The sequence below is a fragment of the Acipenser ruthenus genome, chromosome 50, assembly GCF_902713425.1.
Source record: "Acipenser ruthenus chromosome 50, fAciRut3.2 maternal haplotype, whole genome shotgun sequence".
Classification (NCBI taxonomy): Eukaryota; Metazoa; Chordata; class Actinopteri; order Acipenseriformes; family Acipenseridae; genus Acipenser; species Acipenser ruthenus.
Genome location: NC_081238.1, coordinates 6425083 through 6489120, shown reverse-complemented (window position 1 = coordinate 6489120; position 64038 = coordinate 6425083). Strand labels below are relative to the sequence as shown.

Sequence of the window (64038 nt, the reverse complement as noted above, 5' to 3'; positions counted from 1 at the left end):
ATTTCTCTTCATAGAATCCTCTGTAAGGTTAACATACAACCAGTCATATACAGAACAATAGATTGATAATTTACTCTAGTTTTTGATAAAAAAAAAAAAAATTAGTAATATTTGTAAAACTTCCATCCTTTCCACAAGTCTCAAAACACCTGAACCGTGCCGTCTGAAGATATCCCTGTGTCTCTATCAGATGAATCTATAACAGCACAGCAGCTCAAATTAAAATGTGCATCGCTGCCCGAACCCAGAGACTGTCTATCACATGTCTGCAAACCTCAAGCCTAGAGGCCGTCCCAAACTGCACAGAACCGCGGAAATCTGAAGAGAATCTGTAATCTGCAGAGGGAGCATCTTACCTGTTTAGTATTTCAATGATAAAAATGGAAATCAAGTAAACATACTATCAAACTCTTTACAGGCGAAGCACTTCCAATGTAACATATCAGGCCTTTGTCAGTAAAATCTTTATACGCTGTCAAACAAAAACAAGACTTCTCATTGGGTCACGTTTTCAAACCCTCAACTCCAGCCTTTATGAACTCCTGCTTCTTAAAAGGAGACACAACGTCTGTCGATTTCACAAAACTAGAAGCGAGCAGCTGAGTTCATGTATTCCAGGTCACTTTAGCGGTCCGTTTGTGATAATTCCGATGACGATGTCGCTGAGGAAGATGGCGGCTCCCTGGAGGAGTGCGAATGAACCAGGAATTCACTCCTCCACAGATTCGGACCGTCTCTACTCCAGACCGACTGGTTAATTGCAATCCCAAAACACCACTTCCGAGAGACTTCCTTAAAAACAAAGTGCTTGATTACTTTCCCATAAACTGATTTCCTCGTCAATTTCAAAGATCGCAGGTTAACCAGGAACTTAATACTCTATCACATTCTGAATATGAATATAGCTGAGTTATTAATTGTAGGTAATACTTAGAATACCAGATACATATTTAGCATTAAAAAGCAATCCATGTGATTTCTTTACCAGTCGTTCATTATTTTGTGTATCAGCCTCCACACAAAGCCGAGCGCAGTGCGGTATACTGTAATGATGCTGCAGTCAGTCTGCCCGGACTGCACCTGAACCATCTTAAAAACACGAAGCCTCCAATAAGCTCATTTGTAAAAGTTAGTAAAGAATGGCGCTATATAATCTAAGGAAGCTGAATGTGAACTCCTAGCTGGAGCAACGAGAGAGGGAGAGAGGGGGCGGGGCAGAGAAGGAGGCGGAGACGCTGCTAGGCAACCGGCTCCTGAACATTCCACTCCGCTGAGCAGAGACCGTTAGGATTTAAAAATGCCAAAGTTCCGAGCGGCGTTAGTATGGGCTGCCAGAAATGAGGAGAAAATAAATACAGCTTTTTATAAATGTGTGCATTCAGATATCATTTAGAAATCTAGTTACAAGATTTAACAGTTAGCTAAATATTTAAATAAATCTGAAATCTCTTAACTAGATTTAAGTTAGTTTAAATATTTAAATAAATCTGAAATCTCTTACCTAGATTTAACATTTAGTTAAATATTTAACTGGCCACTAAATTTGAATATATAACAATTAGCATAACATAATTGTACCTGTGTGTGTGTGTCTCAGTATGTGTGTTTGTCTCTGTGTTTGTCTCAGTGTGTGTGCGTGTCTCAGTGTGTGTGTGTGTGTCTCAGTGTGTGTGTCTAAGTGTGTGTGTGTCTCAATGTGTTTGTCTCAGTGTGTTTGTGTCTCAGTGTGTTTGTCTCAGTGTGTGTGTCTCAGTGTGTTTGTATCTCAGTGCGTGAGTGTGTGTCTCACTGTGTGTGTGTGTGTGTGTCTGTGTGTGTGTGTGTGTGTGTCTCAGTTTATGTGTGGGTGTTTGTGTCTCAGTGCGTGAGTGTGTCTGTCTCAGTGTGTGTCTCTCAGTGTGTGTGTTTGTGTCTGTGTGTGTGTGTGTCTCAGTTTATGTGTGTGTGTTTGTGTCTCAGTGAGTGAGTGTGTCTGTCTCAGTGTGTGTCTCTCAGTGTGTGTGTGACTGTCTCAGTGTGTTTGTCTCACTGTGTGTGTGTGTGTGTGTCTCAGTGTGTGTGTTTGTCTCAGTGTGTTTGTCTCAGTGTGTGTGTGACTGTCTCAGTGTGTGTCAGTGTGTGTGTCTCACTGTGTGTGTCTCGGTGTGTGTGTGTGTGTGTGTGTGTGTGTGTGTGTGTGTGTGTGTGTGTGATTGACACACACACAGACGCGCACAAGTGTCACAGAGAAGTTTGGTGCCAAACCAATTATTTTTATTTAAGAACAATAATAAACAAAAAGCTAATTGAACAAAATATCAAACAATTTGAGGAAAGAAAAAGTGGAAACCAAAAAATAACTATTTATAGTCAACTAATCACAGGTACTGACTCCAATAACTGAGTCCAACCACAGAGCTGCAAAACTGCCCTCTGATCTGCACAAAAAGACGATCCTGACTGAACAAAACTAACAGCCTTTATACCCTTCCAGACCTCCCCCTCCCCCAGAATAAACCATTCTGCAGGTGGGTATATAGAAACAAACCAGCAAACAGTTATCAAAAATAAATAAAGTATTCAAAAAGAAACAAATCAATGAATATATATATATATATATATATATATATATATATATATATATATATATATATATATATATATATATATAAACTAAACATTAATCTAACACGTGCATTAAAACTATGCTTTAAAACAAGCAGAGGGAAACGTACTTAAAATCAGCTGTCCCCCCTTTCAATATCTTCTACAGGTACTGCCCTGACTACAGGAAGTCAGTACTCAGGGAAGTCAATAAAAGCTTCCCTCACCAACATGGCTGCTTCCCCACTTCCTGTCAAGATGGAGGACCTCACCACCACACCCAACTCAGGTTACCTGAACCATTGCATATCAGTTTATCTCAACAATAGTACTGCAATACATTGTTCTGGAAGTGTGCTCCTTTCCAAACCAGCTCTCTAAACCGTACTCTTCATTAACCTTTCTTTTGGTTTTCAGGACACTCCCAACCACAGGCCTCCAGTCCCCGTAAAACAGGGAAGTGAATTTTGTTTTTATTATTTTCCTTACTAGACACAAGGATCAGCAACACCATACAAAAACAGATTAAAAACATTTGCAGTAAATGTCCAGATACACACTGAGACAATGTGAGGGTCTCCTCCCTCACACTCCTCCTCCTCCTCCTCCTCATCATCATCATCCTTATCTTCCTCATCAGGTCAATCAGGCTTGGCTGTTTCCAGACTTGACCCTTGACCGTTGTGACTTGAGACTTGACATAAATATATATATTAGAACAAACAGTTCTAGTAAATGTCCACACGGTGGCAGCATTGTATAAGGAATAAGAACATAAGAAAATAAGAAAGTTTACTAACGAGAGGAGGCCCCATTCAGCCCATCTTGCTCGTTTGGTTGTTAGTAGCTTATTGATCCCAGAATCTCATCAAGCAGCTTCTTGAAGGATCCCAGGGTGTCAGCTTCAACAACATTACTGGGGAGTTGGTTCCAGACCCTCACAATTCTCTGTGTAAAAAAGTGCCTCCTATTTTCTGTTCTGAATGCCCCTTCATCTAATCTCCATTTGTGAACCCTGGTCCTTGTTTCTTTTTTCAGGTCGAAAAAGTCCCCTGGGTCGACATTGTCAATACCTTTTAGGATTTTGAATGCTTGAATCAGATCGCCGCGTAGTCTTCTTTGTTCAAGACTGAACAGATTCAATTCTTTGAGCCTGTCTGCATACGACATGCCTTTTAAACCCGGGATAATTCTGGTTGCTCTTCTTTGCACTCTTTCTAGAGCAGCAATATCCTTTTTGTAACGAGGTGACCAGAACTGAACACAATATTCTGGGTGAGGTCTTACTAATGCATTGTAAAGTTTTAACATTACTTCCCTTGATTTAAATTCAACACTTCTCACAATATATCCGAGCATCTTGTTGGCCTTTTATGTAGCTTCCCCACATTGTCTAGATGAAGACATTTCTGAGTCAACATAAACTTCTAGGTCTTTTTCATAGATTCCTTCTTCAATTTCAGTATCTCCCATATGATATTTATAATGCACATTTTTATTGCCTGCGTGCAATACTTTACACTGTCCTCTATTAAATTTCATTTGCCATGTGTCTGCCCAGTTCTGAATGCTGTCTAGATCATTTTGAATGACCTTTGCTGCTGCAACAGTGTCTGCCACTCCTCCTATTTTTGTGTCGTCTGCAAATTTAACAAGTTTGCTTACTATACCAGAATCTAAATCATTAATGTAGATTAGGAATAGCAGAGGACCTAATACTGATCTCTGTGGTACACCACTGGTTACCTCGCTCCATTTTGAGGTTTCTCCTCTAATCAGTACTTTCTGTTTTCTACATGTTAACCACTCCCTAATCCATGTGCATGCATTTCCTTGAATCCCTACTGCGTTCAGTTTGAGAATTAATCTTTTATGCGGGACTTTGTCAAAAGCTTTCTGGAAATCTAAATAAACCATGTCGTATGCTTTGCAGTTATTCGTTTTCAATGTTGCATCCTCAAAAAAGTCAAGCAGGTTAGTTAGACACGATCTCCCTTTCCTAAAACCATGCTGGCTGTCTCCCAGGATATTGTTACCATATAGGTAATTTTCCAATTTGGATCTTATTATAGTTTCCATAAGTTTACATATAATAGAAGTCAGGCTTATTGGTCTGTAGTTACCTGGTTTGGTTTTGTCTCCCTTTTTGTGGATCGGTATTACGTTTGCTATTTTCCAGTCTGTCGGTACAACCCCTGTGTCAAGAGACTGTTGCATGATCTTGGTTAGCGGTTTGTAAATAACTTCTTTCATTTCTTTGAGTACTATTGGGAGGATCTCATCCAGCCCAGGGGATTTGTTTATTTTAAGAGCTCCTAGTCTCTTTAACACTTCTGCCTCTGTTATGGTAAAGCTTCTGTTAAAATCATTTATTTATGTCTTTTACATGTTGCTATGGCGTGAATAAAAACACATTTCATCCCTCGTTGTGTGTGCACATTAATTCCCAAGTCTCGCTGATATCTCTGGGCTCTTCAAAATCGTTACTGTCATTGCAGACTACAGTGACACGACTCCATTTTTATTAAAAACTGATACGAGATGATTAACTAAGACTTCTATCTACTCCAGCGAATAACCTGAACGTGCAGAAGGAAGGCGGTGGAATAAAATGAATTGCTCTGCATTTTAAGTAGTCCTCTTATAATGCAAACACATAATTAATCATCACAGTTTTTAAGATTTTTTTTTATAGGGCTGCGGTTTGCAAGCTAACATTAATAGAAGTGCCTAATACAGAAATAGCAGCAAAAACATCCAGAGTATAAAACGCAGCGAATGAACACTGTATTGTGATTAGCACTGAACACTGTCACTGTATCCTCTAACTTCTCTGCCTCTGACAGCTTGTTAGTTAGCTTCTCCACCACATCTTTCACCTCAGTGTTGGATTTTAATAGTACTTCTAGTGCTGTTTTGATGCTGCGTAGCTCCTCCATCACTGACTCGCCGTTAATAGTTACTGAAGTTGCTGCGGCTGTACTCTGCCTAGAAGTCGGAGGCGAGGTTTTGTTTTCTTTATTTGATTTTTTTCTTCTGTTGTTGTTTCTGCTGTTTTCCTGACATCTTGTAGATTCTTTGTTTTGTTAGAAATTAAAAACATGACATCATTTATTATAATATATAACAGTTTCACCTCAGAGCTCCCTACTTCTGCTGCCTCCCACCTCTGTGCATCACGTGACTCTTCCAAGCCCTGTCACTGTTGCACCAGATTCAGGCTGCCACTCCTTTCATTGGACAACGCGTGTGCACGTACTGTTAAAAGGGACGTGTGATGAGACTTTGAAGATTAATATAGAAATGATGGGCTCAGCTAATACTAGCTGTTGGAAAACATGGAACTTGAACGTTTTAATGCAATGTCTGTTAAGAAATAAATAATAATGTAAGATATATGTCTTCTTTTTCAGGCTCGTACACTTTGTTGGTCTTTTGACTCATAAGAGACGGGATTCTAAGAATGCATTGAAATTCCAATGACAGAGACCAACTCTGAAACAAACACAATCCCATCTTGCTGGAGGGCCATTAGGAAAACTCTGCGCTGAAACATCTCAAAGATAAATTAATGAATAAACACAAAGGGACACACACCCATGGCAGAAACCAGTTTATTTTGCTACATGAAATTAGAATTGGCTCTGGATCGTAACACATTCCATTGCTGGTGCGAACAAATTGTGTTTTACAAATACAAGGGACAATGGATTATAACCTTTCCCCCACCCGGGAACAGGAGACCAGTTTTAGGGCAGAGGTCAACGCAGATCTTCCAAAAACCAGATAGTGATATCTTGAATAAAACAAAGAACGGCCATTTGATGCCACAGAGATCAAGAGATTGGTTCACGGACCCCCAGGGCACAGCCATAAGGTCTGCGGTGACACTGATTAACATACACCTTTTAGCTGGAGGGGAGGACAGGGGGGTGTGCTCAGGAATGGATCCTCATGTCTATAAAATGCAACCTGTAACTTTAAATCATGAATAAATCACTGTGCTTGGTGTAAGGCCTTCCCACATGTACAGAATAAACTAAGATGGACAAACCACGTAATTAAAAATGTCTCTGTAGTCTTTTGACTTCAAACTTCAGAAGGTGTGTGATTTCTCTGACCTCAGAAGTCTGCACTGCCATGGATGGGATGCTGCAAGCTGGAAACAGGCTGTGTGATGCTGCGGGCTGCTGTGTGTATTTATCAGAACAGAACACATGGCAAACTCACAGCCTGCTGTAACGCTCATCCATAACTACTTACATCTGTTCGAGGGAAAGGCAGTTGTCACAGCACTTTTCTTTCCCTGCCCTTTTGTTTTTATTACTTCACTAGCATTACCGGAAAACGAAAAAAAGAACTAAAAAATCAGTGATGTTTTCATTTGTCCTGCTGCCTTTAAACCAGTGGTTTTTAACCCTTTCATCTCAAGTACCAGTGTTTCCAGCAGGGACCAGTGGCATAGCCAGGAATTTGTTTAGGATGGGTAATAATTTATAAAAATGTTTCTGTCAGTAAAAATTAACTACACTCCAAACTTGTAATGAACTTGAAATCTCCCTATTAAGAACCGTGCTGTTTCGCCTCACAATCACATTTAGAATCACTACCGCAGTTATAAAACATACAAATTAAATAACAGAAAGAATAAACTACCTTACCTGCTGTTTAGATCCCCAAGTTCATCCTCCTGTTTTTCATTGCAAACTTGTCTCAGCTTTACAGCAGGCGTTTAAAGCATGATTCGCATGGGTCTATAAACCAGGTGTCCTCGGAGTTGATCAAAAGCAGAGGACGTCGACCCAGACAGCAATTTTTAGTTGGGCCAACATTGAGCTTACATCCAGAGTTTACATTGGCAACTGATGGCAGGCCCATCATTTTGCTCATTGGGACAACGTTGGTACAACGTTGGCATGTAGTTGTTATCATCAGATGGGACAACGTTGAGCCGACATTATATTTAGTGCTATAGGTCGGGCCAATGTTGGAAAATTGCAACGTAAAGAATATAGGAACTTCAAACATAGTTTACTAACCGTTACTCTGAGTAATTTACCAACATAGGAAAACAGTGTCTAAATTACTCAGTGACCCAAACCCTTCTCTGAGTAATTTATCAACATAGGAAAACAGTGTCTAAATTACTCAGTGACCCAAACCCTTCTCTGAGTAATTTACCAACATAGGAAAACAGTGTCTAAATTACTCAGTGACCCAAACCCTTCTCTGGAGCGCTGACTACACATGAACATTATGAGTTCTTTTTTTCAGAAGGAAAAATATTATGTAATAAAATAGGTTGCATCTTTCCACATGGCACAAGGGGGCCTCAAAGTGAAGTATCAGTTGTGACACATGCCAGAAGCCTTGTTGAACCTGTTGCACTACAATTATAATTCTAACAAAGTAAAACAATCAATTATATCTTATCTACTAGGTCTGACATCTAGTATAACAGGATTGCAGTAAAACATGCAGATCTTACTCTATTGGAAATAGAAAGTGCAATTATACTGGAATGTGTTTGGATTTTCTGCAGTTAGGTTTACCAATGCATGGATCATGCCAAAATATTGTACCTGTTAAACTAAATTAGCACACTAATTGTTTGCTAAACTGTCTTAGATTGCCCCAGCTGCTACTGAGACCTGTGTGAATTGCTACTGTGTTCACATACTGCCTATTTCAAACTCTTCACAAAATACAGGCTCTTTTCTACCTATACTCTCTGGCTTTTCTGACTGTGTGCACTGTTTCCACACTCCCTGCCTCGGCTGCTTCCTGTTAGTTTGTCCACTCTATCCACAAGCACTTCCTCTGCTACCTGTCAGGTAACGAGCAGCCATCGCCCTCATAGATCAGAGAAATTGGTGTGGTGTGGGATTTGAATATCTGAATGTGTGATTAACAGTGGCCAGTGGACACCAATAAACTACATTCCCGAGTACATTATGATGCGCTGTGAGATTTTAGATCTGTGGTTTTTATGTTTTATACTGTCAGCTAAAAGAAAATCACGTTTATTTTTTATAGCCAACCTTTAGGAATTTCTAGTGGCGGTGCTTGCACCTAAATTAAAGTTTACGTTCGCACATGATGTTTTGTTTCTGATTGAATAGTGGCGCAGTTATTATTACTGAGCTGTACTTGCACTCGCTGTGTGTTATTGTGTTCTGTAAAGCATTGATATCTTGTCAGTTAAGAAAAGGCTTCATGAAAAATCTTGTTTTAACGTTGTCTGTTACATCGGCCAGAGACCCGCGCTGCATTGCCATGTTTTCTACATTTTCTTCAAATTCTCAAATTAATAAAAGTGACCCGGGTAGCGTCGGGTAATTTACAACCCGTGTTTTACCTGGGTTTTCGGGTACCCATGCCGACCCCCAGTTTAGAGTTTCTATTGTTCTTCACACAATCACTTTCTTGAAGGTTGGTGATATAATAACTGGGGGTGAGGGAGGGGTGAGCGATGCGGGGAGGGGGCGAGTGTGATTAGCATCAGGTGATTCAACACCAGCATTGACTAGGAAAGGCAACAATAGTGGGAGGGAGAAAACCTTCAGGAGCAAAAGACTTCCTGGAGGTGACTATATAAGAGAGAGGGAGTGAGAGAGAGCGAAATACCAGTATCATCATTCCCAAGGGGAAAGACTCCCTCGACTTGGTGACAGTACAGAATTAAAGACAGAAAGAAAGAAAGAGGATCATTAGCTACAAAATAAGAAAGGAAGAGAGAAAGAAAGAAAAAGAAAGGAGGAGATAAAGACAGGAGATAGACAGAATGGCAGTGGGTTGTGTGAGGGGGGCTCTGGCTGTGTTGTTGCAGCTCTCTGTTTGGCTGCCGGTCGCTCTGCAGTGCTGTGAGTACACAATGAACCGCTTGCTATTAATAGCTGAATAATGATGCCTCTGTATTAACTAGACCAGAGAGTGTGTTTGTGTGTGTGTGTAGCTGTCTGTGTCTATGTGTTGTGTGTGTGTCTATCTGTCTGTGTCTATGTGTGTGTCTCAGTATGTGTGTGTGTGTTCGTGTGTGTGTGTGTTCGTGTATGTATGTGTGTGTGTGTGTGTGTGTGTGTTCGTGTATGTATGTGTGTGTGTGTGTGTGTGTTCGTGTGTGTGTGTGTGTGTGTGTGTTCGTGTATGTATGTGTGTGTGTGTGTGTGTTCGTGTATGTATGTGTGTCTGTGTGTGTGTCTCAGTATGTGTGTGTGTGTTCGTGTGTGTGTGTGTTCGTGTATGTATGTGTGTGTGTGTGTGTGTGTGTGTGTGTGTTCGTGTATGTGTGTGTGTGTGTGTGTGTGTTCGTGTATGTATGTGTGTGTGTGTGTGTGTTCGTGTATGTATGTGTGTCTGTGTGTGTGTCTCAGTATGTGTGTGTGTGTGTCTCAGTGTGTGTGTGTGTGTCTCTGTGTGTCTGTGACTGTGTCTCTATGAGGGCAGGTATTACTATCAATGTGCGGACACAATTTGAGAAAATGTCCCCACAAAGATAGTAATTCCTGAAAAAATGCCGTTGTGGGGACGTCCCCACTTTGTAAAACACCTTTTTAAGAACAAAATTTGTCTTAAAAAAAAAAAAAAAAAAGTTTGATGTCCACATTCACCCTGCGTGGAGTTTTGTTTTACTGGAGTTTGACTATAGTGAGAGTCAATGAGGGAGGTCCCTGGTTCAAATCCCAGCTCAGCCGCTGACTCACTGTGTGACCCTGAGCAAGTCACTGAACCTCCTTGTGCTGCGTCTTTGGGGTGAGACGTTGTTGTAAGTGACTCTGCAGCTGATGCATAGCTCACACGCCCGAGTCTCGTATCTTGTAAAGCGCTTTGTGATGGTGGACCACTATGAAAGGCACTATATAAAAATAAATTATTATTATTATTATTATTATTATTATTATTATGAGAAGTCCCCACAAATATAGAAATGCAAACATGTGTGTGCATGTCTGTGTGTGCATGTCTCTGTGTGTGTGTGTGTGTAACTGCGAGTGTGTGTCTCATTATTATCATTTATAGTTCTTAATAGAAATCTCTCAATGCAGTTTCAATTAGTTTTTGCTTCAGCCCCTGTATCTTTCATTAATGTACTGTTCCTCCTCTATCTCTCCCCTCCCTCTCTCCTCCCTGCCTCCTCTATTTCTGCCTCCCTCTCTCCTCCTCTCTCTCTCTCTCTCTCTCTCTCTCTCTCAGCTGTCTCAGAGATTCAGACAGGTCAGGTGATTCGGCTCCTCAATATAATGGTCCAATCAGAGAACAGCAGTGCTGCCAGTGGCTCCACCCCCAATCCCAGCATCCTCCTGGCTCTGCGTCTGGCCAGCCATCATGACAGTGACACAGAGAGAGGCATGCTGGCTAGACTGCAGGTTGATGCAGTGAAGAGAGTCCAAGAAGGTAAAGAAAGCAACTCAACAACCAACCAACTAAATTAACAACTAACTACCAACTAAACTAACAACCAACTATACTACAAACTAGCTACCAACTAACTACCAACTAACCAATGATACTACTAACTAAACTACCAACTAAACTCACAACTAACCAATGGAATTACTAACTAAATAACTGAACTACAGACTAGCTACTATAATTAACATTCAACTACCAATTAACTACCAACTACCTAAACTAGCTACTAACTAACAATGAACCAACTATACTATTAACCAAACTACTAATTAACTACCAACTAACCAACTAAACTACCAACTAACAATGAACAAAACTAATCTAAAATGTATCAAACTAAAAACTACTAAATCACGCTAAAATACCAACTAACTAAACTACCAACTACCTACCAACTACCTACCAACTAACATTCAACAGACTAAACTACAAACAACTAACTCCTCTCACCTTCACTTTTCTCCTCTCTCCTCTCTCATCTCTCTCCTCTCACTCCTTTCTCCCCTCTTTCTCCCCTATCTCCTATCCAGGCCTCCCCTTCTCCTCAGGCACCGTGGCTCTCTACTGTCTGGCTATGCAGGCCTCCTGTGCGGACCCGTCTCTAACTCCAGCCCCAGGACTTAAAGGGGGAAAGAAGGCCATGGACCTCAGAAAACTGCTGGAAAAAAAAACTGAAGGAAGAGATTGACAATATTGGTGAGAGCGAGAGGAGAGGAGAGGAGAGAGGGAGGAGAGGGGATAGGAGAGAGAAGAGAGATGAGAGAGGGGAGAGGGAAGAGGGGAGAGAGAGAAGAGAGGAGGGGAGATGGGAGAGGAGAGAGGGGAGAGGGGATAGGTACCAGCTATGATGTTTTAAAATGTTTAAACCGCAGTGAACACCAGTTAAAGGGATACATTGTAAAGCACAGAGAGGTGTGGTAAAGCATAGGGAAGCATTGTAAAGCACAGAGAGGTGTGGTAAAGCATAGTGAAGCGTTGTAAAGCACAGAGAGGTGTGGTAAAGCATAGGGAAGCATTGTAAAGCACAGAGAGGTCTGGTAAAGCATAGGGAAGCATTGTAAAGCACAGAGAGGTCTGGTAAAGCATAGGGAAGCATTGTAAAGCACAGAGAGGTCTGGTAAAGCATAGGGATACATTGTAAAGCACAGAGAGGTGTGGTAAAGCATAGGGATACATTGTAAAGCACAGAGAGGTCTGGTAAAGCATAGGGAAGCGTTGTAAAGCACAGAGAGGTGTGGTAAAGCATAGGGAAGCATTGTAAAGCACAGAGAGGTCTGGTAAAGCATAGGGAAGCATTGTAAAGCACAGCGAGGTCTGGTAAAGCATAGGGAAGCATTGTAAAGCACAGCGAGTTCTGGTAAAGCATAGGGAAGCATTGTAAAGCACAGAGAGGTGTGGTAAAGCACAGGGAAGCATTGTAAAGCACGGAGAGGTCTGGTAAAGCATAGGGAAGCATTGTAAAAGCACAGAGAGGTGTGGTAAAGCACAGGGAAGCATTGTAAAGCACAGCGAGTTCTGGTAAAGCATAGGGAAGCATTGTAAAGCACAGAGAGGTGTGGTAAAGCATAGGGAAGCATTGTAAAGCACGGAGAGGTCTGGTAAAGCATAGGGAAGCATTGTAAAAGCACATAGAGGTCTAGTAAAGCACAGGGAAGCACTGTAAAGCACAGAGAGGTATAGTAAAGCACAGGGAAGCACTGTAAAGCACAGAGAGGTATAGTAAAGCATAGGGAAGCATTGTAAAAGCACAGAGAGGTCTGGTAAAGCATATTACAAAAACAAACCATTTTAAAACTAACCCTTATTAAAGTCCCTCCCACTTTCCTTTATAGATTCCAAGAACGTTCCCCTCACCAACTATTATCAGGTGAGCCTTGACATACTGGCACTGTGCATGATGGGAAAACCAGTGACATCACACAGCGTGCAGAGTCTGATTGAAGCTTCGGATAACGGAGGATTTTCATATGGAGAGAAATATTCAGTGGGTAAGAGACCTACGGAGATTGGAGCTAGGATTGAAACTCAGGGGGACTGTCTGAATCTTGTTTGGTGTCACTGCTGTATAGTATATAAAACCTATTGAGATTGAAACTCAGGGGGACTGTCTGAATCATGTTTGGTGTCACTGCTGAATAATTTATAAAACTATGGAGATTATAAAACACCTCTCTCTCTCTCTCTCCTCTCAGACACAGCCTCGGTTGCAGTTCTGGCTCTGACCTGCGTGAAGCGCTCTATCAAGGCCCCTGATCGTATGGTTCTGCGTCTGAAGATACTGAATGCTCTAAAATGTCTGATCAAGAACATTCTCCAGGAGACAACGAGCGACGGATTGATCGGGAACCTTTACAGCACGGGACTGGCCATGCAGGTGAGAGAGAGGAGAGAGAGAGAGAGAGAAGAGAAGGTGAGAGAGAGGAGAAAGACAGGAGAGAGGGGAGAGAGAGAGGGGAAAGGAGAAAGAGGGGAGAGAGAAGAGGAGAGAGAGGGCAGAGGAGAAAGAGAAGAGAGGAGAGAGAGGGGAGAGTAGAGAGAGGGGAGAGGCGAGAGAGGAGAGAAGAGAGGAGCCATATGTCTTGGTGGAGGTGCAGGTCCTGTCTCTGCTGACAGAGTTGTGTCAAACTCCATATCTATAATAAAGAGAGGAGAGAGGAGAGAGGAGAGAGAGGATGCATGGTTCATCCCCCTAGTCTCTGCAAGTCACTTTAGATAAAAGTGTCTGCTAAATGACTGAATAATAATAATAATAATAATAATAATAATAATAATAATAATAATAATAATAATAATAATAATAATAATGAGGCAAGTTTTGAACATTCATTCCCTGGTTATTGGTGGGGGGCTATGTTGTGACACTACCGACCGTCTCTCTCACTGTCTCTCCTCAGGCCCTGTCAGTCACCTCCACCAACTACGACTGTTCCAGAACTATCCAGACACTTCTAGAGCGGGCTGGTTCCGGATCCTTCGAGAACCCCATGGCTGCTTCTCAGATCACCCCCTCACTGGAGAACAGAAACTACCTGGAGCTGAACAAGCTAGACTGCAAGGACTTTGAGAGTGAGAGAGAGAGAGAGAGAGAGAGAGAGAGAGAGAGAGAGAGAGAGAGACATACAGACAGTGAGAGAGAGACAGACACAGACACGCAGAGCAAAAGGAAAGAAAGAATGAAAGAAAGGTGACAGAGTATGTATATGAATGAATATCTCAGTCCTTCTGAGTATGTGTGGGATGAGCTTGAGCGCACACACACACACACACAGGACGATTAGAAAGTAGGTTTACCACATCAACGCACCATATCGCACAAACAGTAGGGGACGGGAAGGTGAACTTGCATACCGTTGTTAAGGGAACCAGGGGACACAAATGCAACAGTTATTAATTGTTGTCACCAGGGGGGCACCACTATGACCTACCTCTGATAATCACATAATAAGTGTTCAATATGTGCTCCTCCATGATCCAGAATGAATTGCATTCGTGTGACAATGACCATTACGGCAGTGTTGTGCATCTCATCAGGTATGCCGGCCACCTCCTGGACAATGGCATCCTTGAGGCCCGGAATTGTGCGAGGGTTCCCTCGGTACACTCGTGACTCCAGGTACCCCCATAACCAGAAATCCACTGGTGTAAGGTGCAGTGAGCGAGGTGGCCATTCACAAGGAAAGGGAAATGATTCTGTGTTGAAAGTGCTCCTGCAAGACGCGTTTCACCTGGTTATCAGTATGCGGAGGGGCCCCATCCTGCATGAAGATGGTAGTGTTTATCACATCTCGCTGCTGCAGCACAGGACTGACATGGGCTGTCAGCATGGGCTGGTATCGTGCAGCAGTGACTGTGCAGGTTTGAGGTCTCCTTGCTGAGGGCTCTTCAAAAAAGAACGGTCCAATAACAAAGTCAGCCATACAGCCATCCCACACTGTCAGTTTAACATCATGTAGGGGGCTCACAAATGCTGCATGTGGATTAGTCTCTGAGCAGATAACACACTTCCAGACAGGGTGAAGTGCCCTTCATCTGTCCACAGGATATTAGCAGGCCACTGGTCATCCAATTCCAGTCGTGCCAAGAACTGCAACACAAAATCGCCACGTCTGATGAAATCCGTCTCCTCCAATGCTTGAACATGGATCAGCTTTTATGGAAACATCCGAGTTGAACAAAGAGCCTTAGGAACAGTTGAATTGGGCAAATCCAGGCAGCGGGTGACAGCATGTGTGCTGGTGCTGTTTGGTTCTGCTACGGCGTGGCTGATCTCAGTGACAACTTTGCTTGGTGTCGGTGGGCTGCCGCTATGAAGCTTATCACAAGTGCAACCGGTTTCCTCAAATTTTTTGATTAACTTGTGAACAGCAGCTCTTGAACAAGGCCCGCTGCGGATGTTATGCACTCTATGGTATTCCCAGAGAGCTGCCTCGGCATTGTTTCCTTTGCTGTAAAAAAAAAAAAAAAAAGAACAGGACCAGTTCACCTCTCTGCACACTTGTCAGCTTCATGTTGCTTGACTGAGCTGCCTTGCGAGTGACAGGACTATTTCTACCCTGTAGTATGGAAATATGCGGCAGTAACCACAGTGGTGCCCCCTAGTGGCAAAAATTAGTAACTGTGGCATTTGTGTCCCAATGGTTCCTAATCCCCATATCTATCTATATATATATCTATATCTATATCTATATCTATATATATATATATATATATAGAGAGAGAGAGAGAGAGAGAGAGAGAGAGAGAGAGAGAGAGAGAGAGAGAGAGAGAGAGAGAGAGAGAACTTGAGACCAGTGCAAGTAATAAAACCAGTTTCTTTACTGTTCTTTCCTCCACACAGAGACACTTGATGGGTCGGTGCTTCCTCTAGCGCCCCCCACTGCCCCGGAGGGTGTAATCACCGTGCACTACAGAGTGGAGGACGGCATTCACTACTCCTTCAATGACAGCATCGAGGTGACGGTCCCTGTGGGGTCCTCGCTACTGCAGGTCATGGAGGAGGCGGCCAAGATATCACCTGCAAAATTCAGGCACGAGTATTCACTGTAACTATGTCTTTGTTTCCAAACTGCACAGGAGCTGCATAGGAAGTGCGGGTGTGACAGGAGGCTCAGAAACAGGTTCCTTTAACCCAAAGCAGTACCAGATACCATGGGCTTACAATGAAAATCCATGTTTGCTTTAACTATGTGTTTCATTCAAAACTGCACATCTGAGAGCCGTGGTTTCACTAGGCATTTAATAATAAGACACAACTGGGCTTGTTACCTAGACACACTGGCTGATCAAGCTGGTAGTAAAACCTGGAATGGGAGAAACTGCTGTGCAGTAGGGTCTTATTACCATCCCTGCAATGTAATTCCAGTCCAATCCAGTCTAGTGATATTAAACTGCAGTTACAATGTAATTCCAGTCCAGTCTAGTGATATTAAACTGCAGTTACAATGTAATTCCAGTCCAGTCTAGTGATATTAAACTGCAGTTACAATGTATTTCCAGTCCAGTCCAGTCTAGTGATATTAAACTGCAGTTACAATGTAATTCCAGTCCAGTCCAGTCTAGTGATATTAAACTGCAGTTTCAATGTAATTCCAGTCCAGTCTAGTGATATTAAACTGCAGTTACAATGTATTTCCAGTCCAGTCCAGTCTAGTGATATTAAACTGCAGTTACAATGTAATTCCAGTCCAGTCCAGTCTAGTGATATTAAACTGCAGTTACAATGTATTTCCAGTCCAGTCCAGTCTAGTGATATTAAACTGCAGTTACAATGTATTTCCAGTCCAGTCCAGTCTAGTGATATTAAACTGCAGTTACAATGTATTTCCAGTCCAGTCCAGTCTAGTGATATTAAACTGCAGTTACAATGTATTTCCAGTCCAGTCCATTCTAGTGATATTAAACTGCAGTTACAATGTAATTCCAGTCCAGTCCAGTCTAGTGATATTAAACTGCAGTTACAATGTAATTCCAGTCCAGTCTAGTCTAGTGATATTAAACTGCAGTTACAACATAATTCCAGTCCAGTCTAGTCTAGTGATATTAAACTGCAGTTACAACATAATTCCAGTCCAGTTTAGTGATATTAAATTGCAGTTACAATGCAGGGATGGAAATAAGAATATCATTGCATAGCAGTTTGATCCATTCCACATCTAAGCTTGTTACCTAGACATACTGTGACTAATCAAGCTGGTAGTAAAACCTGGAATGGGTTACACTGCTATACAACATGAGTCTTATTACCATCCCTGTTCTATTAGAAAAAAAGCAACAGCGCCATCTAGTGCACAGCTAGCTTATTGCCAACAAATTAAAACTCCAAAGTCTCAGATCACAAGATAGCAGTGGCTGTCTCTTCTGTAAAGACTGGCTGATCTAGTCTGTGTTACACACGTCTATGGCAGTGCAACTAGAACTGCAGAGCAGCTCCTGAACTCAGTCAATGCAGAAAGTGTAATACAGCACAGCACAGCGCATTGTAGTTTAAAAAACTACAGCTCCCAGCATCCATTGCCATTGCCACGGGTGCAGAGGCATGCTGGGAGTTGTAGTCCTAGCCAAGGCTGATTCACAATACAATAACTATCAGTGCAGCTAAACTGAAGAGCAGCTCCTGAACTCACAGTCAAAGCAACACAGACTGAGCAAAACAATAATAAACACAGTACTTGAGTGACTGCAATAATAAGAAGCACTTGGGATGTTTGCAAACCTCATATAAAATAATGATCACATTTTCATACTGGTTCTAGGTTCACTGTGGAGCAAAGCAGCTGGGGTCCATTTGTCACCAGTATCCAAGTTTTAGCTGGGAACACGGAGGAGCGAACATACTGGCAATTTCTCACTGGGAGTAACGCTTTGGATCAAGGTACAGATCTCAGTTTAATTAGAGGACTCTGTGTGTGTGTGTGTGTCTGTGTCTGTCTTCTCACTAAACTAATAGCAGTGTCCAGTGGACCCCGTTTCCCTGTCTCTTGTGGTACAAGACTACTAGTAAAATTAATACAGCTAACGATTGCCTGATTGCGCTGCCTGTCGCACTGCATTCAGGAACCTGGCAGCCACTTCCGTTTGCTTCCTTCCCGGTAAACAACTGAACACACGCTGCAGAGAGCTGCACCATTTCTTTACAGCGTCTTCATCGAAAAAGACACCTGCTGCGTCAAAGATTGGAAATATATTTCTGCTCAAGATCGCTCTGTCCAGTATAAGATAGGGAACATTTTTAACATGTGTGTTGTATTTATTTTTTGTGTTTTATTGATAATTCAGTGATGGTAAAAATAGAACGTCTGTAAACACTCGGCATTAAAAGAAGAAATGATCTACAATTTAGCATTTGCTGTTTTTCAAGAAAGCCTTTCAATATTTAGGAACATTTTTCTATCAATAACTCTAGAGGAAGGGATAGGTTTTGAATGTGGCAACGATATTGTTTTCTGCTTTAATAAATATGACATTTAATAGTGAAATATCTTGAAAAAAACTCATGTTAGACATGAAAAAAATGCTTATTAATTAGGCACTAATATATATATATATATATATATATATATATATATATATATATATATATATATATATATATATCTGTGTTATTTGCAATTAATAAAGTATAATGAATTTTCTTTTTCTTTGTCGTTTCAGGAGTTGGTGATTATAAGCCGTACGACAGGGAATACATCGTGGCAAAATTCTCTACATATTAACTCAGATTTCCATCCCATATTTCATGCATTGTTGGAGGTTGTGTTTAATTATCACTTATTTTAATCACATTATAATTCTATGATTCAGAGAGGTCTGGTAAAGCATAGGGAAGCATTGTAAAGCACAGAGAGGTCTGGTAAAGCATAGGGAAGCATTGTAAAGCACAGAGAGGTCTGGTAAAGCATAGGGAAGCATTGTAAAGCACAGAGAGGTCTGGTAAAGCATAGGGAAGCATTGTAAAGCACAGAGAGGTCTGGTAAAGCATAGGGAAGCATTGTAAAGCACAAATAGATCTGGTGAAGCATAGGGAAGCATTGTAAAGCACAGAGAGGTGTGGTAATGCATGGGGAAGCATTGTAAAGCACAGAGAGGTGTGGTAAAGCATAGGGAAGCATTGTAAAGCACAGACAGGTCTGGTAAAGCATAGGGAAGCATTGTAAAGCACAGAGAGGTCTGGTAAAGCATAGGGAAGCATTGTAAAGCACAGAGAGGTCTGGTAAAGCATAGGGAAGCATTGTAAAGCACAGAGAGGTCTGGTAAAGCATAGGGAAGCATTGTAAAGCACAGAGAGGTCTGGTAAAGCATAGGGAAGCATTGTAAAGCACAGAGAGGTCTGGTAAAGCATAGGGAAGCATTGTAAAGCACAGAGAGGTCTGGTAAAGCATAGGGAAGCATTGTAAAGCACAAATAGATCTGGTGAAGCATAGGGAAGCATTGTAAAGCACAGAGAGGTGTGGTAATGCATGGGGAAGCATTGTAAAGCACAGAGAGGTGTGGTAAAGCATAGGGAAGCATTGTAAAGCACAGACAGGTCTGGTAAAGCATAGGGAAGCATTGTAAAGCACAGAGAGGTGTGGTAAAGCATAGGGAAGCATTGTAAAGCACAGAGAGGTCTGGTAAAGCATAGGGAAGCATTGTAAAGCACAGAGAGGTCTGGTAAAGCATAGGGAAGCATTGTAAAGCACAGAGAGGTGTGGTAAAGCATAGGGAAGCATTGTAAAGCACAGAGAGGTCTGGTAAAGCATAGGGAAGCATTGTAAAGCACAGAGAGGTCTGGTAAAGCATAGGGAAGCATTGTAAAGCACAGAGAGGTGTGGTAAAGCATAGGGAAGCATTGTAAAGCACAGAGAGGTGTGGTAAAGCATAGGGAAGCATTGTAAAGCACAGAGAGGTGTGGTAAAGCATAGGGAAGCATTGTAAAGCACAGAGAGGTCTGGTAAAGCATAGGGAAGCATTGTAAAGCACAGAGAGGTGTGGTAAAGCATAGGGAAGCATTGTAAAGCACAGAGAGGTGTGGTAAAGCATAGGGAAGCATTGTAAAGCACAGAGAGGTCTGGTAAAGAATAGGGAAGCATTGTAAAGCACAGAGAGGTCTGGTAAAGCATAGGGATGCATTGTAAAGCACAGAGAGGTCTGGTAAAGCATAGGGATGCATTGTAAAGTACAGAGAGGTCTGGTAAAGCATAGGGAAGCATTGTAATGCACAGAGAGGTCTAGTAAAGCATAGGGAAGCATTGTAAAGCACAGAGAGGCCTGGTAAAGCATAGGGATGCATTGTAAAGTACAGAGAGGTCTGGTAAAGCATAGGGAAGCATTGTAATGCACAGAGAGGTCTGGTAAAGCATAGGGACGCATTGTGAAGCACAGAGAGGTCTGGTAAAGAATAGGGAAGCATTGTAAACACAGAGAGGTGTGATAAAGCATAGGCAAGCATTGTAAACACAGAGAGGTCTGGTAAAGCACAGGGAAGCATTGTAAAGCACAGAGAGGTGTGGTAAAGCATAGGGAAGCATTGTAAAGCACAGAGAGGTCTGGTAAAGAATAGGGAAGCATTGTAAAGCACAGAGAGGTCTGGTAAAGCATAGGGATGCATTGTAAAGTACAGAGAAGTCTGGTAAAGCATAGGGAAGCATTGTAATGCACAGAGAGGTCTGGTAAAGTATAGGGAAGCATTGTAAAGCACAGAGAGGTCTGGTAAAGCATAGGGATGCATTGTAAAGTACAGAGAGGTCTGGTAAAGCATAGGGAAGCATTGTAATGCACAGAGAGGTCTGGTAAAGCACAGGGAAGCATTGTAAAGCACAGAGAGGTCTGGTAAAGCATAGGGAAGCATTGTAAAGCACAGAGAGGTCTGGTAAAGCATAGGGAAGCATTGTAAAGCACAAATAGATCTGGTGAAGCATAGGGAAGCATTGTAAAGCACAGAGAGGTGTGGTAATGCATGGGGAAGCATTGTAAAGCACAGAGAGGTGTGGTAAAGCATAGGGAAGCATTGTAAAGCACAGACAGGTCTGGTAAAGCATAGGGAAGCATTGTAAAGCACAGAGAGGTGTGGTAAAGCATAGGGAAGCATTGTAAAGCACAGAGAGGTCTGGTAAAGCATAGGGAAGCATTGTAAAGCACAGAGAGGTCTGGTAAAGCATAGGGAAGCATTGTAAAGCACAGAGAGGTGTGGTAAAGCATAGGGAAGCATTGTAAAGCACAGAGAGGTCTGGTAAAGCATAGGGAAGCATTGTAAAGCACAGAGAGGTCTGGTAAAGCATAGGGAAGCATTGTAAAGCACAGAGAGGTGTGGTAAAGCATAGGGAAGCATTGTAAAGCACAGAGAGGTGTGGTAAAGCATAGGGAAGCATTGTAAAGCACAGAGAGGTGTGGTAAAGCATAGGGAAGCATTGTAAAGCACAGAGAGGTCTGGTAAAGCATAGGGAAGCATTGTAAAGCACAGAGAGGTGTGGTAAAGCATAGGGAAGCATTGTAAAGCACAGAGAGGTGTGGTAAAGCATAGGGAAGCATTGTAAAGCACAGAGAGGTCTGGTAAAGAATAGGGAAGCATTGTAAAGCACAAAGAGGTCTGGTAAAGCATAGGGATGCATTGTAAAGCACAGAGAGGTCTGGTAAAGCATAGGGATGCATTGTAAAGTACAGAGAGGTCTGGTAAAGCATAGGGAAGCATTGTAATGCACAGAGAGGTCTAGTAAAGCATAGGGAAGCATTGTAAAGCACAGAGAGGCCTGGTAAAGCATAGGGATGCATTGTAAAGTACAGAGAGGTCTGGTAAAGCATAGGGAAGCATTGTAATGCACAGAGAGGTCTGGTAAAGCATAGGGACGCATTGTGAAGCACAGAGAGGTCTGGTAAAGAATAGGGAAGCATTGTAAACACAGAGAGGTGTGATAAAGCATAGGCAAGCATTGTAAACACAGAGAGGTCTGGTAAAGCACAGGGAAGCATTGTAAAGCACAGAGAGGTGTGGTAAAGCATAGGGAAGCATTGTAAAGCACAGAGAGGTCTGGTAAAGAATAGGGAAGCATTGTAAAGCACAGAGAGGTCTGGTAAAGCATAGGGAAGCATTGTAAAGTACAGAGAAGTCTGGTAAAGCATAGGGAAGCATTGTAATGCACAGAGAGGTCTGGTAAAGCATAGGGAAGCATTGTAAAGCACAGAGAGGTCTGGTAAAGCATAGGGATGCATTGTAAAGTACAGAGAGGTCTGGTAAAGCATAGGGAAGCATTGTAATGCACAGAGAGGTCTGGTAAAGCACAGGGAAGCATTGTAAAGCACAGAGAGGTCTGGTAAAGCAAAGGGACGCATTGTGAAGCACAGAGAGGTCTGGTAAAGAATAGGGAAGCATTGTAAACACAGAGAGGTGTGGTAAAGCATAGGGAAGCATTGTGAAGCACAGAGAGGTCTGGTAAAGCATAGGGAAGCATTGTAAAGCACAGAGAGGTCTGGTAAATGATATTTAAAAATGGCAAAAAAATAAATAATAAAATAATAAACAAGTTAGCAACTTCAAAACTAAAATGTCTTGTTTTTATTACTGTCCCCTGCAGAGATGGAGTCTCTCACCTATCAATACTGTGTACCAGCCTGTCATTAAATACAAGCATACAACTCACTTTAAAGCAAAGAGAAGATTGGGAATAGTGACATGAGCGGTGTCTATTACCAAAACAATCGATTCATTGCAAAATAACCAATTATTATGAAATAACACGATAATTATTATGAAATAACACAATAATTATTATGAAAAGACACGATAATTATTATGAAATAACACAATAATTATGAAAAGACACGATAATTATTATGAAATAACATGATAATTATGAAATAATGCAATCATTATGAAATAACACAATTATGAAATAACGCAATAATTATGAAATAACGCAATAATTATGAATTAACAATAATTATGAAATAACGCATCGAATATTCTTCGTGGCACTAATGAGCTTCCTCACTCCTGTGTTTTGTATGGCTCTTGCAATCAGGGTTCAACTCCTACAGAAAATAGTGAGAACTGTGTGGGTCAACTGCACCAAACAAAAAGCTGCAGATGATCCAGTGATTAGCACTTCAAGACTAGACTAAACTAGTACGCTAGTCAGCACCAACTGCAACGAACCGAGAACTTCCAGCTAGAACTTCCAGCCAGTCCCCAGGTGCGGATTAGAAATGTTCCAATTGCAATGAACTACAGATGATGAGTGCTGTCCCCTAGAGGGTCCTGATATAAGGGACTAAATTAAACCACCAAGCTCTTTAGACCAAGTAGAAGAGTTACCGCACTAACTCAAGTTAAATGAGAAACCTCATTAAAGAAATGAAACCTTTAATACAGCCAATATCAAATACATAGTGTCACGAATGAATCTGAAAACTGTCTTCCCTTGTGCAAGGTGCAATCACCTTTTTTGAGTGAAAGGTGTATGCGGCAGAGATAGATGGCTCTTTGATAGAAACAGTTTAATTTATTTGAAGTCTTCCCACTGATGATAGGAAAGGGAATGTAGAGATGGGAGCCCTGCTAACAAGATTGAAGTTTTTGCAGGTATCAGGCTTTTAAAGGCACACCTGTGGTGGCTTTGACAGACTCATGGAGAGCAGAAACTGACCCAAGACTGTGACAGCTACAGGAAGCAGGCTGATCTTTGGGATGGAAATTGAACATTTGTGAAACTGCATGTGTGTTAAAATGGTGTAATAACTGTACTGTGTTTTAAAGAATATAAAGTCAGCAGAAATACTAAGCAAACTGTTAAAACACACTGTTCATACAAGTTATAATATGCTCTGTATTAACCTATAGGTATGTTAGAACATTCTATATTCCTGTTTATTCTGTTATATAACAGAATACACACTACCCGTCAAAAGTTTTAGAACACCCCCATTTTTCCAGTTTTTATTGAAATTTAAGCAGTTCAAGTCCAGTGAATAACCTGAAATGGTACAAAGGTAAGCGGTAAACTGCCAGAGGTTAAAAAAAAAAGTTTAGGTTACCAAAAACTGAAAAATAATGTACATTTCAGAGTTATACAAAAAGGCCTTTTTCAGGGAACAAGTAATGGGTTAACAACTTACAGCTGTTGATTACTTACAAACCCTCTGTCTGTATAAAAGCAGTGTTGGAACAGACTGTGTTACTACACCCTCTTAAGCATTATTTGGACAGTATTGTACTGCAGGAAGTAGTATATTGCTCTCATAATGGCGAGAAAAAGGCAATTAACAAATGAAGACAGACAGACCATTATAACCCTTAAAAGTGTAGGTCTTTCCTTTAGAGAAATTGCAAAGAAAGCCAAGGTGTCAGTGAGTACAGTTTCCTACACCATCAAAAGGCACTTGGAAACTGGAGGAAACTCTGACAGGAAGAGGTCTGGCAGACCCAAAGCCACAACAGAATCAGAAGACAAGTTTCTGAGAGTCAACAGCTTGCGTGATAGGCGGCTCACAGGACAACAGCTTCAAGCACAGCTTAACACTGGTCGAAGTAAGCAAGTCTCAGTTTCAACTGTGAAGAGAAGACTTCGAGCTGCAGGTTTGACAGGTCGAGTGGCAGTAAGAAAGCCATTGCTAAGATGGCAAAATAAGAAAAAGAGGCTTGCCTGGGCCATGAAGCACCGCCAGTGGACTACTGAAGACTGGAAGAAGGTCTTATGGACCGATGAATCAAAATTTGAAATCTTCGGTTCATCACGCAGGGTTTTTGAGTAGGCGAAAGGATGGTTCCTCGGTGTGTGACACCAACTGTCAAACATGGAGGAGGAAGCGTGATGGTCTGGGGCTCTTTTGCTGGATCCAGAGTCGGCGACCTGCACAGAGTGAGTGGCACCCTGAATCAAAACTGCTACCACAGCATTTTGCAGCGCCATGCAATACCCTCTGGTATACGCCTAGTTGGTCAGGGGTTCATCCTACAGCAAGATAATGACCCAAAACACACCTCCAGGCTATGTCAGAACTACCTTAGAAGAAAAGAACAAGACGGTAGGCTTCAAATCATGAAATGGCCAGCACAGTCTCCAGACTTAAAACCCATTGAGCTGGTTTGGGATGAACTGGACAGAAGGGTGAAAGCAAAGCAACCTACAAGTGCAACACATTTGTGGGAACTTCTGCAACAGTGTTGGGAAGAACTTTCCGAACAATATTTGATTTCCATTGCAGAAAGAATGCCACGAGTGTGTTCGGCTGTTATATCTGCAAAAGGTGGCTACTTTGATGAGTCAAAAATTTAGATTAAATTTTGTTAAACAAAACGATTCCATGATTTCTTTTTTTTATCTCCAATTGTTTATTTGTTCTATGCTTTAATTTCAGAGTACATTGAGACATTAAACTGCGTAAATTTCAATAAAAACTGGAAAAATGGAGGTGTTCTAAAACTTTTGACTGGTAGTGTGTGTGTGTATATATATATATTCTACAAGACCAGTTTAAATTGCAATCTGTTTTAAGGGTATCGATGCCCCGTTTATCTCCTCACTTACATGGGCGGTGCTCATTGCGGTTCTTCGCTTCTTAACCCAACATCAGCTGTCGGACTTCCCCGCTGTATTTTGTTTTTTTTTTCGTTCAGATACAATGACACACACACCGCGCCGCTCCGTCACTCCGCCCCCGTGTGTCAATCCACGCCGTCAGACACGCCCCCCCCCTCCCCCGAACACACGTGACGTCACAGGGTATGATTCTAACGAATGTAAAAAAAAAAAACTAATCTTTTATGATTTGTTACGTAATAGGCTAACGTCACTCCTCTCCAGTGACTCTCACCTATATAGAAAAATAACAAAGTCACCTTTTCACGCACTGAGGGGCTAACTTGTCAAAAACGTCATGCAAAATACATATATCTTTATTTATTTTGTGGCTGTGCACCCATTGCCACGGCTACACACGATGCATGTCAACAGCGTGTACACACCACGGTGCTGCCGCGGAAGAAACAGCCATGAAACGCTCCCTCACAATCGGAGCAGCGGGGTCCCTGGATTGTAATGAAACGCTCCCTCACAATCGGAGCAGCGGGGTCCCTGGATTGTAATGAAATGCGCCCTCACAATCGGAGCAGCGGGGTCCCTGGATTGTAATGAAACGCTCCCTCACAATCGGAGCAGCGGGGTCCCTGGATTGTAATGAAACGCTCCCTCACAATCGGAGCAGCGGGGTCCCTGGATTGTAATGAAACGCTCCCTCACAATCGTAGCAGCGGGGTCCCTGGATTGTAATGAAACGCTCCCTCACAATCTGAGCAGCAGGGTCCCTGGATTGTAATGAAACGCTCCCTCACAATCTGAGCAGCAGGGTCCCTGGATTGTAATGAAACGCTCCCTCACAATCGGAGCAGCAGGGTCCCTGGATTGTAATGAAACGCTCCCTCACAATCGGAGCAGCGGGGTCCCTGGATTGTAATGAAACGCTCCCTCACAATCTGAGCAGCGGGGTCCCTGGATTGTAATGAAACGCTCCCTCACAATCGGAGCAGCGGGGTCCCTGGATTGTAATGAAACGCTCCCTCACAATCGAAGCAGCGGGGTCCCTGGATTGTAATGAAACGCTCCCTCACAATCGAAGCAGCGGGGTCCCTGGATTGTAATGAAACGCTCCCTCACAATCGGAGCAGCGGGGTCCCAGGATTGTAATGAAACGCTCCCTCACAATCGGAGCAGCGGGGTCCCTGGATTGTAATGAAACGCTCCCTCACAATCGAAGCAGCGGGGTCCCTGGATTGTAATGAAACGCTCCCTCACAATCGAAGCAGCGGGGTCCCTGGATTGTAATGAAACGCTCCCTCACAATCGGAGCAGCGGGGTCCCTGGATTGTAATGAAACGCTCCCTCACAATCGGAGCAGCGGGGTCCCTGGATTGTAATGAAACGCTCCCTCACAATCGGAGCAGCGGGGTCCCTGGATTGTAATGAAACGCTCCCTCACAATCGGAGCAGCGGGGTCCCTGGATTGTAATGAAACGCTCCCTCACAATCGGAGCAGCGGGGTCCCTGGATTGTAATGAAACGCTCCCTCACAATCGGAGCAGCGGGGTCCCTGGATTGTAATGAAACGCTCCCTCACAATCGGAGCAGCGGGGTCCCTGGATTGTAATGAAACGCTCCCTCACAATCGGAGCAGCGGGGTCCCCGGATTGTAATGAAACGCTCCCTCACAATCGAAGCAGCGGGGTCCCTGGATTGTAATGAAACGCTCCCTCACAATCGAAGCAGCGGGGTCCCTGGATTGTAATGAAACGCTCCCTCACAATCGGAGCAGCGGGGTCCCTGGATTGTAATGAAACGCTCCCTCACAATCGGAGCAGCGGGGTCCCTGGATTGTAATGAAACGCACCCTCACAATCGGAGCAGCAGGGTCCCTGGATTGTAATGAAACGCTCCTCTTGAACTGAACGGAGAGGCGAGGGGTGGACACGATGCGCCAGCTAACCTGATTACCCTTCAAATACAGAGAAAACTTTACAGGCGAGAGAAAAGGTACAGCTCTAACACAAAAGTAGCAATATATATTAAATCCCTTAAACATTGTGTACCTATCAACTATTTCTCATATATATAATATATATATATGAGAGAGACACAGAGAGAGAGAGATTTCTACCATGATATCTGAAGATGCAAAGCCAAGACTTAAACCCAATTATTAAAACAGGAAGTTTTGTGAATGCGGTGTTACTGCATTTTAGCCATAGATACCCAAAAACATCTACTTTACACTAACTGGTAGTTTAAGTGCAGCAAACGAGACACAGCTGTGAATTCAGGGGCGATTGAGAGACACGTCACACAGAGCGAGGGGGGAGTATAGAACGGACACCCACCTAGACACGCCTACACTGACGTCACTGCGTGACCCGACCGAGCGCAGGTACCATGAACAGGAGGAGCGCAGACAGACCTCCCTTGCAATTTAACTTTCTGTAAGTCAGTCTTTAGCACTTTGCTTACAGAATGCAGTAGATTTAATTCTGCGTGCCATTCCCTTACCCGGACGCGTCACGTTTGACAGCGATAGCGTGGAGTTTGACCGGGTACCCATTCACTCCAGAGCTGTACGCATCGGTTTGAATTGAGACCAGACGCTAGCAGCTTTTACCCCTTTCAAAAAAAAGGGTTCCCCAAATCCCGGTCCTGGGAGACCCCTCAATCGGTCACTTTTCTAACAGAGCGCCGAATTACGCAACTGAACTAAATTCACTTACTAGACTTCAGAGCTATAATTATATATAGGATTTAAGATTTTTCTAGATAACTTAGAATCTGCAGAGATTTAAGAAATTTAAGTAAACAAATAATTTCAATTAAGGGTGTAATCAAGTAATGAAGAGCTCAATTGGAATGCAAGCCAAACACTATCTTAAAAGACTGTTTGAACAGCAAGCAGCGCTGGATTCCTGGTGTACCTTCAGGGTACAAGAAAGCAATGGGAGGACACACAAGAATCGAGATGCAAAAATCTTTATTGGGGTAGACAGCAAGTTTAACATCTCCTGAATCCGACAGCAACAAGAATGACGAGCAGAACTCCGAGGAGAGCGGACGCCACGCCCAGCGCCAGAACCAAGGGGGAGTCACCTGAAATTCAAAACATGACGGGGTGAGCACTAGGACCCGTGGGAGCCACAAGACGCCTCCAATTACAGTCAGCGTTGCTTAGCAACTTCAAGAAATTCTACAAGTTAACATGGAGGTACTAAACATTAAAAGAGTAAACTAACATTTGAACACCATCTTTATGCAAATCCATGAATTTATTATTTGTTTGGGGGGGCGTGAGAAGTCCTCAATTTAAATAATTAGTTTTGGCTACAAATTGCTGCATCCAGTTCTGAAGGACAATCAGAACTGATATTTCATACCGGCTATAGGATAGCGATTTAGCATCACAGGAATGGAAATAAGACCAGTTGGATAGTTTTGTCTATTTCTGTTTACACTAATATTTTAATAAGACACATACCTGAGCCGGTTACCGATACAGTCTGATCATGCTTCTAGTAAAATAAATAAAGCTTTGTGCTCCTTTAGCACCATCTAGTGGTTTATTACTGCAAACACTGGAAGTTAGTGGATTAGCAGACACTTCGCCAAAGCGACTTAGACTAGGGATGTGAACTCTGCATCACAACTGCTGCAGAGTCACTTCCAATAGGACCTTGTTTGTTTGGCGTCTCATCCGAAGGATGGAGCACAAGGAGGTGAAGTGACTTATTCACGGTCACACAGCGAGTCAGTGGCTGAGCTGGGATTTGAATCTCCTGCTAATAGACCCCCTTTAAGCTCTGGAGCAGCAAGCCTCATTCATATATAAATATATATATATATATATATATATATATATATATATATATATATATATATATATATATATATATATAGAAAGGCATCCCCTCCATAGCATCGGATGAGGAGGGTTAGAATTCAAATGACCAGGATATTCAACAGAACTCTCTCAAGGTCTCACCTGCTGTTTGAAGGTCCAGGACTTGTCCTTCTGCTACCAATTGGACCGGCCCGGCAGAAACGTAGCCTCTGATCTGGCTGTATCGATCCACACTACGGGCTGAGAGAAAGACAAAATTGAAACAACTCTCACCAGGGTACAGATAAAGGACTATTGCCAGCTCTGAGGTTTGACTTGTGGGTTTTATAGAATACAAAGTCAAATTTCTTTGCATTCATTTTACTGTAATGAAGTGTTCAGGTTTAATGGTTCGGATTAAAATTGCAACAGATATTGCATGAAAAAATGCATCATTATAAATACTCACTCAATGCAGAGAGCATTACCAGCACAATACAAAAAAAATCCTACAAACACTCAAATAGAGAATTGTATATATATTACACAGGAAGGACCCATCAGGATATTCACATCTTAAATAGATTAGGCTTTGTATTCCCTTCACTCAATGATAGCAGCTTCAATACAGCAGCGTTGATGCTGTACTGCAGCTGGTCATGCTTGCTTGTATTACAGGACTGATCTCCAGATGCTCACCAGATCTCTGGGCTCCAGGCACACAAGTCTTATTGCAGGTATCCTCCAGGTTGGGATCACAAACCACAGCCATGCAATGGAAATACACCTGGGGAGGGACAGAAGCAGCTCTCGTTAAACAGGAGAACACTGCCACACTGTGGCTGAAGTCAGTAGTGCATCAATCCCTCTTTCCTATTGAAGTTTAATAAAAGCATTCCTACTGAAGCACTTTGCATGGAGTGAATCGTCCCAGGTTCAAGTCAGAGAGGGGGCACTAACCTGTCTCCAGAAGGCAGAGTCCTTGCTAGACTGCTGTGCCTGCACCTCAAGCCTCTGGAGCTGGGGGGAGCTCCTGGTGAGAGTGCTGGCCGGCACTGGGTGGAAGTGGGTCCTGTACGAGTCTCCAGTGACCAGGCAGCTGCAGAGAGACAGGAACAGGAGTCATGACAAGCCTGCATTGAAAGCACAGCTGAAATGGGCAGCGCTAGGACTAGCAGACCCCTCACCTGTCAGTGACCAGGTCCCATTGAGGGCTGGAGTCCAGTTCAGGGGCCAGTGTGGCCCAGCAGTCCTGCAGGATAAGGTGGTCAGTCTGGCCATGAGGCTGCTGGAGCTCAACCTGCAGAAACACGGGCTCCAGCAGAGACTGGGACACGGGGAATGCAGAGTAGAACTGGGAGTAGCTCACATCTAGAGGGGAGAAAAAAAATTGTAGTCACTGCTGTGCTTTTGAAGCACTGGAGTTCAGGACTCCCTTCATAGCAAGGACAGGGGCTCATGGAAGTTGTAGTCTAATCCTGACAGTGGGCCAATGTGACCAGCTCTGGGAGTTTAGAATGAAGACTACAGAGCAGAATTTGCCAAGTGGAAGTGAAGACAGAGTTCAACTCACCCCTGGCTAGCCGAGCCTTCAGATTCAGAACATCTCTGGGACTCTTGGCTGCAAAACAAAATAAGGATTTGGTAAAATGCTAAAAGGCTTAAAAAGACAGAGAGAGGGCTACCATACAACATGAAAAGCACATCCATTTCAAAATGGACAGATCTCTAAAGAAATGTTCCATTTAAAATGCTCAGCTGAAACAGTAAATGCCAAGTAGAACATTTAATGATTTTTGATGCAGCCAATGTTCAATGAAGACCTTGAAGTCATCTCTCTCCACACAGAGTGTTCAGTCATTTACCATAAGCAAAGTTAACCAGCTGGCAGCACAAACAATGGATCAAAGCAAACTGTTGAAGAGATTTTCTATCCTTTAGTCCCAGGAGACAAGCCTGGTTCAGCTTGCTAGATACTCTGTACCTCTGCTCATAGGGTCATAAGATCGGACGTGCAGGGACCCAAGCCCCCGCACAGAGTAGGGGGCTGGAGCAGGGACCGCCTTCCTTTCAGCAGCCAGCGTCAGGGTGTCGTTGAGGGGGTAACGACAGCGGATCGTCAGCCTACGAGGTAACGACACAGGTTTAGATCAGGGGCTGGAGTCGTGTGTAAAACAGACTGCACGGTCCAGCTGGGTAGTCCGGTTCAGGGCAAATGGGCTGTGTGATGTCACAGCCTATGACATCACCACAGTTCCCTGTGAACCAGGAGACTCCCTCCTGTGCTCACCTGTATTCAGAGTCCCTGGTGATGACTGGAGCATTGGGTGGGAACAGCGCTCTGGTATACAGCACCTCGTTCTCGTAGATCAAGTAGTTACCCACAATCTGAAAACACAGGAGCCAGAAAAGCATGCTGGCAATACAAAGCTGACCTCCCAATAGCAAAATCTAAAGACTACCAGACAGTTAATGCATAGTCAACCACTCCCCAGTTGCTTTGGATAAAACAATGTTAAAAAACACAACCAAATGATCCAGTGAAGGTCTACCAGTGCCAGACCTGTATGAAGGACCATTGCCTTGACCCACAACACCACACAGGAAGCCCCAGCTCACCTGGCTCCTGGTCCCACAGGTGTTCACCCCAAAGGTGAAGAGAGCCCTGGTCGAGTCAAACTCTTTGGGTTTGCAGGTCTTGTCCAGCAGGGTGGTCTTGCTGGGATCCACTAATGGTATGGGCTCCATGGTGACAGCCACCACCGTCACCACTCCGTTAGGAAAGCACACTGGCGGGGGAGGAGAAGAATGAATTAGAGACCAGACAGAATCAAGGCAACGCCATGCTACCCCAATAACATCACCAGATCCTACAAGTCAGAGGTCTACACTTCAAGCTGGACTAGTGTCATTCTCCTCAACTCCTTGTCCTAACCCTACCTCAAGCTAGCTCTTCACACCCAGCTTCCATGCAGCCAGATTGACTACAGTGCAACCATTTTTTGCTAGGACTTGCATGCAAGTTAAAAGCAGGGTTCCCTAAAGGAATTCCAACACATTGATCAAGATTGCAATTAACTAAATATTTACAGTGGCAACAAGTGAATTCAACTTGTCAATTAAGTCGTCTCCAAAAACAAAAGGCTACTTAATTAGAGTTCTTGTATCAGAGCTAGGATTCCCAACAGACATGAAAACTCAAGACCCTGAACTCTGCAACTAGATCAGCCATAAACTGGGGACCACTTCAAAAATCTGAAGGACAGTCAAGAACGGAAGTCCCACAGGCTCAGAATGCATGGCAATAGGATCCTTGGAGTGGCTAGTTCTGGTGAGAAGCGTGGCCAGGACACTGCGAGGCGTCCACCGCAGTGAAGGAGTCTTCCTCACCCAGCAGCTCCCTGGTTGGGATTGGGCAGCGTTGCACAAACTGCTTCTCGACCTGCAAGGTCTTAACGTTCCTCATGTTCAGCTCCACTCGAACGGTGAGGCCCCTCAGAGAGATGTCCTGGGGAGGGAGGAAGCAAGGGACAAGTCACGGCTGGCAGTACCCTTGGAGCAACGTACTTGAAGTGAACAAGCATGGGGAGTTTGATACCTCTGAAACCAAGCATGCTGCCTCAGTTTGGGGGTGCATCTAGGAGTAGTGTTCAAAATGTATTAGAAAACAACAAGATTTGTCACTTAGATTTACCTACAGGAAAGCCTGCGTTGGTGTGAGAATTTCAGTCGGTAACAAATCAGTCCTACAGAGTGTAGCAAGATTAATGGCAACTAAAACTCAAACTAACCAACCCAATGGTCAATTCTCTGCATGGCTGGGCATAGAAGTCCCTTGGTAGAGGCTACCAGTTGACCAAACAGTGCTAGCCCTGGATTCAACGTTGAACCTCTGGGAGATCCTCACCTCATAGATGTAGCCAATGCTAAAGAGTGGCAACTCGATGGTGATCTTGGGCTCAACGATGGTGTAGGGTAGAGGGCGGCTCCCAATGCAGAGCTCCCAGCTGGAGTCCATGTTGCCCGGGGTCACTTCGAAAACCACGCTGCGGTTCGTACAAAAGCCTTTGACATCAGGAAGATCTAGAGGGAAGGGATTGGTAGGTCGGTCAACAAATGTTGCTTTCAAAATCTCCACTTTGTAGTTTGGCATATTCTGTATCCAACTGGCTTTGAAACAGTCGGCGACATACAAGATCGGTGGTACAATGTTGAAGACAGAAAAGTCAATGCCACAACGTAGCCCATGTCAGGTATGGGGTTGTTGCAAGTAGGTGAACCTGGCAAAGCTCTTACAGATCTAACTAGTCGAGAAATATCCATCCCCCCCAGTTCACTTACTAACATCCTTGACATCGCACACAATAGCAGCCGGGTGAAAATACGACTCATTCTGGGGGACAATGTTCAAGGTGTAGTTGATGTTCAAGGTGTACCTCCTGATGAGAGCCCCAATGTACTGCAAGAGAAAATCAGGTCAAAAGGTTACAGAACCACCCCACCCCCCAAAATCCTGGACTGTCACCTGCTGCAGACAGGCCACTCAAACCGTGCATGATACAGTCCATGTGCAATATTAGTTTTCATAATTCATGTTGCAGATTTGTTAGAGAGTCTTCCCCTGTGACACCTCATGGTCACGTGTATATAAATTAAGCTGGCTTTCACTATGAACAGGAGGCTTTCCCCCCCATTGGTATGGTTGTGTTCAATGGTTTGGTACCTCCTTATTCGAGTGGGGTTAATCCTCACCTCTACAGAGACCAGCGGGTTGTCGAAGGGGACCTTCAGGACGAAGTCCTTGGTGCCGTTGGGGTGCTGGACCTCGTTGATCTTCACGCCTCTGTTCTGGGCCTCGGGAAGGGTCAGAGGAACCCCGTTGAGGGTCAGGTTCTTCAGCTCAACGTCCGGCTTGAAGTTACCAAGGGTCACTGTGAAGCCCTTCTCACTCGGGACGGTGTCTGAGAGCAGGGATTAGAGAGGTGAAGCGCAAGAAACATAACTGCAGAGCTCTGAACCCCAGGACTGGGTGCAGCAACACTAGAGTTTCTAACCCTGTTCACCCCCCAATCGCGTGCTCCAAGGTTACCCCTACAGTGCAGGCCTGTGGAGAGTACTCACTGTTCACCACATAAGGGGTCTCAGGGAGGTAGGGGGAGCGGGCTGGCTTGAAGGAGCGGTGCTGGGTCACCTCCCACAGGTCGTCAGCCCATTGGTGCTCCAGGAAAAGGTCAATCTCATACACCTGGTTGTACTTGTTATCAATCACATGACTCTGTAAAAAGACAGGGGTTAGATATAGAAATCAGTACAACATCTGACTCATTGTGTGACCCTGAGCAAGTCACTTCACCTCCTTGTGCTCAGTCTTTAGGGGGAGATATTGTTGCAAGTGACTCTGCAGCTGATGCATAGTTCACACACCCTAGTCTCCAAGTCACCTTGGATAAAAGCATCTGCTAAGATAAACAAAACAGACTCCCCCCCCCCTATATCCCCAGATTCTCATATGCAATAACTTAGGCCAAGTAGTTAACAAGGGATTTTCCCCGGATACAGGGAGAAGACACGCAAAACTGCTGCCACTACACCCCCTTCCCCAGGGAGAAGGGGCTTTTGATTTAGAACGACGCTTCTCTAAAGCAACTTGACGAGACTAGGGGGGGGGGGGTGTGAACTATGCATCCTCAACTGCAGAGTCACTTCCAACAGGACCTCATTTGTTTTACGTCTCATCCGAAGGACGGAGCACAAGGAGGTGAAGTGACTCGCTCAGGGTCAAGCCAGGAAAAAGCCCTTCTCTAAAAATCACCAAGCCTCAAGCCTCCACAGACAGACCCAACCAGAGGGTCCCTGGCTATCTTACCTTGCGATACCCCCCCACAGCTCCAAAGGGAACGCGGATTTCCACTGCAGTGCTGTTGACTAGCAGCTGGTACCCCCTGCTGGTAGCAGCGACCTCATCCAGGCCCCTCCCCTCCACCCCCATCGTGATCCGTTTATCCAGGAACTTGGTGGGATGCAGGACCAGCGGGGTGATGAGCCTTGGGGTGACCCAGCTCAAGTAGGTGCCATCGAAAACAGAGGGGTCTGGAAAGAGATGAAACACGAGGCATTTTGCCATGGTATACTATTCTTTCCCCCCCTTGGTGTAGAAAAGGGATTTGTTTTTATAGACTTTAAAAAGTCAGATGACAATATGTTTATGGTCTTAATGCATGGAAGATGAAGCACTTCTAAAACACTAGCACCAGAACTAATTTTGGAGAATTTATGCAGTTTGACATAGACTGTTATAGGGTAGAGATTTAACATGGAGCTATGTCAGTCACATGCTCAAATACAAAAAGTTACACCCACCCTCAAAATGAGGACAATGTCACTTAATGGGTTAATAGGTTGTGGAAGAATGAGTTCCACATAGCGTGTCAAAGTGTAGCCAATTCAAAGTCAAGTGTACAATGCACTAGACTGTTCCACTTAAGTTCCCAGCTCAGGTAATGCTTCCCGACCATTAGCCCTCCTAGGATTGCTGTGCTCCTCGGCGACTCACTCTTGGCGCAGGCAGCTGAAGTGTCCACCAATAGCAGCATCCACCTCTGCTTGTAGAACACAGTGGCTCTGATGGCTTCCACAGGGATCCCCGACACCTGAGGATAGAGAAGAGCGTTGCAGCAGAGACCGCGACAAGCCCCGCGCCTCACCGGAGCAGAGACCGCGACGAGCCCCGCGCCTCTGCTTAAGTCATTCCTAGACTACTATTATGGCATCTTGCAATACAAAATACTTTACATTACACATTAAATAGATCTAAATTGTTCAAAACAGCATATTAAATTGGGCTCGATTTTACTCCTAGTCCTATGCAAAATTGAGAAGGCAGCTATAGCCAAAAAATTAAAATTCAGAAAATTAAGTTAATAGCAAAAGAGATTTAACTTTAAATCCATCAGCATTTAAAAACGCCAAGTTCGTCAACATCCTATTTTTTGCCTTGCTGTATATTTCTGGAGAGCCCTCAGATGTTAACACACAAAAGCACGCCATTAAATAATGGAAGCTGGTTTGGGATCACAGTATTTTAAGAACTCACCAGGAGCACCTCGGACATGGGCATGCCGTAGGGCGATCTGAAGACTACGCGGCTGGACGTGGAGTTGACGAGGTATCCTGCAGTACGGGCGTCCTCGGCGGTCATGGTTTTGGGGGGCATCCCGGTCTGGTGGAACACCACCTGCCACTCGGACATCACCGCTCCCTGGGCCTGCAGAGCAACACAACGAAAAGCCAGCCGAGACCCAGAGCCATTCGGGGGAGCTGCAAGAGGTGCAGTTCAGAGAGCGTCCACAAGAGGCACTGCAAGCGCTACAGAAAGAAACCTCTACACCAGAGGCATCAAACTCCACTCCGAGGGACAGTGTCCATTCCAGCTTCTCTCAAATGAACTTACTTGAACCAATTGGATAGGGTTAATATTTATGCATGGTCTTGGTGGATTCCAGAAAATTCATTCAAGGTACACTACCTATACAAACAGAGGCCCGGGAGAGATGGTAATGCGTCCTATTAATCAAATGAAACGAAGTGCTTCAGAGCTGTGGGTTGAAGACACTGTGGTCCACCAGGAACAGTTTGACAACCCTGCTCTACACCAGACCCCCCCCCCCCCCATCCTGGGGACCCCCTGCACTTGCAGATTCTCATTCCAACCAGTTTATCAATTGCTTACACCCTTCATTCATCTAATAGTGCTTAAACCTGCAATTGTCCTCAACTTAAGTTACTTCTAAAAGTTGAATACACTGCCAACCATTTAGACGCTGAACACAATTAAAGGTCTTAAGCCAATAGTTCAATTGAGTGCTCAGGCGGAATTAAACACACAAGGGGTCCTCCAGGACCTGGGAAGCCCTGTACCCCCCCCACCCCCCATCCCAGTTGAAAGTTCACTCACTATGGAGAGAGCCGCTTCCCAGTCCTCCTTCTCCAGTCCTTCCTGAGCGATGACCGGGACATTCTTCCTGACAGACACCTGGGGGCAGGAGGTTTGAACAGCAGGGATTGGAGCCAAGACTCCCCATGCATAGCAGGCAGAGACGTGCCTGGTTTTGTGACAAGCTTGTTACCTAGGCACACTGTGGCTAAAATCAAGCTCACAGTAAAACCTGGACCGGAAGTGAAACTGCTATGCAACAGGAATCGCGTTTACCCCTGAAGTGGAACTCCATTAGTTAGAATAATTTAACAGACACCCTTATCCAGGGCGACTTACAATTGTTACAAGATATCGCATTATTTTTATATACACTTACCCATTTATACAGTTGGGTTTTTACTGGAGCAAACTAGGTAAAGTACCTTGCTCAAGGGTACAGCACCACCACTTCACTGCTGCCCAGGGAGCAAAATAAGACTCCCAATGCAAAGCAGTTTGATCCAATCCTGGTTTTACTACAAAAAAAAAAGACACCCAAGGTTGTTACCTACACACTGTGGGTAAAATCAAGCTGATCATAAAACCTGGAATGGGTGAAACTGCTATGCAATAGGAGTCATTTCCATCCTTAAATCACTAGGATGTGATTGATCTATTAATAGGAGCAGATACATTGCTCAATTGTGAACCCTAGTTTCGGGGGTCCCCTTCACCTCCATGTAGTTATCCTCACAGACGATCTCACGGGGGTTCCAGGGGCTCTCCATCCTGCAGGACAGGGAGAAGGGGTGGACCGTCTCTCTGCCCAGAGAGTCCAGTCTCACGAAGCGGTACTGAAGCGCATAGGAGACGTCATTCTAGAGACAACAGAGAAAGAACCGGTCGGTACGGGAGACTTCTTCACAAGTGGCATACGGGGCTAGGACTTCCAAAAACAGGGTGGATGACAAGACCATTGCACCCCTAAAAGGAATGGGAGACCATTTCTGAGATAGTTCACCTCTTTCAATTGAAAGGAACTTAATGCACCAAACCGACTTCAAATGAATGCGTTGCCATTGCGAGATGTTTACCTGCCGATTGCAGACTTAATGAACATTGTAATTGATAAAGGGAACAGGATTATATAGGTGCATGTGTGTTTTTTCAGTCCAGCGTTGCAGTGTACGAGTGTGAAGCGGGTTTTTTTTTTACTGCAGTGACGTACTCACCACGCTCTCCACGTGACAGGCCAAGAACGACGCTCTGAAGATCAAGTCTCCGGGAAGGTTGAAGGAATACGTAAACCCGCACGCCGCTGCGTAGCTGTCATTCAGCGGGTAAACCCCGCTTCTATCTGGAGGGGGGGTAAAAATGAGGGAGAACATCGCAACGGGGTACCGAGCAAATCCCATAGGGATTGAAATCATTTCAGAGATTCCGTTTATCTGTGGCACTCTTAACCAGCCAATGAGAGTTTCCTTTAAATTACTCTAATTCTGATATCCCACAAGGTTTTTATTAACAAAGAGACCCAACGTTTTACCCTATACTCAAAACCCGAATGCCCGCACAGCTGCCGTTTCTTAAACCGACCCAACTTACCGATGACGTCAAAGCGAAAGTTACCGCCGGCAAACTTGCCATTGGTTGACATCCAGAAGTACCGATCCCGGCACTCGGTCACAAAGTTACCTGAAGTCAGAAATGAACGCACAGAGCCGCTCCGTTATTTAAGAACACCGGCAATACAAAGTCACACACCATATTAAATAGAATAGATAAAACGTTTTGTAAGTTGGCTATATAGCGTTTCATAAGCCTAAACAAAGCTGCCAATTCAATCGATTAATAGAATACTCATAACTTGAACCAACTACAGCGTTCAGGAAGTCTAAACGTTACATGCCAAATCATCAAGGGCGAGTTCCCAGTTCAATTAATTCTCTTCATTAAGATCTCGAGTGACTGTCAATTATCTGATCTGCCCCGAGAACTATCACCCTTTTATTCTGTATACAAGGGCGGTCAATCAATTTATTAAACATACCTGATAATATTGTGATAGACATAATACACAGATTCCAGGTAGCGGGAGTCCTGGACCAGCCCAACTGGATAACATTAAATACCCCAACATTAGTGTAGAGTTGGGTTTGTGAACCCAAGACACACAAGTACCACATGAACCCAAGTGATACAGATATATTACACTGCAGACTGGAGATTGTTCTGCGGCGTGAATATTGATCTTACCCGACAAGTCCTGAGCGACCAAGCCAGCCGGCAACACCGCACATAACCAGGCAACTCTGGAACAATAATAATCACATATACATGTGAATTCTTAAACATCCGACACACTCATCCGCAGTAACCAGTTAACTGAAGGAGAATGCTAAAGTACAAATTAACTTACAGACCAAGGACTATGCTAAATTGTTAATTATTTTAAATGTGCACAGATAGAGGGGTTGTTGGAATTGGTTGAAAAGGTGATAACCACAGTCCACGAATAGTGAGACAACATCTATATCTATCTTAAAATCTAATTTAAAAAAATTAAACTCACCCTAAAAGCAGCCTGAACCCCATCTCAATACGATTTCTCCAACCGTGTCCACCACAGATCACCAATCACTAACAAAACCTCGCTTATCTACAACAGAAAGAAGCCGCTGCGTTCGCTCGCTTGTTGGGACACGGCGCGCCCCGGGGTTTATAAAGCCCTCAGAATCGCCCCGCTTCCGATCACAGCACCTGACTGAGACTGAACTGAAGAGTCAACACGTGGTCTTAATCACGCGTGATTAACTGCTGATCGGGAGTCCCCAGTTATCATCATCATCATCATCATCATTAGTAGTATTTTGTTTTCTGAGTTTAATTTAATTAATGACGCAATGCGGGTCGATTTCCTCAATTGATCCTCCAGAGCGCGCAATGGGTCGGAATTGCTTGATCAATCCCACCTGCTATCGCTGCCGAGACCCGGCGTCTCCAGTATATATACTCGGGTCGGGTCCGGTTAAACGATGTCGGTGGTGTTGAGGTGTCGTGGTTATTCGGGCAATCAGCGTGGAGGACAGATACAATCGCCGTCGCGCTCTTTTTACAGTAAGTGCAGTCTTATTTATGGTTTTTTAAAAAATCTTATTTAAATTAGGAGGTAGCTGATATATATATATATATATATATATATAATGTATATATATATATATATATGTATATATATATATATGTGTGTGTATAAACTAGAAACACTTTTTTTTTTTTTTTTTTTCTTTGTGTGTGTGTTGAGCACTTGGTTTGGGAAGCTTAACTTTATTCTTTTCCAACGGTGACAACATTCAAACGTTAATAACATTCAAAAGTACTAGCCTACAGATGCCTTGACCAGTCTGCACCCAGCTACCTCCAGACCCTCATCTCTCCCTACACCCCCACTCGACCTCTCCGCTCCGCCTGCACTAGAAGACTGGCTCTACCTCCGCTACGCTCCCCTGCCTCCAGAGCCCGCTCCTTCTCCACCCTTGCTCCGTAGTGGTGGAATGACCTTCCTACAGATGTCAGGACTGCCCAGTCCCTGACCACATTCCGGCGCCTCCTTAAGACTCACCTCTTCAAAGAGCACCTGTAGAACTCCTCTGTTTGTATCCTGGGACACTATCACCCTTCATTTAAATATGCTTTATTTTGCTCTTATCTGCCCCCTATTTTACTGCATTTAATCCTGTACTTCAGAATACTGTAATCTGCCAAGTGTTTAACCTGTAGTATTTTGTACTTAATCATATCCTGATGTAACTATCACTATTTAATCATATCCTGATGTAACTATCACTATTATCTGCTGTATTATTGAATTGTGGTTTGTCACACTTGAACAAAAGTTATTGTATTTCTTGCTCTTATTGTATTACTTGTATTGTAACACTTGAATGTATTTGCTTGCGATTGTAAGTCGCCCTGGATAAGGGCGTCTGCTAAGAAATCAATAATGTCTTTTAAAAACCTATTAATATCTTTCTTAACCAAACTAATAGTTAACTTGTTTTTCTTCGCTGTTTGTTGTTCAAATGGTATCCAATTAATATTGGAGAGTGACTCAAGAGGAGAAAAACTGACAAACTTAAACGCCCGCATCCAACTTGCCTGATTTATCAGTGCGATGGCTACTCGTTTCCAGACAGTTTGTCAAACCAAGATGAGGAAAATAACAAATTCAGATATGTCGGCGTCTTTACAGGGAATGAGCAATGCAGGTGTTTCAGAAATTGAAAGCGAACAGGGAGCTTCGAGTTAGTTGCAGCGTGTTCACAGTCGAGTAAAATACAACTTCAACCAACAGTGGCTAAAAGATTAACCCTGGCTTCAGTTTGACAATGTTAAAAAAAAAAATCCATGTTGTGCCCGTTTTATCAGGATGCAGGGGAACTGATGGCAGGACAGACTGCATTTTAACAGGGAGTCAGGAGATCAAACATGAAAATATCTTAAACACAGCGCTTCAAAACGGAGAGGCAGCTCAGCGCGCCGCCATGAACAGCAAGCAGCGCCTTCTGAGGAACATGCGAGCAGACAGCTCAAATAAATAAATAAATAAAACGTTAACAATTTTAATTGTGTTGATGCAAAAGAATTAAACTGCACAGGTGTTATGTAAGAAAAAAGGAACAAAAAGATCTATAGACATTCAACAATACGTTTAAGCAAAATATTATTATTATTATTATTATTATTATTATTATTATTATTATTATTATTATTATTATTTGTGTGTGCGTGTCCCTAAATGTCAGTGCGCGTCAAGCATTTATATTAAATCTCGCTTATAATTGCTGGTCATAGCTTTTAGTTGGTCAAAGCAAGTATTTTTTAATACAGTGCTATTTGAGTATTTAAAATATGGTTATCTTCGAAATTAAAATGTCAGCAACGGTGTGTTAATTAAACGAAGCGCCTGACGCCGCTCGGAACTTTGGCATTTTTAAATCCTAACGGTCTCTGCTCAGCGGAGTGGAATGTTCAGGAGCCGGTTGCCTAGCAGCGTCTCCGCCTCCTTCTCTGATGTTGTGTGTTTTTAAAATGTATTCATGATCAATGCATTGCTGAGTTTGTTGCGCTCGCGTATCAGGTGGTGTCTGGAATGATCCAAATGCAATTAAAACAGCGAGTGGAGGCATGAAATAAATCCATCTATAACTTCTCTTATTCAATTATTTCAATAGCGATTAATAACCCTTTGCGGTCCGTTTATTCAGCGCGTTTCAGGCGCGTCAGGTCCAATTTATTTTCACATGCGCTGTTTAAAAGTATTTTCTTTCACAGTAAAACAGGTTTAAAAGTCTCTGCATATCAACAGGACTCTCAGTACTGCATCTCCAGCACCGCTCCTTGTTCACTGTATTTATCACATACCTCTTCATAGTCCTGCATACCGATAAATCATCTCCTGATCACTCTCTTTATCACCAAACTCCTCGATCACGCGATCCGAGTCGTTATTTTATTACTGTAACATCTCAACACGCTCTGCAGATGTCTGTGATGTTCTTTGAGCGCTGGATGCAGAAGCAGCTGTCTTGTTTGTTTGTGTCCGTGTTATCTCTGTGGTGTTGAACAGCAGTGAGTAGCCGGCGAGCCCAGCGACCCGGGAATCTTTAAGGCGAGCAAAGCGAGGTGGGAATTATTTAAGACGAGCGCAGCGAGCTGACATCAATACATTAAAAGGAAATCCGCTCATTTTTGCTGTTTAATCTACTATTTGTTAATTAAACAAGTACAACTTCAAGGAAAAGTTTTCAGTACCTGGTATTGCCAGACAGTCTCCCATCCAAATACCAACCAAACATATTATTATTACGATTTTTTTTAGCAGACACACTTATCCAGGCCAACTTCCAATTGTGACATACAATTACCCATTTATACAGTCTGGTTTTTGACTGGAGCAATCTAGGGAAAGCAGCAACATGCACCCCAGCTGGGATTGAACTCACAACCCTCCAGTCAGGAGCACAGGACTCTAACCGCTACTCCACAGAGGCTGCAAGCGACGCATCACTCGTGTCTCACTGTCTAAATCTCAGCAGCTTCCCACAAGTCTAACGTATGAGGAAATACCGCTCCTCTCAATATATATATAAAGACTGAGAAAAAGGAAAACGGCTGTGTACCAAAATGATCAATAAGAAAAAAGAAAAGAAAAGGATATTTCAGGTACTTAAAAAGGTAGAATAATTGATTACAAATCAATTATCAGGACGTTTCGGACTACAAGTCCTTCATCGGCTGAATACAAAAAAACAGTGCTTTAAGAAGTTCAAAAAAAATTTGTAAATATACATGTACTGTATATATATATATATATATATATATATATTTCCATGAAACTTGTACTTTTTATATAGGTATATAAATGTCAATTGCTGTGGATAAACGCATCAGCGAAATCAATTAATATGACATGTAGTTTTCTAGTTTGCTATTTATACATTTATAATATAAACATGTATTCATTTCTACATTTATTTCTTTAACAATATTTATTTCTAAATGTATTTATTCCTCTTTGCATTTGTTTAAATCATTTATTTATTTCTACCTAATAAATTATTCCTTTATTTATTTTTAATTAAACAAGGAACCACAATTTATCAGAGATTTAGACAAGGAAGCTACATGCCACTCTTGTGTACAATTCCATTCTATGGTATCTACCAAACAAACAGGAAACGGGAGATTTTCAAACAGGAAATAGAACATTTCTAGAATCGAGCAGCGCCTTCAGGTTTTCAGCGAAAGCTGGTCAGGCTTGGATGTAAGCTTAAAAAATGAACGCATTTCAACAACTGTGCAGCGGCACAGCGGGCTAAGGTTGTGTGTGCTTCAAGAACGTCATGATGCAAGTTCAAACCACGGTATTTTTTTCTTTTTCACTGCGATATGTGCTGTTTTAAAACATAAATCCATTGTTTAATATAAATGGTGTGGATATCAAACTGCTTGCATTCCCTGGTTTGTTTTGACGTTGACCAGCATGTGGAATCACAGGATTGGTAGATGTCCAGTTATTTAGCTTTTCTGTTTGAAAAGTCGCTACACACCCTTAAAAAGTAGACGGAAGAGGAAGATGAAGAAGGAGGAGAATAATAATTTGACCTTAGTTTGACGACTTATATCTCATTGTGTATAAGAAGTATTTATGTTTTTTTTTCACATTTGATGTAAGAGTGTTTCAGTCTTTTGGTACAGATGGTAATTCTAAGTGATTTCGTTTTGCCGCTGCAACATGGTGAAAACAGCTAAACTCTTGGAGCTGTATAGAGACTCTCGGTCGTTTCAAACACGTTTTTCTAACTCCTCTCACTCCCACGACAAAAACATTGTCAATGTAAATAAACAAGTTAGAAAAACGCAACAGCCGTTTAAAGGGGTGATATCAAACACAAAAGCCCAAGTTAGGAGAAGCAATTGGGCCAATCTTGTCAAGCATCAAGCAAATAGGCACACTTGGAAAGGTGCTGGGGCCCAAGATTCACACAATTCTTGCTTCTAACTTGGCGCCTTTTTTTGATCGCTTCGCTCCACTTTATCGGCTGAGGCCATAAGGTGCGATCCCAATATTCATGGTGTTCAGATTGGTGGAACACAACACCATCTATCTTTGTACGCAGACAATATCATACTTTTTTTGACTAAACCTCATATATCAATACCTAGACTTGTGGAGGTGATTGAATCCTTTGGAGCCTTTGCGGGATACAAGATTAATTTTAATAAATCATTGATTATGCCAACAAACTCCTCTCAGGCTAACCCCCTGCCTATGGCGCCTTTTCGGTGGTCTCCAAGAGGCATGACAGATTTGGGAATATGAGTATCTCCATGCTTGGAAAATTTATGTAGGGATAATGTTTCCCCATTAATTAATACAATTAAAAAAGATTTAGAAAGATGGACTTGCCTACCTCTGTCCCTTATGGGAAGAGCAGGAATAATTCAAATGAATGTGCTACCCAGAATCTTATATGCCCTTCAAATGATATCTGTACCACTTCTGAGCAAGGATTTTAAAAATATACATCAGGCAGTGAGAACATTTCTATGGGCGGGGAAGAAACCAAGATACCAGCTCAAACAATTACAACTACCAATAAAAATGGGTGGTCTGGAATCCCTAATTTAAAATTTTATAATTGGGCCTGTACATTTAAAATTCATCAGAGAATGGTTTGCACACAGTGCAGATTGTACATGGTTGGATATAGAGTCTGATGTAGTAAAACCTGTTAATCTGACATGCTTACTAACAATGAAAGAAAAACGATGGAAAAAGCTGGTCAGGGGAAATGTCGTTCTGAGCAACACATTAAGGGTATGGCAAGAAATTAAAAGGTATCATAACAAGGAGGGGTTCGGTCAGTTATTGGCTGCAATAGTGGGGAACCCGAGTTTTAAACCAGGTCTGTCAGATGCTGGCTATAAGCTTTGGGATAAAAGTGGTATAAAGTTTGTGTGACCTTTGGGGGAATAACTGCCTGAAACCCTTTGCCCAGCTGGGAGAGCAATTTAATATCCTGTCGCAGTATTTTTTTAGGTATTTGCAAATCAGACACTTTGTCACTTCTGATCTTATGATGAATGCCTCCAACTACACCCTTGCACCCTTGTTAAGTACTGACAAGGTAACGAAACACTTTATATCAAGATGTTATGATGCTTTGTATTCGGTAACTACACTGGATTGTGGGGTGAGTAGGCTGGGATGGGAGCAGGACCTGAACATAACAATAGATAATGAAACCTGGGAAGATATTATCAACCGGATACATTCAAACCTGACAAGTAACCAAACAACAGAAAGGCAATTTAAAATTATCCATAGATTGCATTTCACTCCTTATAAATTACATAAATTTAACGCACAAAAGTCACAAGTATGCACCAGGTGTAAAAAGGCACCTGGGACACAGATACACTGTATTTGTCCTGTTCTCCTCTGAAGCAGTTTTGGGATAGAATATGTAGGGAAGTCAAGAATATTTGTGGTATGCAATTGGAGAGTGACCCGCTAGTGCTCATTTTAGGAGCTCCCCTGAATGTACATTGTGAAATGGACAAACTCATAAGGGGGCTTCTTGTAATGGCTAGAAAATGCATCCTGACAAATGGGATTTCAGATAGTTCACCTACGATTCTGCAGTGGTATAAGGCCATCTACAGTATGCTGCCACTCGAAAGGTTAAGCTTTATCGAGGCTAACAAGATAGAACGATTCCATAGAATTTGGGATCCCTTTTTGAAATATATTGGAGCTACTCTTTCAGACGTAATATTGAAGGGATATTGAATGCAAGGTACTGCATAAGGATACCATGATCACAATTGCTGTTTTTTATTTTTAATTTATTATTATTTATTGTTTCTACTGCCTTATTTTCATAAATATATATATATTGTAAAAAGGATTGACCCTCACTCGCTCGGGTTCGTTGCCCCTTTAAAAATACGACCCAGAACACAGAAGTGGATTTTTCAAGCGCGTTTGCGCTATTTTTTTAATAAACACAAAATAAACAAAACACACCAAATAAACACCTAGCTCCTCTTGGAGCACTAACTCAACTTTTAGGAACCCTTCCTAACACGGGACAGCTAAGCTGTTTTCCCGTCCTCACAAAAACACCAGTTTGGTACCACACTTACTTTAACACGCTTCCTCTGTCTACTCGGAGACAGCGCACCTCTACTGCCTCCTTCCACTCAGCAGCCCCGAGCAGACTGCTTGCTCTCCTTTTAAACTCCCGCACCTGGACCTAATTTTTAATAACGCCCAGGTGCGGATGATAATTAATAATAAAACAATTAAACTGACCAATAAGCAAATTAAATGAAACAATAAAGCAATACAAATCAAACAAAAAGGTGCATTCCCACATGTTTTTTCTTGCAAGGAGGTTTTAACCCCCTCCCTGCCGTCTCTCACAACCCGCTATATTACAATATATATATATATATATATATATATATACATATGTCATATATCTTCTATCATTGTATGACAAAGAAGATATAGTGTTTGCCACATTGTAAATATGTAAAAGCAAAAATAAATACTAAAATTAAAAAAAAAAAAAAAAACACACACATTGAGACACACACACACACTGAGACACAAACACACGCACACACACACACACACACACACAGGGGTCAACAAGGCTGAACAAACGCACACACACACACACACACACACACACACACACACACACAGGGGTCAACAAGGCTGAACAAACGCACACACACACACACACACACACACACACACACAGGGGTCAACAAGGCTGAACAAACGCACACACACACACACACACAGGGGTCAGCAAGGCTGAACCCCCCCGCCCCCCCCCCCACACACTTATGTGTTGCTAATTGGTAGATATGCATATTTCAACATTACAAGAGCCAATCAAATCGCGTGAACGCACGGAGAGGGCGGAGCTCATTTGCATACAAACTCCAGATTTAGCGGCCATTTAAATATTTAGCTAAATGTTAAATCTAGTTAAGAGATTTAAGATGTATTTAAATATTTAGTTAACTGTTAAATGTTGTAAGTAGATTTCTAAATGATATCTGAATGCACACATTTATAAAAAGCTGTATTTATTTTCTCCTCATTTCTGGCAGCCCATACTAACGGCGCTCGGAACTTTGGCATTTTTAAATCCTAACGGTCTCTGCTCAGCGGAGTGGAATGTTCAGGAGCCGGTTGCCTAGCAACGTCTCCGCCTCCTTCTCTGCCCCACCCCCTCTCTCCCTCTCTCGTTGCTCCAGCTAGGAGTTCACATTCAGCTTCCTTAGATTATATAGCGCCATTCTTTACTAACTTTTACAAATGAGCTTATTGGAGGCTTCGTGTTTTTAAGATGGTTCAGGTGCAGTCCGGGCAGACTGACTGCAGCATCATTACAGTATACCGCACTGCGCTCGGCTTTGTGTGGAGGCTGATACACAAAATAATGAACGACTGGTAAAGAAATCACATGCATTGCTTTTTAATGGTAAATGTGTATCTGGTATTCTAAGTATTACCTACAATTAATAATTCAGCTATATTCATATTCAGAATGTAATACCGTATTAAGACAGGGTCCAGTATTAGAAATAAATAAACACGCTTTCAGAGAAACAGCAGTGATGTTTATTGACCATTCCCATCCATTCTCTACAAACTCTACAATGCATTAGTAAGCTCACCTAGAATATTGTGTTCAGTTCTGGTCACCTCGTTACAAAAAGGATATTGCTGCTCTAGAAAGAGTTCAAAGAAGAGCAACCAGAATTATCCCAGGTTTAAAAGGCATGTCGTATGCAGACAGGCTAAAAGAACTGAATCTATTCAGTCTTGAACAAAGAAGACTACGCGGCGATCTGATTCAAACATTCAAAATCCTAAAAGGTATTGACAATGTCAACCCAGGGGACTTTTTCAACCTGAAAAAAGAAACAAGGACCAGGGGTCACAAATGGAGATTAGATAAAGGGGCATTCAGAACAGAAAATAGGAGGCACTTTTTTACACAAAGAATTGTGAGGGTCTGGAACCAACTCCCCAGTAATGTTGTTGAAGCTGACACCCTGGGATCCTTCAAGAAGCTGCTTGATGAGATTCTGGGATCAATAAGCTACTAACAACCAAACGAGCAAGATGGGCTGAATGGGGCCTCCTCTCGTTTGAAAACTCTCTTATGTTCTATATGTTTCTACATTGTGGTTGCAATCCACAGGGACAAGGGACTCAGTGATGTTAAATAAAAAACTAGAGCCCACAATTAACCAATATAGAAAGGAAGGGGGAGAAATGTATTGCCTGCGTGCAGTACCTTCCACTTTCCTCTATTAAATGTCATTTGCCATGTGTCTGCCCAGTTCTGAATGCTGTCGAGATCATTTTGAATGACCTTTGCTGCTGCAACAGTGTTTGCCACTCCTCCTGTTTGGAACTGCAAACACAAGTCAAAAAGGAAGTTAGAAAGGCCAAGAGAGAGACAGAAATGAACATTGTTAAGGGGGCTAAAACCAATTCCAAAATGTTTTTCCAATATTATAACAGCAAGAGAGGAGGTTAAATGTCTAAGAGACACAAACGGCAAAATCACAGATGAAGAAAAAAAAATAGCGAGTATATTAAATGATTACTTTTTACAAGTTTTCACAAAGGAGGACACGGACAACATGCCCCACATGTCGACCTGTTCCTATCCAATTTTAAATAACTTTAGCATAACAGAGGCAGAAGTGTTAAAGGGACTTGGAGCTCTTAAAATAAACAAATCCCCTGGGCCGGATGAGATCCTCCCAATAGTACTCAAAGAAATGAAAGAAGTTATTTACAAACCGCTAACCAAGATCATGCAACAGTCTCTTGACACAGGGGTTGTACCGACAGACTGGAAAATAGCAAACGTAATACCGATCCACAAAAAGGGAGACAAAACCGAACCAGGTAACAACAGACCAATAAGCCTGACTTCTATTATATGTAAACTTATGGAAACTCTAATAAGATCCAAAATGGAAAATTATCTATATGGTAACAATATCCTGGGAGACAGCCAGCATGGTTTTAGGAAAGGGAGATCATGTCTAACTAACCTGCTTGACTTTTTTGAGGATGCAACATTGAAAATGGATATTTGCAAAGCATACGACATGGTTTATTTAGATTTCCAGAAAGCTATTGACAAAGTCCCGCATAAAAGATTAATTCTCAAACTGAACGCAGTAGGGATTCAAGGAAATGCATTCACATGGATTAGGGAGTGGTTAACATGTAGAAAACAGAAAGTACTGATTAGAGGAGAAACCTCAAAATGGAGCGAGGTAACCAGTGGTGTACCACAGGGATCAGTATTAGGTCCTCTGCTAGGGCAGCAGTGTGGAGTAGTGGTTAGGGCTCTGGACGCTTGACCGGAGGGTTGTGGGTTCAATCTGCTGTTGTACCCTTGAGCAAGGTACTTTAGCTAGATTGCTCCAGTAAAAACCCAACTGTATAAGTGGGTAATTGTATGTAAAATAATGTGATATCTGTATAATGTGAAATAATGTATAATGTGATATCTTGTAACAATTGTAAGTCGCCCTGGATAAGGGCGTCTGCTAAGAAATAAATAATAATAATAATAATATTCCTAATCTACATTAATGATTTTGATTCTGGTATAGTAAGCAAACTTGTTAAATTTGCAGAGGACACAAAAATAGGAGGAGTGGCAAACACTGTTGCAGCAGCAAAGGTCATTCAAAATGATCTAGACAGCATTCAGAACTGGGCAGACACATGGCAAATGACATTTAATAGAGGAAAGTGTAAAGTATTGCATGCAGGCAATAAAAATATGCATCATAAATATCATATGGGAGATAGTGAAATTGAAGAAGGAATCTATGAAAAAGACCTAGGAGTTTATGTTGACTCAGAAATGTCTTCATCTAGACAATGTGGGGAAGCTATAAAAAAGGCCAACAAAATGCTCAGATATATTGTGAGAAGTGTTGAAAAGGCATGTCGTATGCAGACAGGCTCAAAGAATTGAATCTGTTCAGTCTTGAACAAAGAAGACTACGCGGCGATCTGATTCAAGCATTCAAAATCCTAAAAGGTATTGACAATGTCGACCCAGGGGACTTTTTCAACCTGAAAAAAGAAACAAGGACCAGGGGTCACAAATGGAGATTAGATAAAGGGGCATTCAGAACAGAAAATAGGAGGCACTTTTTTACACAGAGAATTGTGAGGGTCTGGAACCAACTCCCCAGTAATGTTGTTGAAGCTGACACCCTGGGATCCTTGAAGAAGCTGCTTGATGAGATTCTGGGATCAATAAGCTACTAACAACCAAACGAGCAAGATGGGCTGAATAGGACCTCCTCTCGTTTGTAAACTTTCTTATGTTCTTAAGTTCTTATTCCTTATACAATGCTGCTACCGTGTGGACATTTGCTAGAACTGTTTGTTCTAATATACATATTTATGTCAAGTCTCAAGTCACAACGGTCAAGGGTCAAGTCTGGAAACAGCCGAGCGTGATTGACCTGATGAGGAAGATAAGGATGATGATGATGATGATGAGGAGGAGGAGGAGGAGGAGGAGGAGGAGTGTGAGGGAGGAGACCCTCACATTGTCTCAGTATGTATCTGGACATTTACTGCAAATGTTTTTAATCTGTTTTTGTATGGTGTTGCTGATCCTTGTGTCTAGTAAGGAAAATAATAAAAACAAAATTCACTTCCCTGTTGTACGGGGACTGGAGGCCTGTGGTTGGGAGTGTCCTGAACAACAAAAGAAAGGTTAATGAAGAGTACGGTTTAGAGAGCTGGTTTGGAAAGGAGCACACTTCCAGAACAATGTATTGCAGTACTATTGTTGAGATAAACTGATATGCAATGGTTCAGGTAACCTGAGTTGGGTGTGGTGGTGAGGTCCTCCATCTTGACAGGAAGTGCGGAAGCAGCCATGTTGGGGAGGGAAGATTTTATTGACTTCCCTGAGTACTGACTTCCTGTAGTCAGGGCAGTACCTGTAGAAGATAATGAAAGGGGGGACAGCTGATTTTAAGTACGTTTCCCTCTGCTTGTTTTAAAGCATAGTTTTAATGCACATGTTAGATTAATGTTTATATATATATTCATTGATTTGTTTCTTTTTGAATACTTTATTTATTCTTGATAACTGTTTGCTGAGGAAGATGGCGGCTCCCTGGAGGAGTGCGAATTCCCAGGAATTCACTCCTCCACAGATTCGGACCGTCTCTACTCCAGACCGATTGGTTAATTGCAATCCCAAAACACCACTTCCGAGAGACTTCCTTAAAAACAAAGTGCTTGATTACTTTCCCATAAACTGATTTCCTCGTCAATTTCAAAGATCGCAGGTTAACCAGGAACTTAATACTGTATCACATTCTGAATATGAATATAGCTGAGTTATTAATTGTAGATAATACTTAGAATACCAGATACACATTTAGCATTAAAAAGCAATCCATGTGATTTCTTTACCAGTCGTTCATTATTTTGTGTATCAGCCTCCACACAAAGCCGAGCGCAGTGCGGTATACTGTAATGATGCTCCAGTCAGTCTGCCCGGACTGCACCTGAACCATCTTAAAAACACGAAGCCTCCAATAAGCTCATTTGTAAAAGTTAGTAAAGAATGGCGCTATATAATCTAAGGAAGCTGAATGTGAACTCCTAGCTGGAGCAACGAGAGAGGGAGAGAGGGGGCGGGGCAGAGAAGGAGGCGGAGACGCTGCTAGGCAACCGGCTCCTGAACATTCCACTCCGCTGAGCAGAGACCGTTAGGATTTAAAAATGCCAAAGTTCCGAGCGCCGTTAGTATGGGCTGCCAGAAATGAGGAGAAAATAAATACAGCTTTTTATAAATGTGTGCATTCAGATATCATTTAGAAATCTAGTTACAACATTTAACAGTTAGCTAAATATTTAAATAAATCTTAGTTAGATTTAACAGTTAGCTAAATATTTAAATAAATCTTAAATCTCTTAACTAGATTTAACAGTTAGTTAAATATTTAACTGGCCGCTAAATCTGAATATTTAACAATTAGCATAACATAATTGTACCTGTGTGTGTGTGTGTCTCAGTGTGTGTGTGTCTCAGTGTGTGTCTCAGTGAGTGTGTCTCAGTGTGTGTTTGTCTCTGTGTTTGTCTCAGTGTGTGTGTGTGTCTCAGTGTGTGTCTCAGTGTGTGTGTGTGTCTCAGTGTTTGTGTCAGTGTGTGTGTGTGTCTCAGTGTGTGTGTCTCACTGTGTGAGTGTCTCAGTGTGTGTGTGTCTCAGTGTGTGTGTCTCACTGTGTGAGTGTCTCAGTGTGTGTGTGTTTCAGTGTGTTTGTCTCGGTGTGTGTCTCAGTGTGTTTGACTCACTGTGTGTGTCTTGGTGTGTGTGTGTGTGTGTCTGTCTGTCTGTCTGTCTGTGTGTGTGTGACTGACACACACACGCGCGCACAAGGATCACAGAGAAGTTTGGTGCCAAACCAATTATTTTTATTTAAGAACAATAATAAACAAAACGCTAATTGTACAAAATATCAAACAATTTGAGGAAAGAAAAATTGGAAACCAAAAATAACTATTTCTAGTCACCTAATCACAGGTACTGACTCCAATAACTGAGTCCAACCACAGAGCTGCAAAACAGCCCTCTGATCTGCACAAAAAGACGATCCTGACTGAACAAAACTAAAACTAACAGCCTTTATACCCTTCCAGACCTCCCCCTCCCCCAGAATAAACCATTCTGCAGGTGGGTATATAGAAACAAACCAGCAAACAGTTATCAAGAATAAATAAAGTATTCAAAAAGAAACAAATCAATGAATATATATAAGCATTAATCTAACACGTGCATTAAAACTATGCTTTAAAACAAGCAGAGGGAAACATACTTAAAATCAGCTGTCCCCCCTTTCAATATCTTCTACAGGTACTGCCCTGACTACAGGAAGTCAGTACTCAGGGAAGTCAATAAAAGCTTCCCTCACCAACATTGCTGCTTCCCCACTTCCTGTCAAGATGGAGGACCTCACCACCACACCCAACTCAGGTTACCTGAACCATTGCATATCAGTTTATCTCAACAATAGTACTGCAATACATTGTTCTGGAAGTGTGCTCCTTTCAAAACCAGCTCTCTAAACCGTACTCTTCATTAACCTTTCTTTTGGTTTTCAGGACACTCCCAACCACAGGCCTCCAGTCCCCGTACAACAGGGAAGTGAATTTTGTTTTTATTATTTTCCTTACTAGACACAAGGATCAGCAACACCATACAAAAACAGATTAAAAACATTTGCAGTAAATGTCCAGATACATACTGAGACAATGTGAGGGTCTCCTCCCTCACACTCCTCCTCCTCATCATCATCATCCTTATCTTCCTCATCAGGTCAATCAGGCTTGGCTGTTTCCAGACTTGACCCTTGACCATTGTGACTTGAGACTTGACATAAATATATATATATTATAACAAACAGTTCTAGTAAATGTCCACACGGTGGCAGCATTGTATAAGGAATAAGAACATAAGAACATAAGAAAGTTTCCAAACGAGAGGAGGCCATTCAGCCCATCTTGCTCGTTTGGTTGTTAGTAGCTTATTGATCCCAGAATCTCATCAAGCAGCTTCTTGAAGGATCCCAGGGTGTCAGCTTCAACAACATTACTGGGGAGTTGGTTCCAGACCCTCACAATTCTCTGTGTAAAAAAGCGCCTCCTATTTTCTTTTCTGAATGCCCCTTTATCTAATCTCCATTTGTGACCCCTGGTCCTTGTTTCTTTTTTCAGGTTGAAAAAGTCCCCTGGGTCGACATTGTCTATACCTTTTAGGATTTTGAATGCTTGAATCAGATCGCCGCGTAGTCTTCTTTGTTCAAGACTGAATAGATTCAATTCTTTTAGCCTGTCTGCATACGACATGCCTTTTAAACCCGGGATAATTCTGGTTGCTCTTCTTTGCACTCTTTCTAGAGCAGCAATATCCTTTTTGTAACGAGGTGACCAGAACTGAACACAATATTCTAGATGAGGTCTTACTAATGCATTGTAAAGTTTTAACATTACTTCCCTTGATTTAAATTCAACACTTCTCACAATATATCCGAGCATCTTGTTGGCCTTTTTTTTTATAGCTTCCCCACGTTGTCTAGATGAAGACATTTCTGAGTCAACATATACTCCAGGGTCTTTTTCATAGATTCCTTCTTCAATTTCAGTATCTCCTATATGATATTTATAATGCACATTGGGATCAGTATTAGGTCCTCTGCTATTCCTAATCTACATTAATGATTTAGATTCTGGTATAGTAAACAAACTTGTTAAATTTGTAGACGACACAAAAATAGGAGGAGTGGCAAACACTGTTGCAGCAGCAAAGGTCATTCAAAATGATCTAGACAGCATTCAGAACTGGGCAGACACATGGCAAATGACACTTAATAGAGGAAGGTGGAGGGTACTGCACACAGGCAATACATTTCTCCCCCCTTCCATTCTATATTGGTTAATTGTGGGCTCCAGTTTTTTATTTAACATCGCTGAGCCCCTTGTCCCTGTGGATTGCAACCACAATGTAGAAACATCTAGAGAATGGATGGGAATGGGCAATAAACATCACTGCTGTTTCTCTTAAAGCGTGTTTATTTATTTCTAATACTGGACCCTGTCTTAATACTGTATTACATTCTGAATATGAATATAGCTGAGTTATTAATTGTAGGTAATACTTGGAATACCAGACACACATTTAGCATTAAAAAGCAATCCATGTGATTTCTTTACCAGTCGTTCATTATTTTGTGTCTCAGCCTCCACACAAAGCCGAGCGCAGTGCGGTATACTGTAATGATGCTGCAGTCAGTCTGACCGGACTGCACCTGAACCATCTTAAAAACATGAAGCCTCCAATAAGCTCATTTGTAAAAGTTAGTAAAGAATGGCGCTATATAATCTAAGGAAGCTGAATGTGAACTCCTAGCTGGAGCAACGAGAGAGGGAGAGAGGGGGCGGGGCAGAGAAGGAGGCGGAGACGCTGCTAGGCAACCGGCTCCTGAACATTCCACTCCGCTGAGCAGAGACCGTTAGGATTTAAAAATGCCAAAGTTCCGAGCGCCGTTAGTATGGGCTGCCAGAAATGAGGAGAAAATAAATACAGCTTTTTATAAATGTGTGCATTCAGATATCATTTAGAAATCTAGTTACAAGATTTAACATTTAGCTAAATATTTAAATACATCTTAAATCTCTTAACTAGATTTAACAGTTAGCTAAATATTTAAATACATCTTAAATCTCTCTTAACTAGATTTAACATTTAGCTAAATATTTAACTGGCAGCTAAATCTGGAGTTTGTATGCAAATGAGCTCTGCCCGCTTTGTGCTTTCACGCGATTTGATTGGCTCTTGTAATGTTTATATTTGCATATTTACCAATTAGCATAACATAAGTGCATAGCATAAGTGTGTGTGCGTGTCAGTACCTGTGTGTGTGTGCGTGTGTTTGCAGGTCAGTAACTGTGTCTGTGTGTGTGTGTGTCTTAGTGTGTGTATGTCTTAGTGTGTGTGTGTGTGTCTTATTGTGTGTGTCTCAGTGTGTGTGTCTCGGTGCGTGTGTGAGTGTCTCAGTGTGTGTGTGTCTCAGTGTGTGTGTATGTGTGTTTGTTGTAGCACTAGCTACATGAATGCAGCATAAGTAATTTGCTGCCTGCTGCTCTTAATTGAGTATTAAATTTTCACACAGAAATGCAGCTACTGTGCCGTCTCTGAAACGTTTTAATGAGTGTGTAAAATACCCTTTCACACAGCATGAAATCACACAATCCATGCAGGTGTAATAACGTCATCACCCTTTCACACAGCCAAAGAGATTGCGCGAGTACAACCTTCAAACCTGTCAATCAACAGACTGTTCACTGACAAGACCGAACACGTGCAGGCAGCGCTTAATGTGTAAAGAGAGAGGAGCCGAGACGCAAGCAATGACAATAATACCGACCCTAAGAAGAGCAGATTCAAAATCAGAACACGTTTAAGAACATAAGAACATAAGAAAGTTTACAAACGAGAGGAGGCCATTCAGCCCATCTTGCTCGTTTGGTTGTTAGTAGCTTATTGATCCCAGAATCTCATCAAGCAGCTTCTTGAAGGATCCCAGGGTGTCAGCTTCAACAACATTACTGGGGAGTTGGCTCCAGACCCTCACAATTCTCTGTGTAAAAAAGTGTCTCCTATTTTCTGTTCTGAATGCCGCTTTATCTAATCTCCATTTGTGACCCCTGGTCCTTGTTTCTTTTTTCAAGTCAAAGAAGTCCCCCGGGTTGACATTGTCTATCCCTTTTAGGATTTTGAATGTTTGAATCAGATCGCCGCGTAGTCTTCTTTGTTCAAGACTGAACAGATTCAATTCTTTTAGCCTGTCTGCATACGACATGCCTTTTAAACCCGGGATAATTCTGGTTGCTCTTCTTTGCACTCTTTCTAGAGCAGCAATATCCTTTTTGTAACGAGGTGACCAGAACTGAACACAATATTCTAGGTGAGGTCTTACTAATGCATTGTAAAGTTTTAACATTACTTCCCTTGATTTAAATTCAAAACTTCTCACAATATATCCGAGCATCTTGTTGGCCTTTTTTTTATAGCTTCCCCACATTGTCTAGATGAAGACATTTCTGAGTCAACATAAACTCCTAGGTCTTTTTCATAGATTCCTTCTTCAATTTCAGTATCTCCCATATGATATTTATACTGCACATTTTTATTGCCTGCGTGCAGTACTTTACACTTTTCTCTATTAAATGTCATTTGCCATGTGTCTGCCCAGTTCTGAATGCTGTCTAGATCATTTTGAATGACCTTTGCTGCTTCAACAGTGTTTGCCACTCCTCCTATTTTTGTGTCCTCTGCAAATTTAACGAGTTTGCTTACTATACCAGAATCTAAATCATTAATGTAGATTAGGAACAGCAGAGGACCTAATACTGATCCCTGTGGTACCCCACTGGTTACCTCGCTCCATTTTGAGGTTTCTCCTCTAATCAGTACTTTCTGTTTTCTACATGTTAACCACTCCCTAATCCATGTGCATGCATTTCCTTGAATCCCTACTGCGTTCAGTTTGAGAATTAAACTTTTATGCGGGACTTTGTCAAAAGCTTTCTGGAAATCTAAATAAACCATGTCGTATGCTTTGCAGTTATCCATTTTCAATGTTGCATCCTCAAAAACGTCAAGCAGGTTAGTTAGACACGATCTCCCTTTCCTAAAACCATGCTGGCTGTCTCCCAGGATATTGTTACCATATAGGTAATTTTCCAATTTGGATCTTATTATAGATCCATAAGTTTACATATAATAGAAGTCAGGCTTATTGGTCTGTAGTTACCTGGTTCGGTTTTGTCTCCCTTTTTGTGGATCGGTATTACGTTTGCTATTTTCCAGTCTGTCGGTACAACCCCTGTGTCAAGAGACTGTTGCATGATCTTGGTTAGCGGTTTGTAAATAACTTCTTTCATTTCTTTGAGTACTATTGGGAGGATCTCATCCGGCCCAGGGGATTTGTTTATTTTAAGAGCTCCTAGTCCCTTTAACACTTCTGCCTCTGTTATGCTAAAGTTATTTAAAATTGGATAGGAACAGGTCGACATGTGGGGCATGTTGTCCGTGTCCTCCTTTGTAAAAACCTGTGAAAAGTAATCATTTAATATATTTGCTATTTTTTCTTCATCTATGATTTTGCCATTTGTGTCTCTTAGACATTTAACCTCCTCTTGCTGTTCTAATATTGGAAAAACGTTTTGGAATTGGTTTTAGCCCCCTTAGCAATGTTCATTTCTGTCTCTCTCTTGGCCTTTCTAACTTCCTTTTTGACTTGTGTTTGCAGTTCCAAACAGGAGGAGTGGCAAACACTGTTGCAGCAGCAAAGGTCATTCAAAATGATCTAGACAGCATTCAGAACTGGGCAGACACATGGCAAATGACATTTAATAGAGGAAAGTGGAAGGTACTGCATGCAGGCAATACATTTCTCCCCCCTTCCTTTCTATATTGGTTAATTGTGGGCTCTAGTTTTTTATTTAACATCGCGGAGTCCCTTGTCCCTGTGGATTGCAACCACAATGTAGAAACATCTAGAGAATGGATGGGAATGGGCAATAAACATCACTGCTGTTTCTCTTAAAGCATGTTTATTTATTTCTAATACTGGACCCTGTCTTAATACTGTATCACATTCTGAATATGAATATAGCTGAGTTATTAATTGTAGGTAATACTCAGAATACCAGATACACATTTAGCCTTAAAAAGCAATCCATGTGATTTCTTTACCAGTCGTTCATTATTTTGTGTATCAGCCTCCACACAAAGCCGAGCGCAGTGCGGTATACTGTAATGATGCTGCAGTCAGTCTGCCCGGACTGCACCTGAACCATCTTAAAAACACGAAGCCTCCAATAAGCTCATTTGTAAAAGTTAGTAAAGAATGGCGCTATATAATCTAAGGAAGCTGAATGTGAACTCCTAGCTGGAGCAACGAGAGAGGGAGAGAGGGGGCGGGGCAGAGAAGGAGGCGGAGACGCTGCTAGGCAACCGGCTCCTGAACATTCCACTCCGCTGAGCAGAGACCGTTAGGATTTAAAAATGCCAAAGTTCCGAGCGCCGTTAGTATGGGCTGCCAGAAATGAGGAGAAAATAAATACAGCTTTTTATAAATGTGTGCATTCAGATATCATTTAGAAATCTAGTTACAAGATTTAACATTTAGCTAAATATTTAAATACATCTTAAATCTCTTAACTAGATTTAACAGTTAGCTAAATATTTAAATACATCTTAAATCTCTCTTAACTAGATTTAACATTTAGCTAAATATTTAACTGGCAGCTAAATCTGGAGTTTGTATGCAAATGAGCTCTGCCCGCTTTGTGCTTTCACGCGATTTGATTGGCTCTTGTAATGTTTACATTTGCATATTTACCAATTAGCATAACATAAGTGCATAGCATAAGTGTGTGTGCGTGTCAGTACCTGTGTGTGTGTGCGTGTGTTTGCAGGTCAGTAACTGTGTCTGTGTGTGTGTGTGTCTTAGTGTGTGTATGTCTTAGTGTGTGTGTGTGTGTCTTATTGTGTGTGTCTCAGTGTGTGTGTCTCGGTGCGTGTGTGAGTGTCTCAGTGTGTGTGTGTCTCAGTGTGTGTGTATGTGTGTTTGTTGTAGCACTAGCTACATGAATGCAGCATAAGTAATTTGCTGCCTGCTGCTCTTAATTGAGTATTAAATTTTCACACAGAAATGCAGCTACTGTGCCGTCTCTGAAACGTTTTAATGAGTGTGTAAAATACCCTTTCACACAGCATGAAATCACACAATCCATGCAGGTGTAATAACGTCATCACCCTTTCACACAGCCAAAGAGATTGCGCGAGTACAACCTTCAAACCTGTCAATCAACAGACTGTTCACTGACAAGACCGAACACGTGCAGGCAGCGCTTAATGTGTAAAGAGAGAGGAGCCGAGACGCAAGCAATGACAATAATACCGACCCTAAGAAGAGCAGATTCAAAATCAGAACACGTTTAAGAACATAAGAACATAAGAAAGTTTACAAACGAGAGGAGGCCATTCAGCCCATCTTGCTCGTTTGGTTGTTAGTAGCTTATTGATCCCAGAATCTCATCAAGCAGCTTCTTGAAGGATCCCAGGGTGTCAGCTTCAACAACATTACTGGGGAGTTGGTTCCAGACCCTCACAATTCTCTGTGTAAAAAAGTGTCTCCTATTTTCTGTTCTGAATGCCGCTTTATCTAATCTCCATTTGTGACCCCTGGTCCTTGTTTCTTTTTTCAAGTCAAAGAAGTCCCCCGGGTTGACATTGTCTATCCCTTTTAGGATTTTGAATGTTTGAATCAGATCACCGCGTAGTCTTCTTTGTTCAAGACTGAACAGATTCAATTCTTTTAGCCTGTCTGCATACGACATGCCTTTTAAACCCGGGATAATTCTGGTTGCTCTTCTTTGCACTCTTTCTAGAGCAGCAATATCCTTTTTGTAACGAGGTGACCAGAACTGAACACAATATTCTAGGTGAGGTCTTACTAATGCATTGTAAAGTTTTAACATTACTTCCCTTGATTTAAATTCAACACTTCTCACAATATATCCGAGCATCTTGTTGGCCTTTTTTTTATAGCTTCCCCACATTGTCTAGATGAAGACATTTCTGAGTCAACATAAACTCCTAGGTCTTTTTCATAGATTCCTTCTTCAATTTCAGTATCTCCCATATGATATTTATACTGCACATTTTTATTGCCTGCATGCAATACTTTACACTTTTCTCTATTAAATGTCATTTGCCATGTGTCTGCCCAGTTCTGAATGCTGTCTAGATCATTTTGAATGACCTTTGCTGCTGCAACAGTGTTTGCAACTCCTCCTATTTTTGTGTCGTCTGCAAATTTAACGAGTTTGCTTACTATATCAGAATCTAAATCATTAATGTAGATTAGGAACAGCAGAGGACCTAATACTGATCCCTGTGGTACACCACTGGTTACCTCGCTCCATTTTGAGGTTTCTCCTCTAATCAGTACTTTCTGTTTTCTACATGTTAACCACTCCCTAATCCATGTGCATGCATTTCCTTGAATCCCTACTGCGTTCAGTTTGAGAATTAAACTTTTATGCGGGACTTTGTCAAAAGCTTTCTGGAAATCTAAATAAACCATGTCGTATGCTTTGCAGTTATCCATTTTCAATGTTGCATCCTCAAAAACGTCAAGCAGGTTAGTTAGACACGATCTCCCTTTCCTAAAACCATGCTGGCTGTCTCCCAGGATATTGTTACCATATAGGTAATTTTCCAATTTGGATCTTATTATAGATCCATAAGTTTACATATAATAGAAGTCAGGCTTATTGGTCTGTAGTAACCTGGTTCGGTTTTGTCTCCCTTTTTGTGGATTGGTATTACGTTTGCTATTTTCCAGTCTGTCGGTACAACCCCTGTGTCAAGAGACTGTTGCATGATCTTGGTTAGAGGTTTGTAAATAACTTCTTTCATTTCTTTGAGTACTATTGGGAGGATCTCATCCGGCCCAGGGGATTTGTTTATTTTAAGAGCTCCTAGTCCCTTTAACACTTCTGCCTCTGTTATGCTAAAGTTATTTAAAATTGGATAGGAACAGGTCGACATGTGGGGCATGTTGTCCGTGTCCTCCTTTGTAAAAACCTGTGAAAAGTAATCATTTAATATATTTGCTATTTTTTCTTCATCTATGATTTTGCCATTTGTGTCTCTTAGACATTTAACCTCCTCTTGCTGTTCTAATATTGGAAAAACGTTTTGGAATTGGTTTTAGCCCCCTTAGCAATGTTCATTTCTGTCTCTCTGTTGCCCTTTCTAACTTCCTTTTTGACTTGTGTTTGCAGCTCCAAACAGGAGGAGTGGCAAACACTGTAGCAGCAGCAAAGGTCATTCAAAATGATCTCGACAGCATTCAGAACTGGGCAGACACGTGGCAAATGACATTTAATAGAGGAAAGTGGAAGGTGCTGCACGCAGGCAATACATTTCTCCCCCTTCCATTCTATATTGGTTAATTGTGGGCTCTAGTTTTTTATTTAACATCACTGAGTCCCTTGTCCCTGTGGATTGCAACCACAATGTAGAAACATCTAGAGAATGGATGGGAATGGTCAATAAACATCACTGCTGTTTCTCTTAAAGCGTGTTTATTTATTTCTAATACTGGACCCTGTCTTAATACTGCATCACATTCTGAATATGAATATAGCTGAGTTATTAATTGTAGGTAATACTCAGAATACCAGATACACATTTAGCATTAAAAAGCAATCCATGTGATTTCTTTACCAGTCGTTCATTATTTTGTGTATCAGCCTCCACACAAAGCCGAGCGCAGTGCGGTATACTGTAATGATGCTCCAGTCAGTCTGCCCGGACTGCACCTGAACCATCTTAAAAACACGAAGCCTCCAATAAGCTCATTTGTAAAAGTTAGTAAAGAATGGCGCTATATAATCTAAGGAAGCTGAATGTGAACTCCTAGCTGGAGCAACGAGAGAGGGAGAGAGGGGGCGGGGCAGAGAAGGAGGCGGAGACGCTGCTAGGCAACCGGCTCCTGAACATTCCACTCCGCTGAGCAGAGACCGTTAGGATTTAAAAATGCCAAAGTTCCGAGCGGCGTCAGGCGCTTCGTTTAATTAACACACCGTTGCTGACATTTTAATTGTGAAGATAACCATATTTTAAATACTCAAATAGCACTGTATTAAAAAAAAAATACTTGCTTTGACCAACTAAAAGCTATGACCAGCAATTATAAGCGAGATTAAATATAAGTGCTTGACGCGCACTGACATTTAGGGACACACACACAAATAATAATAATAATAATAATAATAATAATAATAATAATAATAATAATAATAATAAACATGTTTTGCTTAAATGTATTGTTGAATGTCTACAGATCTTTTTGTTCCTTCTTTCTTACATAACACGTGTGCAGTTTAATTCTTTTGCATCAACACAAAATGGTTAACGTTTCATTTATTTATTTATTTTAGCTGTCTGCTCGCATGTTCCTCAGAAGGCGCTGCTTGCTGTTTATGGCAGCGCGCTGAGCTGCCTCTCCGTTTTGAAGCGCTGTGTTTAAGATATTTTCATGTTTGAACTCCTGGCTCCCTGTTAAAATGCAGTCTTGCCTGCCATCGGTTCCCCTGCATCCTGATAAAACGTGCACAACATGCATTTTTTTTTAACATTGTCAAACTTAAGCCAGGAGAAATCTTTTAGCCACTGTTGGTTGAACTTGTATTTTACACGACTGTGAACACGCTGCAACTAACTCGAAGCTCCCTGTTCGCTTTCAATTTCTGAAACCCCTGCATGGCTCATTTCCTGTAAAGACGTCGACATATCTGAATTTGTTATTTTCCTCATCTTGGTTTGACAAACTGTCTGGAAACGAGTAGCCATCGCACTGATAAATCAGTGAAACTGGCGGGTATGGGATTTGTAGTTTTTAATGTGTGATTAACAGTGGGCAGGGGACACCAATAAACTACATTCCCAGGGTGCATTACGATTGAGCTTTGAGTTTAGATCCGAATGTGAGGTCTTTTTATTTGTTTTACTTTCCAGCTGAAAAAATAAATCACGTTTATTTTTTTATAGTCTACCTTTAGGAATTT

At 42.2% G+C, this 64038-nt stretch overlaps 2 protein-coding genes across 2 annotated transcripts; one reads left to right on the top strand and one right to left on the bottom strand.

Moving 5' to 3' along the window:
- Positions 1 to 9168: 9168 nt before the first annotated feature.
- Positions 9169 to 19232, top strand: LOC117407773 (cobalamin binding intrinsic factor-like). Its single transcript, XM_059015436.1, has 9 exons — positions 9169 to 9446; positions 10777 to 10977; positions 11526 to 11691; positions 12828 to 12983; positions 13188 to 13369; positions 13890 to 14061; positions 15833 to 16022; positions 17748 to 17866; positions 18646 to 19232. Exons 4-9 carry the CDS (start codon positions 12890 to 12892, stop codon positions 18705 to 18707), a joined length of 819 nt encoding a protein of 272 aa, XP_058871419.1. The 5' UTR covers positions 9169 to 9446; positions 10777 to 10977; positions 11526 to 11691; positions 12828 to 12889; the 3' UTR covers positions 18708 to 19232.
- Positions 19233 to 28456: 9224 nt separating this feature from the next.
- Positions 28457 to 39940, bottom strand: LOC117404790 (uncharacterized). Its single transcript, XM_059015401.1, has 23 exons — positions 39804 to 39940; positions 39488 to 39543; positions 38837 to 38926; positions 38464 to 38588; positions 37966 to 38109; positions 37271 to 37348; positions 36410 to 36580; positions 35870 to 35966; positions 35183 to 35406; positions 34438 to 34591; positions 34069 to 34277; positions 33658 to 33775; positions 33224 to 33399; positions 32707 to 32824; positions 31936 to 32105; positions 31607 to 31704; positions 31301 to 31440; positions 30890 to 30937; positions 30504 to 30687; positions 30277 to 30415; positions 30016 to 30103; positions 29479 to 29577; positions 28457 to 28589 (listed from the first exon to the last, which is right to left on the bottom strand). The coding sequence occupies exons 1-23, from the start codon at positions 39824 to 39826 to the stop codon at positions 28495 to 28497; spliced, it is 2844 nt and encodes a 947-aa protein (XP_058871384.1). The 5' UTR covers positions 39827 to 39940; the 3' UTR covers positions 28457 to 28494.
- Between the last annotated feature and the right edge of the window lie 24098 nt (positions 39941 to 64038).

What these genes read in the sequence shown, in the direction of transcription:
- LOC117407773 (XM_059015436.1), top strand. Translation starts at nt 12,890, where the DNA reads ATGATGGGAAAACCAGTGACATCACACAGCGTGCAGAGTCTGATTGAA. An exon ending in GCACGGGACTGGCCATGCAG is followed by an intron (nt 13,370 to 13,889) that starts GTGAGAGAGAGG and finishes GTCTCTCCTCAG; the next exon opens with GCCCTGTCAGTCACCTCCAC. An exon ending in GAGTAACGCTTTGGATCAAG is followed by an intron (nt 17,867 to 18,645) that starts GTACAGATCTCA and finishes TTGTCGTTTCAG; the next exon opens with GAGTTGGTGATTATAAGCCG.
- LOC117404790 (XM_059015401.1), bottom strand. Translation starts at nt 39,826, where the DNA reads ATGGGGTTCAGGCTGCTTTTAGG. An exon ending in GGGTTCAGGCTGCTTTTAGG is followed by an intron (nt 39,544 to 39,803) that starts GTGAGTTTAATT and finishes TTATTGTTCCAG; the next exon opens with AGTTGCCTGGTTATGTGCGG. An exon ending in CCCAACCAGGGAGCTGCTGG is followed by an intron (nt 32,106 to 32,706) that starts GTGAGGAAGACT and finishes CTCCCCCGCCAG; the next exon opens with TGTGCTTTCCTAACGGAGTG.